The sequence below is a fragment of the Chlorocebus sabaeus genome, chromosome 12 (genome assembly GCF_047675955.1).
Source record: "Chlorocebus sabaeus isolate Y175 chromosome 12, mChlSab1.0.hap1, whole genome shotgun sequence".
In the NCBI taxonomy this organism is placed as follows: domain Eukaryota; kingdom Metazoa; phylum Chordata; class Mammalia; order Primates; family Cercopithecidae; genus Chlorocebus; species Chlorocebus sabaeus.
The window spans coordinates 15725994-15798082 of NC_132915.1; the positions used below are offsets into that span (position 1 = coordinate 15725994).

At 42.4% G+C, this 72089-nt stretch overlaps 3 protein-coding genes across 3 annotated transcripts; all 3 read right to left on the reverse strand.

Moving 5' to 3' along the window:
• Positions 1-24532: 24532 nt before the first annotated feature.
• On the reverse strand, positions 24533-30894 carry LOC103219648 (spermatogenesis-associated protein 31D1-like). Its single transcript, XM_037996086.2, has 4 exons — positions 30709-30894; positions 29914-29958; positions 29260-29330; positions 24533-28991 (listed from the first exon to the last, which is right to left on the reverse strand). The coding sequence occupies exons 1-4, from the start codon at positions 30892-30894 to the stop codon at positions 24533-24535; spliced, it is 4761 nt and encodes a 1586-aa protein (XP_037852014.2).
• Positions 30895-39663: 8769 nt separating this feature from the next.
• LOC103219649 (spermatogenesis-associated protein 31D1-like) lies at positions 39664-45586 on the reverse strand. Its single transcript, XM_073022168.1, is given in 7 exon segments — positions 39664-39797; positions 39800-40149; positions 40151-41973; positions 41975-43589; positions 43890-43958; positions 44546-44592; positions 45343-45586. Coding segments are annotated over 7 exon segments (4224 nt in total). The 5' UTR covers positions 45529-45586.
• An 11335-nt stretch (positions 45587-56921) lies between these two features.
• Positions 56922-61777, reverse strand: LOC103219650 (spermatogenesis-associated protein 31D3-like). Its single transcript, XM_037997583.2, is given in 6 exon segments — positions 56922-59351; positions 59354-59571; positions 59849-59912; positions 60502-60539; positions 61269-61402; positions 61404-61777. Coding segments are annotated over 6 exon segments (2763 nt in total). The 5' UTR covers positions 61473-61777; the 3' UTR covers positions 56922-57111.
• Between the last annotated feature and the right edge of the window lie 10312 nt (positions 61778-72089).

Below are 72089 nucleotides of genomic sequence, written 5' to 3' on the forward strand. Positions count from 1 at the left end.
CTTAGTCCAATAGACCTTGAGGAACTGAATCCTGCCAACAGCTACATAAATGGGCATGGCAGGGTATCCTTCCCCAGTAAAGCCTTCAGAGGAGACCCCAGCCCCAGCTGACACCTTGATTGCAGCCTTGTGAGAGACCCTGAAGCAGAGAACCCAGCTAGGCCTTGCCTGGATTCCTGATCCACAAACTGTAAGATAACATATTTTCCAGGCCACTAAATTTTGAGGTGTCTATTACACAGCAATACATAGCTAACATACTTGTAAATCATCATAACTTTGGTGTAAGGTGTAGCAGCATGACTGGAAGGCAGGGACCAAGATCACCTTCTCCAAATAGGATGATATTGTGTCTGACAACATCCCTGCAAATATTGTCTTTATGCTCAAAGATCATCCCTCGTACTCTTATACTGAAGTGGAATCATTGTGCTGTACAAATCCCTTATTAGACTCTAGGAGGTGAGGCCTAGGTAAAGGAGTGTTGGGTGCAGTGGATGCCAGGATGGAGTTATGAGTAGGGATGATGAGGTTATACTTTTCCCTCTTCTTTTTATTTTCCTTGCCCACTCACTCTCCCATTACGTTTTTCTTGCTCTCTGTCTCCTTTTTTCCCAAGTTCTGAGTAACTGCCTGGTGACCATTCCTACAAGTCATTGCCAGGCAATCTCTTGGTCTTGTAAGAGTGCTATCAAGCCATGCATCTTGAAGAGATTCCCTAGGGAAGGGAGTCTTCTCTTTCCTCAAGATAACCTCATAAGCAGAGAGACCTTATGGTCAACTTCAAAATATTCTTTTTAGACAGAGTAACATGCCACATATAACAGATTTTTCAGCAGGACCCACCCACTGCCTAGACCATACCTCAGCCAAATAAGTGTCCACAATAGCAAAATCCACCCATTCATGCCTCATACAATGACCACTCACCTGTCTGATGTTCTGGAATCAGTAGCTTTTTAAAAATGAAAGTAAACCACTGTTTTCAGAAAATTATTTTTATTCCTGGCCTCTTTTAGAGATGCACTTTCTATCCCCACTACTGCTCCAAAAGGGGTATAGAAAGGGAAAAGATGTACAACTACCCATTTTGCATTATCATTAGGGTAAGGTAGGAGGTGGGGAACAGGGCACATTGCCCCAAACTTCATGAGGGAGAGAAGGGCTGGCTCTTGGGAGGAATATTTATTCCTTACCGAGAGATCCAAGAAAAAGATTTCTCCCTGTCACTGATTTCAGGGTCTAAAAACCACCACACTAAAACTTCCTAATGGCTGGGCGGGGTGGCTCACGCCTAGAATCCCAGCATTTCGGGAGGCCGAGGTGGGCGGATCACCTGAGGTCAGGAGTTCGAGACCAGCCTGACCAATATGGAGAAACCCCGTCTCTACTAAAAATATGAAATTAGCCAGGTGTGGTGGCACATGCCTGTATTCCCAGCTACTCAGGAGGCTGAGGCAGGAGAATCGCTTGAACCCAGGAGGCAGAGGTTGCGGTGAGCCAAGATCATACCACTGCACTCCAGCCTGGGCAACAAGAGCAAAAATCTGTCTCAAAAAAAAAAAACCTGCCTGGAGGCAGCAAGGGAATTTCTGGCTTTATTATGCCAGGGTAACTCACTGTACTCTACAGCTGTATGTACTTTAAGATAGCCAGGTAGCCAGTAAAAGGATGATTTGAGCCAAGTTCTGGACTTTGGATTTTTCAAAGGGTTTTTCTCACTTTGAAAAGCCTTGAAAGGTTTTAGAGTAAACTTTTTGTACTTTCATGAAATAATAGTGTTTTAATTACAGCACATCTGAAAAGTGTCAAAAGACCCTAGGATAAGACTGAGAAGGCCATTATCAGGCTCCCTACAAGGGACTGGTCATCTTTTAGAAGGCAAAAGAGAAAAACAATAAGACCTAAACTAATTCCTTCCTTTCCCTGAGCACAAGCTCTGGGATACCCAAAACCCACACCTCCAGAGCAGTACACGGAGAACACCACTCTATAGTACAAGAAACATTTGTTGGGCAGGGTCAATAGTCTTGATTGTGCTAAAAAGAGATTGCTCTCATCAGAGGATATACTATCATGAAAACTGAGAGGCTCTTTCTACAAGAACTGGATTATTCTTCAGGGAAAATTTTTCCTTCCTGTAAGTGCTGGAGAAGCATTTTCTGTTTGCAAAGAAGGGTCAAATCTTTGAACACAGTGCCTTAAGCTGGTGTGATGTCAGGGGCACATACTTGCCTGCAGGTGGGGCTTGGATGGGACACAGACTCACTAGAGGGCAGGAAAGGGAGATTACTCTGGCATAATAGCTGCTCTTTAAATGTCACAACTTTCTGGGGATGACTGATCCTAGTCCTGATCCATCTAATGCTTGAAAGATAACTTGGGTCAGCAGAGACAGCTTCTTGGTTATAAGGGTTGGTACTTGACCCTTCCCCTTGCCAGTGTTCAGAGGGAAGCCAATAGTTGGAGGGTCATCCGTTGTCAGTCTCTGCCTGAGTCTGCGGCTTTTCTTCTGCTGACTTAATTCCAAGTCCTCAGGTTCCTGCCTACATGCCAGTTTCTCCTCTAGTATCTTCCCAATGGCTGTCATGAGCTCAAGAGCTTCAAGAGGCCTCATAAAGACAGGTCTACCTTCCACTAGGTCTTGGTGCTGTACAAAGGCTGGCATTAACTTGTCTTTTTGCATGGGACTTTCTGCCCTGTGCTTTTTCTCTTAAAATCAATCCACTGAAGAAAATGTCTCATCTTTTTTTCTGAAGTAACTTCCAGGACGAAATGATTCTTTCTGTGACAGAGACTTTGAAGTCGCCTCTAATTTCCTGTCCTTGCCAAGATGGCTCTTCCTTGTGGCTTTGGATGTCCCTAATCCCAAGTCCTCGCTCCCACATTCTCTTGCTTTGGGTCCCCTCTTGGCTGATGGGAAATTCTTATCCTGGCACTCCCATAAGACATACTTAGAGACTTGGGGCTCTTGCAACTGCTTCATGCTGATCCCTCCATTGTCCGGGTGGATATGCAGTACCTGGGAAGCTGCCTTGTCCTCACTGGAGACACTCAGGGAGTAAGCCAGTGAGGAATCAGAAATCAAGCTATCTGAAGTAAAGAACATGTTGCTGAGACAACCTTGAGCCTGACTATGCTCCCCACTCTGCAATTTAAACTTTAACTCACTAACCAGCTGTCCTTTGAAGTCTGATGATTTAGGATCTTCAGCAATCAATATTCTTGGTGGGGAGTATTTGGAGGTCAAAGTAGTTTCTTCTTTACTTTTACTTGCGTTCATCACTGAGGAGCTTCCCAACTCACTGGTTGTCAAGATATCATTAGATTATGATTGAAGAGCACAAAGCTCCTCTATCTCCCTGGACACATTGGACATAGAAAAATGTTCTGAAGTTTCTGCTACCATTTTGTTTGCCCTGAAGCCTTTCTACACTATTGCTGGGACTCACCTTCTCATTCCTTGATTCATCTCTACCCCTGTCTTGCCTTGTGGGCAGCTCTGAGCTGTGTCTATTGGCTAGTACAGTCTCATTATGATTCTCTTTGTCTATGATGCTGTGTATAGGGGGGCAGAAAAGTCTGTCTGCCATCCTCAATTGTCTGGGCAGTCTCTACAAGTTTACAGCGAGTAGGAGAGGGTGATTGTCTCAAGGCTGCCTATCCTGTGTTTACAGATGAAGTGGCAGGGAGAGGACAATCCAAGCTGGGAACTGGATTTGTCATTTCTAACTTGTGTCCCTGAAAAGCATTAGAGCATCCCTCAAGGGACCTGGAAACCACACCTTTAGAAACCATCCTAGAAATATAAGTGGTAGACAAAGGAAAGTTAAGTTGGGGAAGAGGCCATGTTTTGGCTTTTCTCAACATATAGAATTTTATGGATTCAAGAACCTTGAAGGGTAGACCCCCACCTCTCACTTACCCTAACCCTCATCATATGAGCCTCTAATACCTGATGGGTTTTGGAATCAAGAAAGGAAAGTTCCAGAGTGGTAATCTTGCAGTACACCCTTCCCACCAATGGTGCCACATTTCTGTTTTCCTTATTGGTATGGGAACTCCCAGAAGGAGGCAATGTATTGTGAGCCAGACATGAACAACATACTCAGATAGGAATCCTGTCCAAAGTGATCTGCCAAAACTTCCTGCTCAAATGTAATCTAAGAATGGTTTTCACTTGATTCTGGTCTAAGTTCCTCCTTCATACACTTAGTAATTCATTCCTTGAGTGACCTACCCAATTACTTTTTCTGTCAGAGACAGCCCTCAGACCCTTCACCAGGTAGTTTTCTGAGACCATTGGTGGGTTATGTAATGGGCACTTCACCAAGATATACTCAAGATTCTTTGCCGTGTCATTTCATAGCTGAAACTTTGTTGGGACCTCTCATGGAAACTTCCTGGGAGACTCAATTCTGTCTTCCCTAGATTTTTGCTACTGTGACCCTGAAGCTCAAGGGGTTGTGAGTATGTCTGCAATTCTGCTAAGATATTTCTGTTGATTTGCACTGAGGCTTCCTCAGTGATAGAGACCCTAGATTCCTGCAGGTACGAAGGCACCAGCGTAAGATTGGCCTCTTTGGAACATGGAGCTCCAATTTCTCCTGGGGATCATTTCTGATATGAAAATAACCAGGAAAAGTGGAGACTGGAACATAAGCCTGGGAGGACTGGCTGACCAATGGAAGGTTGGGAGCTGGAGGATGAAGGGCTTCTTAAGATTTTTGGAGCAAAGGGACTAAACCCCACAAACGTTCCTGTTGTTTCTGTAACACATGCCATTCCAGATGTTGATTTGAGGTGTGAGAGTCAGCCTCATTCTGGAGTATATGGGAAGATACTCCACAGTCCTTAACGTGGGATGGAGAAGATGATGGTAGGGTAGGGAGTGAGGAGTGAAGGTGAGCCTGGGAATGGATCTGAGTGATAGGTAGGATCTGGGGTTGGTGGTTGGTTTGAGGAAAGGATTGGGGATGTATAGGGGTGAGGGGATGATGGTGGAACTGAGGAAGTGGTAGAGATTCTTGATCATGCATTTGGACTGTATTGAATACAATAAAGCAAGACACTAGTGGGGAGCTGCTCCTAGAGGCCAGGAGAGTAACCACTAAGGACACACTATGCAGAGAGGAAAGACCCTAGAAAAGCTGGCTATATTTCTTTTTGGGTTTGTTTTGTTTTGTTTTGTTTTGTTGAGATGGAGTCTCGCTCTGTTCCCCAGGCTGGAATGCAGTGGCATGATCTCGGCTCACTGCAAGCTCTGCCTCCCGGGTTCACGCCATTCTTCTGCCTCGGCCTCCCATGTAGCTGGGACTACAGGCGCCCACCACTATGCCCGGCTAATCTTTTGTGTTTTTAGTAGAGACGGGGTTTCACCGTGTTAGCCAGGATGGTCTCGATCTTCTGACCTCGTGATCTGCCCTCCTCAGCCTCCCAAAGTGCTGGGATTACAGGCGTGAGCCACCAAGCCGGGCCGTGGCTATATTTCTGTTGCACACTTCCCCCCAAAGTTTTGACATACAGGAGCTGCTGACAAACGCGCAGCGGCTCTGATGTGCCTTTGGTGTTCCAGCTGGTTTGGGGGCCTGTGGTGTCCTGCTCATCAACAAGGGACTGCAATAAATTTCCTGAAGATGTCAGTTGGTATTCTGACCACATTTACTTTGAAAATAATCCCTTCTCCTTTTCTTTCTTCTCCAAAATCTGGAAAGCCATTCTTTTTTTATTTGTTTTTCTAGGAGTGCCTGTATCTTAAGGCCAAAAACGAATGGCTACTGGCCTCCATGTGCTTGGTATCAGAATCTTCCCAGAGACAGGTCTCTGGTGAAGGAAGGGAAACATACTCCGGCTGAAAATCAGGGTATGGTAATCTGGGGAGGAACATGTTCCTGATGTGAGGCTGCCACCATGAGAATTCTGAGTTGGAATGGTCCATGCCTCTGATTGTTGGAACATAAGTGGACAACCAAATGGGACTTTCCATAGAGGGCATCTCTGAAACAGGTTTCAATAAGACGGAACTTGATTTAGATAGAGTCACAGTTCAGTCTTGCAGTGGTGAAGCAGACAGGGTTGGTGGCGTGTGATCACAAGCACATGAATTAGTGGGATTCATTGCCCGGGAAACATCAGATAAGGGGTTGATATCTTGGGAAAGGGTGGGGTCAAGGGCGGGGTTCAGAGACAGAGAGGCCTTGGGTTGGAGATCAGTATCTGCCTTCTGAGTGTGTTGTGGTGGGAGAGGGGGAAAAGCAAGCTGTTGGGATGGGGAATGGTCCACAGAGAATTTGGAATCCAAGGGAGGAACAGGCTGTGGTGGCAGAGCGTCACTCAGCGGTGAGGGTGAAAATAAGTCAGCTAAGAGGATATTCAGGTCAGGGGAGAGAATGGAGCAGGGCAGAGGAGAAGGCTCAGGCAGAAAGGAGCCATTATTAGGTCTTCTAGAAGGGTTGCTGGAAGGGCAGAGGTTAGAGTTAATGATGACTTGGTCACAGAAGCTGTGGAAGCCAAAGGGGACACAGAGGGAGCAGCATCTTACGGGGACTCTTAGAAAAGCAGTCACTTGACCTCAGCCGTTGCTCTATTACACACCTCACAGAGAAGGTCTGGACATAATAGTTGATGAAAACGGATGGTATTGTAATGCTGGCCCAGAGGACTACAGGAGACAAGAGGTACAAAGCTGCAGCCAGGATTGAAACAAACATATGTGACCTTGACAGGTCTTGCAAAGATAAGACCTCACAATGTGTGCTGTCTTTTCATATGCCCCCTTCCACTTTCCATATCTCACAGTATACCTTATACCCCTTTCCCTATGGCTTTTACATTCTGACACTGGATTTTTCCTCCCATTTCAACCCCAGGCTTTTGTAGCACCCTATAATTACATGAACTCTACTAAAAAGAGAGATACTGGAAAGAAGAATAATGTTGAGTCACCTTTGCAGAAAAAAAAACAGCTTCCTCTCTTCCTCTACTTCACTCTGGCAAGTTCTCCAACTGAAAAGCCAGTAGGGTGAGTAACAGGATACTGATGACATTAGAAGCAAAGAGATCTTATAGAAGGCTAAGTAGAATGCCCCTTAGGGGTGCCCTTGGTTGATTGGTCTTGAAGAACCTCAAGGATCTGTAGTAAAGCTCAAATTGTCATTGATAATATTAACACGGTTCACATATGTAAGTGGCTTCATTTATAAAGTCCTTTTTTTTTTTTTGAGACGGAGTCTTGCTCTGTCGCCCGGGCTGGAGTGCAGTGGCCGGATCTCAGCTCACTGCAAGCTCCGCCTCCCGGGTTTACGCCATTCTCCTGCCTCAGCCTCCCGAGTAGTGGGGACTACAGGCGCCCGCCACCTCGCCCGGCTAGTTTTTTGTGTTTTTAGTAGAGACGGGGTTTCACTGTGTTAGCCAGGATGGTCTCGATCTCCTGACCTCGTGATCCGCCCGTCTCGGCCTCCCAAAGTGCTGGGATTACAGGCTTGAGCCACCGCGCCCGGCTATAAAGTCCTTTTACATACAGTATTCCATGTGATGCTCAAACCCATCACATGGGGCCAGGTGCGGTGGCTCATGCCTGTAATCCCAGCACTTTGGGAGGCCAAGGTGGGTGGATCACGAGGTCAGGAGACTGAGACCATCCTGGCTAACATGGTGAAACCCCATCTCTACTAAAAATACAAAAAATTAGCCAGGTGTGGTGGTGAGCACCTGTAGTCCCAGGTACTCAAAGGTTGAGGCAGGACAATGGCGTGAACCCGGGAGGCGGAGCTTGCAGCGAGTGGAGATCACACCACTGCACTCCAGCCTGGGCAACAGAGTGAGACTCTGTCTCAAAATAAAATAAAATAAAAACAGAGATGTCAGCGGTTATCTCACAAAGGAGGAAGTCAAAGTACTTATACAAAGTGGAGAGACAGAAGTTGTGACTCCAAACCAACCAACCAGTAGTCCTTCCACAATAGATCTCACATGGCCACCTACTGGGCAACACCCATTGCCCAGGTTCATCACTCCTTCACGTGCATGGATGAGCAGAGCAGGAACTCCGAGAAGTGTCTCAGGTCTGATTGCTTTCCCGTGAGCCTCTCCTGTGAGGACTGTTTTCTAAGAGAGACTGTATCTAGTAACTGACATCCTCAGAGATTGGGAACCTCATGGAAGAGATAGGAAGGGTCATCTTTGGGGAGCTGAGGTTGAATGGGCAGAACCTTACCTTTAAATGTTCCATTTTCCTTTCTCCTCTTGGCTCTACCTTGATGCTAAGAACAAAAAGAAAATAATGCGAGGCCAGAACTCACTTCTCTCACTCCTCTAGGAAGCTCAGACATTGATTATACGAGAATAATATGACTCTCTATCTTAATTAATAGAAATGTGTTCATTCTGGGTGTGATGGTGAAAACCTATAATCCCAGTTACTCGGGAAGCTGAGTCATGAGAATATTTTGAACCCGGGAGGCAGAGACTGCAGTGGGCCAAGTCATGCCACTGCAATCTAACCTAGGCAATAGAGCAAGACTCAGTCTCAAAAAAAAAAAAAAAAAGCTTCTTTTTTCAAGTTTTAAAGGTGATAAAATATTTCCAATTTTTCCCTTTGAAAAATTCAAAGGACGGTTTTATCTATGAGAGCTACACTTGATGTTCTCAGTTAGCAGCCCTCAGTTCAAAGAAGGCACAGATTCAGAGGCCAACAGTTACATCTTGCTCCCTCACAGAACCTGTGTCCTGGAAACAGCACTCCAGCTTCAGCTTCTGCTCAGAGGCTCTTTCAGCATTGCCCTCTTCATCAGCCCAACATGAAGGAAGGTTTGGCTGAGTGACACGTGACATGGAAATATTACTCATGATCGAGTGTCAGGAGAAGCTGTTCTTTTGAGAGTCCACAATCTCAATAATTTAATCCAGTACCACAGAATCATTGTTTTTGGGATTTTATCCTGGAATTCTCCATTACAGCCAGATAGGTAGTCTGTGAGCTTCAGATGGAAGCCTTAGTCCTCCTGAACCCCCACCTCTGTCTGACATCTTCCCTTAGAATAGTGATGTTCTAGCCTCTCCTCAGACTTCCCATGTCAAGTGTCTCTCTAAGCCAACAAACTCATTTATAAATGTGGGAAGAAGAACAGGAAAATAAGGAATCATTTTCTGAGGGGATACTTCTGGTTCCAGCTCTGACATTCAAAAAACTTACCACTCCCATCTTTGGAAGGAAAAGGCTGAACAAATTGAAAATAACTTCCTGGAGCCACTGGGGAATTGAAGTTGTAGGGCAAACCACCCCCTAAAATCCTCAGAAATATGAATAAAGAGAATCATAATTGAGATCAGCTTACCTGGAGCAGAAGTCACTGAAGCCGTAAACTGGTCGGAACACTTAAATGGACACTTTGACAAATTGCTGGAGGAAGTTTGTGAACTAGTATGAGAGTGAGAAAATTCCTGGGGTCACAGTCTTAGGGAGTCCCCTACATTTTCATGGGTTTTACCTCTGGGAAACCCATCAGGTTCTCACAATGAAGAGCAATGAGAAAACTCATGCTTCTGGCAGGGACAAGGGAAAGGTTACCATTTTCAAAGATACTGAGTGTTCTTAATAATAGAGGCCTATTCATTAGGGAAAAAGGCTACCAGAGCATGATCTTACATGACAAAAGGAAGTTACCCAACTCCAGCCCCCTCTAGCCTTCGCGTCTCACCTAAGAGGTGGGGGAAAAAAAGCTTGGAAACACTGGTGAACATCACAGCCCAGGGACACAGGACTAAAAGACTGAGATTTAATTGCATCACCTCCTACATACCCTAGCACCACATTAACAGAACTCCAGTATAGGAACGGGATGATGGCGCAAAGAGCTACAAGGTGTAGACTCTTATTTAAGAAGGTAATCTTAGGGAAAGCTAACAATACCAGAGGAGACAAAAACAAGGAAACTGGAGAAAATTGAGGAGGCTTTGTTATGTACTACAACAGCAAACACTTAACACAGCTCAAGTCCTAGCCACATTAACATAAATCCTAGCACTAATAGCCTATTTATCTCATTTCCTATTACTCAATACATTGGGTCTGGCATTCAACTGAAAATCACAAGGCATGCCAAAAGGCAAGAAAAAAATTCTAAATAAACAAATCTAGCATCAGATCTGCACTCACATATGGCACCAATTTAGGATTTATCAGACATGGAATAGAAAAAACTATGATTAATAAGGGTTCTAATGGAAGAAGTAGACAACATGCAAGAACAGATGAGGACTGTAAATAAAGAGATGGAAACCCTAAGAATCAAAAGGAAATGTTAGAAATTTTAAAAAATCACAGTGGACATGAAGAATGCCTTTGATGGACCATCAGGAGACTACATTTGGCCAGGGAAAGAATGAGTGAGTTTGAATATATAGCAATAGATACTTCCCAAACTGAATGCAAAGGGAAAAAAAATAAATTTTAAAACCCAAATTACCCAAGAATTGTGAGACAGTTTCAAAATGTTTACCATAACATATCATTGGAATACCAGAAGGAGAAGAGAGGATAAAGCAGAAGAAATATTTAAAGTAATAATGACAGAATTTTCCAAAATTGATGACAGACTGCTATAGATCATGGAAGCTCAGATAACATGAAGCAAAATAAATACTTTAAAAATCTACATCCAGGGCTGGGCGCAGTGGCTCACACCTGTAATCCCAACACTTTGGGAGGCCAAGGCGAATGGATCAACTGAGGTCAGGAGTTCAAGACTCAGCCTGGCTAACATGGCGAAACTCTGTCTCTACTAAAAATACAAAAATTAGCTGGATGTGGTGGCATGTGCCTGTAATCACTTGGGAGGCTGAGGCAGAAGAATTGCTTGAACCCAGGAGATGGAGGTTGCAGTGAGCCGAGATCGCACTGCTGCACTCCAGACTGGGCAACAGAGTGAGACTCTGTCTCAAAAAAAAAAATCTACAGCTGGGCATATCATACTCAAACTGCAGAAAACCCAGTGAAAAAAATATTGAAAGAATCCAGAGGGGTAAAAAAACACCTTACCTATAGAGGAACAAGAATAAAAAATTTGGATTTCTCATGATAAAACAATGCAAGGAAGAAGAATAGAGTAAAATATTTAAAGTGTTGCTAGAAGCCTAGAAGCCCACCCCCTTCAACCCACACCCCACCCCCAGGAAAATCCAGCAAAATTATCTTTCAAAGGTGAAGAAGACATAAAAACTTTCCCTGGTCAAAACAAACAAACAAACAAAAAAAAGCAGGAGGAATTAATTACCAGCAAATCCGCCCTACAAGAAATTTAAAGGTAGCTCTTCAGAGAAAAGGAAAATGATCACTCAGATCTATCTATCTATCTGTCTATCTATCTATCTATCTATCTATCTATCTATTTTTTTAAAAAGGAAGGGCACCAACAAAGGAATAAATAAACGTAAAATAAAACTTTCATTGTTCTTATTCTTGATTGTCATAATAAGAACAACGCCAAATACCACATTTTTGTGATTATAGTATCATGGATGAGTAAAATGAATGACAATAATGTTATAAGTGAGAGGAAGAAAGAATTGGAAATGTTTTAAGGTACCTGTGCTACTACACTGTGAAGCAGTGTAGTGTTATTTGAAAGTGAATTAAGATTGGCTGTAAATGCAATATATTACAAACTAGGGCAACCACTAATTTTTTTTTAAGAAATGTAATTTATGGCTGGGCATAGTGGCTCATACCTGTAATCCCAGCACTTTAGGAGGCCAAAGCAGGAGGATCACTTTAACCTAGGAGTTCAAGACCAACCTAGGCAACATAGTGAGACTCCAACTCTACAAAAAGATTTTTTAAAAATTAGCTGGGCGTGGTGGCACATTCCTGTTATCCCAGCTACTTGGGAGGCTGAGGTGGGAGGATTTTGTGAGCCCAAGAGATAAAGGCTGCAGTGAGTCGTTACCATCCCACCATACTCCAGCCTGGGCAACAGAGCTAGACCCTATATCAAAAATAATCAAATATAATTTATAAGCTAAGAGGAAAGAGAATAATTGAATCATATAAAATGCTTGTTTTGAAAAAATCCTCAAATCATTAAGGAAGTTGGTAAAAGGAACAAAGGAACTACAAAACAGAAATTAATAAAATGGTCATAGTAAGTCCTTACATATCAATAATTCTTTTAAATGTGAATCTCCCATCAAAAGACATAGAGTGCCTGGGTTTTAAAAAGATATAACTGACCAGGCGCAGTGGCTCATACCTGTAATCCCAACACTTTGGGAGGCCGAGGCAGGTGGATCACCTGAGGTTGGGAGTTCGTGACCAGCCTGACCAACATGGAGAAACCCCATCTCTACTAAAAATACAAAACTAGCTGGGCATGGTGGCACATGCCCGTAATCCCAGCTACTCAGGAGGTTGAGGCAGGAGGATAGCTTGAACCCAGGAGGCGGAGGTTGTAGTGCGCCAAGATCACGCCACTGTGCTCCTGCCTAGGCAACAAGAGTGAAACTCCATCTCAAAAATAAATAAATTAATTAATAATAATAATAATAATATATACCTGACTCTTATGCTGCCTATAAGATTCATTTTAGCTTTAAGAACACACATAAACTGAAAGTAAAGAGGTGGAAAAAGATATTTCGTGCAAATGGTAACCGGAAGAGAGCAGGAGTGGCTATACTATATCAGACAAAATAGATATAATATATGCCAAAAGAAAATGAAATCACGACCTTGTAGAGATAGCTACACTCCCATGTTCATTGCAACATTACTCACAATAGCCAAGATATAGGAACAACTGAAGTGTTCATCAGTTAATGAATAACGGAATTGTGAGATATATATATCAGCCTTTAAAAAAGAAGGAGATCCTGTCATTTGCAACAACATGGATGAACCAGGAGGGCTTATGCTAAGTGAAATAAGTCAAGACACAGAATGAAAAATACTACATGGTCTCACTTGTATGTGGAATCTTTTTTATAAAAAGTCGAATATAAAGAAACAGTAGAATAGTGGTTACCGGGGTGGCGGCAGTGGGAGTGAAGGAAGGAAGTGGGGAAGTAGTAGGTACAAAGTTGTAGTTATGTAGGATATAAAAGTCTGGAGACTTGATAATGTACAGCATGATTTTAGTTAATATTGTATTGTATACTGGAAGCTTGCTAAAAGAGTAGATTTTAGATGCTCTTGCCACAAAAAAAGTAACTGATGACTATGTTAATTGGCTTGACTGTAGTAATCATTTCACTATGTTTATCAAAGCATCATGTTTTATACCTTAAATATAAATAATTAAAAAATAAATAGTATAAAATTCTTGTTTAAAACCATAGAAGGCAAAAAAGTGCGGGAGAAAAAAGGAAAGAACTGGTACAATGAATAGTAAGCAGTTGCAGAAATGATATTAATCCAACTGTATTTTAAAAATTACTTTAAATGTTAATGGCCTAAATTAACCAATTAAATAAATAAATAAAATAAAATAAATAAATGGATATCTTGTGGACAACTCATAGTTGGGTCTTATTTTTTAACCAATTAAAACACAAACCGTCAGAGTAGATTAAAAAATAAGACCCAACTATGAGTTGTCCACAAGATACCCATTTATTTTATTTATTTATTTATTTATTTATTTATTCATTTATTTTGAGACAGAGTTTTGCTCTTGTCACCCAGGCTGGAGTGCAATGGCGCGATCTTGACTCACTGCAACCTCCGTCTCCCGGGTTCAAGTGATTCTCCTGCCTCAGCCCCAACAAGTAGCTGGGATTACAGGCACCTGCCACCATGCCCAGCTAATTTTTGTATTTTTAGTAGAGACAGGGTTTCACCATGTTGGCCAGGCTGGTCTCAAACTCCTGACCTCAGGTGATCCACCTGCCTCGGTCTCCCAAAGTGCTGGGATTACACCTCAGGTAAGCCACTACGTCCGGCCCACAAGATAGCCATCTAATATATAAAGGCACAGATAGATTAAAAGCAAAGGGATGGAGATAAACATACCATAATAACAGTAATCAGAAGAAAATAGAGGTAGCTATATTAATTTAAAACAAATCCGATTTCAGCAAAAGGAAAATTGTCAAGGATAAAGACGGGCATTACATGATAACAAAGAGGTCAATTTTCCAAGAAGCCATAATAATTCTTAATGTGTACACATCTAACAACAATAGTGTCAAAATATATGAGGCAAAAAGTGGTAGAACTACAAGGAAAAATAGATAAATCCACTATTATTATGAGAGACTTCAAAATGTCTCTATTAGTAATTGACAGATAAAGCAGAAAATTTGTGAAGATATAGTTGATTGGAACACTGCTATTAATCAGCTTGATCTAATTGACATATATTGAATACTTCATTCAACAGCATTCTGTTCAAGCTCACATGGAACATTAACTAAGGTAGATCACATTCTGGGCCATAAAGCACACCTTAATAACTATAAAAGAAATTATATAATGTCTTCTCTTAGTAATGTAGCAAAACTAGAAATCAATAACTTAAAGATATCTGGAAAATCCCAAAATACATGAAGATTAAAACAACACACATGGGCAAAGAAGAAGTATCAAGAGAAATTTTAAAATATTATAAACTAAATGCAAATGGAAAAATCAAAATTTGCTGCAAAATGAAAATTTCAGCAAAAACAGTGTTTAGAAGGAAATTTCTAGCATTAAATACACATGTTAGAAAAGAATAAAGACCTAAAATCTCTGTGCAGCTCTGGCTCACTTAACTGACAGATGTCTCTGTTTCCAAAATATTGGAAAATACAGATTCCTCTTTCGGTAGCACAGAGATAGAAGGAGGAACCCCATCCCACACAGGAAGGCAAGGATAAGAATACCCAGGAAGTCAAGCTGGAGCTCAGCCATGGTGCAGTAAGGCTTCTGAGACAAAGAAGGTAGTCTTCGTTATCAGAAGCTGAGTACTAAGTCACCATTCCAGATCAGAGTTCCAGGCCCATATCATGGAACTTTAACACAGACACCGGAAGTTCTTGAGGGTGGAGCAGGGACAACAAATGGAAGATGAACCCACAGTTCTTTCCCTTATTATCTAGCCCAACTGATCTGTCCATTCCCCTGGGTCCCTTTAGGTCTTTCATCTTACCCTCCAACTGCACCCTTTCGTGATAATATATGTTTACATTAGTAAAATTTTCTATTTATTCCACCTATTGCCTTTTACTGCTTCGTGATCCCCCTTTGGAACCCACTATCTTTGAAAGTGATGTGGCCATATATTTACACCTTCAAGATCTACTCTGTCCTCAACTATAACCTCCCCACAAACACAATGGTTTTTTGTTTTTTGTTTTTTTTTTTCACGTGTACAAAACCAGGAATATACTCAGCAGCAACCTATCCTCTCCATATTTCTTCAAAAAGATCCATGTTTACCAAAAGCCATTAGAGAACAGAGTAACCTGTACAACAAAGAGGGAGGGAGACAAAGGCACAGCCCATCTATGGCAAAAACTTTGGAACTCTTTTAGTAATTTTTTCTCCTCAAATCTCTTTTAGGCTATTGGCCACTAAGGGCTCTCAAATCTAGCTCCCTCTGGCTATACAGTATTCTACTCTATGCACCTGCTTTCTTCTCTCTACCAAACCACCTCTCTTCTTCCCAGCATTTTAAAATTCTGCCTCAATTTCACAGAGCAACTGTGCTGAACCACAACCCACATAACCAAATCTATCCTGATTTAGGAAGCAGATTTCTCCTTAGTGTAATATAGCCTATAATGAGCACAATTGAAACTTAGCATAGCATTTTGTTTTGAATTACACCTATGATTACTTCTTTTATGAAAGTTTTTATGATTTTTTTCCATCTACTTTCTAACTTTTCACCCCAATTCCTTTTGGCTCCTCTATACTTTTTAAAACAATGTCAATTTTGTTTATGGTATATACACATTTATCTCTTCATGTTAGCCAATCATTTAACAGTTACAACCCTTGAAGCTTCTCTACTTAGATTATGAACTGCTGAAATTAAGCCCTGTGTCATTGCCTTACACTGCTTGCCTAAATTCCCTCACTGAGTCTGATGCCTCCATCTTGGCCCCAGGTACCCAATCCTTTTCATCTGACGAGGGCTTACCGCTGATGACAGCTTTGCCTGTCTTCTCCTGTATCCACAGCTTCTCCATTTTCTCTACCCAAAAGGAGGTAAACTTTAAGCCTGCCTCCTCACATCTACCCTCCGTTGACTACAGGAGGTCTCTCTGTTGAGAAATATATCTCTATATAGCATTGCATCTCTGATGGTTTTTGTTGTTTTGTATGTTTGGTTTCATTCTGTTCATTTATAATGTCTGGTCCTAACAGCCTGTATGGTCCCTAGAACTCAGAAATGTAAAAATGTCCTTTAAAGTCAGAGCAAGATAAGCTCCACCATATACTTTCCAAGAAGATGGGATTATAAAAATTACACATTGAATATATTCTTTGAAAAGGGTGATGCCATAAAAAAACTGTTGAGAAACTGCTCTAGGTTAGAGACAAAAGACACTTGAGAACTAAATGCAATACATAATTCTAGACTGGATCCTGTAATGGAGGTTACTTTTAAGCCACAAAGGATATTACTGACAAAAATGGAATATAGATAAGAGATTAGTTAAAAGTTTTACACCAATGCTCAATTTACTGAAGGGGATAATTGACTATGTACAAGAATATTCTTTTCTTAAGAAATACACAATGAAATAGTCAAGGAGAAAGTGGATGATGTATGAAATGTATTCTCAGATGTCCAGGAATTCGTGTGTGTGTGTGTGTGTGTGTGTGTGTGTGTGTAGAGAGAGAGAGAAAAGAGAGGAGGTATGAGGGAGGGAGATTGGAGAGCGATCACAATGGGTCAAAATGTGAATAGGCATATCTGGATAAAGGTTATACTGTTGTGATAGGGTTTGGATGTTTCATTCCCTCCAAATCTCATGTTAAAATATGACCACCAGTGTTGGAGGTGGGTCTAGCGGGAGGTGTTTGTGTCAAAGGGCTGGATCCTTCATGAATGGCTTGGTGCCCCCACCATGGTAATAAATGAGTTCTCTATGAGTTCATATGAGATCTGGTTGTTTAAAAGAATGTGCCACCTCCCCCATCCTCTCTCTTGATCCCTCTCCCACCATGTGACATGCTGGCTCTAGTCTTCCTTCCTCCATGACTGAAAATCTTCTGAGGCCCTCTCCAGAAGCAGAAGCTGGCGCCACCTTTCTTGTATAGCCTGAAGAACTGTGAGCCAAAATAAAATTATTTTTGTTATAAATTACCCAGCCTCAAGTATTTCTTTACGGGAATGCAAATGTAGCAATATATTGTTGTTTACCATCCATGCAACTCTTCTGCAAGTTTAATTACATTAAACTTCAAATAAATACATTTTTAAATGAACCATTGACTATATTTTTATATAACATTTGAGATTTTTGTCTTTGATTCCCACAGTTGCCACCACCACACCTAGACCTAGTAGTGTGCAAAGTTGACATGGTGTACTAATACACCAAAGTAGTATGCCATGCCAACTTTAAAATACTTGTTTTGGGTTCTGTTCCAGGCAAGAACCTGGGATTCCCTTTCCACATTTGAAGCATGCTAACATTTCAACAGGGTTTTACAATAGACTGAAAAAGAACTCCTCCGAAAAACTATTTTTAATTATGTATAAAAAATTTATACACTGCGATACGGTTTGGCTGTATCCCCACCCAAATCTCATCTTGAATTGTAGTTCCCATAATTCCCATGTGTTGTGGGAGAGCCCTGGTGGGAGATAATTGAATCATGGGGGCAGTTTCCTCAATCCTGTTCTCATGGTAGTGAATATATCTCATGAGAGCTGACTGTTTTATAAGGGGTTTCCCCTTTCACTTGGCTCTCATTATCTCTGCTGCCATGTAAGATGTGTCTTTTACCATCCGCCATGATTGTGAGGCCTCCACAGCCACATGGAACTCTGATTCCATTAAACCTTTCTTTATAAATTACCTAGTCTCAGATATGTCTTTATCAGCATTGTGACAATGGACTTATAAAGTAAAGTGGTACCAGGAGTAGTGGGGTGCTGCTGTAAAGATACCTGAAAACGTGGAAGCTACTTTGGAACTGGGTAACAGGCAGAGGTTGTAACAGTTTGGAGGGCTCAGAAGAAGACAGGAAAATGTAGGAAAGTTTGGAACTTCCTAGAGACTTGTTGAATGGCTTTGACCAAAAGGTTGATGATGATATAGACAATGAAATCCAGGCTGAGGTGGTCTCATATGAGGTGAGGAACTTGTTGGGAACTGAAATAAAGGTGAATCATCCTATGTTTTAGCACAGAGACTGGGAGAATTTTGCCCCTGAACTAGAGATTTGCAGAACTTTGAACTTGAGGGAGATGATTTAGGGTATCTGGCAGAAGAAATTTCTAAGCAACAAAACATTCAAGAGGTGACTTGGGTGCTGTTAAAATCATTCAGTTTTAAAAAGAAAACAGACCATGAAGGTTTGGATAATTTGCAGCCTTACAATGAGATAGAAAAGAAAAACCCATTTTCTGAGAAGAAATTCAAGTCAGGTGCAGAAATTTACATGAGTAATGAGGACCCAATTGTTAATCCTCAAGACAATGGGGAAAATGTCTCCAGGGCATGTCAGAGAGCTTAGTGGCAGCCCCTCCCATCACAGGCCCAGAGGCCAAGGAGGAAAAAATGGTTTCATGGGACAGGCCCAGGATCCCCCTGTTGTGTGAAGACTAGGTGCTTAGTGCCCTGCATCCCAGCTGCTCTACCCATGACTAAAAGGGGCCAAGGCACAACTCAGGCTGTGGCTTCAGAGGGTACAAGCCCACAGTCTTGGCAGCTTTCACGTGGTATTGAGCCTGTGGGTGGACAGAAGAATTGAGATTTGGGAACCTCTGCATAGATTTCAAAGGATCTATAGAAATGCCTGGATGACCAGGCAGAAGTTTGATGCAGGGGTGGGGCCCTCATGGAGAACCTCTGCTAGGGAAATGTGGAAGGAAAATGCCAAGACCATGGGAACTCACCTCTTGCATCAGCATGACCTGGATGTGAGAAATGGATTGAAAGGAGATAATTTTGGAGATTTGACTGACTTGCTGGATTTTGGACTTGCATGGGACCTGGAGCCCCTTTGTTTTGACCAATTTCTCTGATTTGAAATGGCTATATATACCCAATGCCTGTATGCCCATTGTATCTAGGAAGTAACTAACTTGCTTTTGATTTTACAGGCTTATAAGTTGAAGGGACTTGCTTTGTCTCCAAAGAGACTTTGAACTGTATACTTTTGAGTTAATGCTGAAGTGAGTCAAGACTTTGGGGGACTGTTGGGAAGGCATGATTGGTTTTGAAATGTGAGTACATGAGATTTAGGAGGGGCCAGAGGAGGAATAATATAGTTTGGCTGTGTCCCCACCCAAATCTCATCTTTTTTTTTTTTTTTTTTGAAACAGAGTCTCACTCTGTCGCCCAGGCTGGAGTGCAGTCGCATGATCTCGGCTCACTGCAAGTTCTGCCTCCCAGGTTCATGCCATTCTCCTGCCTCAGCCTCCCGAGTAGCTGGGACTTCAGGTGCCCACCGCCATGCCTGGCTAATTTTTTGTATTTTTTAGTAGAGATGGGGTTTCACCATGTTAGTCAGGATGGTCTCAATCTCCTGACCTCATGATCCACCCACCTCAGCCTCCCAAAGTGGTGGGATTACAGGCGTGAGCCACCACGCCCAGCCCCAAATCTCATCTTGAACTGTAGCTCTCATAATTCCCATGTGTTGTGGGAGGGACCTGGTGGGAGATCACTGAATCATGGGGGCAGTTTCCCCCATACTGTTCTCATGGTAGTGAATAAGTCTCACAATAGCTGACTGTTTTGTAAGGGGTTTCCCCTTTCACTTGACTGTCATTCTTTCTTGTCCATTTCCATGTAAAATGTGCCTTTCGCCTTCTGCCATGATTGTGAGGCCTCCAAGCCACATGGAACTGTGAGTCCATTAAACCTCTTTTTCTTTATAAATTACCCAGTCTCAGGTATGTCTTTATCCACACCATGAGAACAGACAATGTAAAACAAAAAAGAATCAAAATTTCAATGAACCTTGTTTATGGCATATAACTCCTAATTTCTTGTTTGATTCCATCATGTCACTTGTATCCTGCAGTTTTGTGGTGTGATGTGGTTTGACTCTGTGTCCCCTCCCAAATCTCATGTTGAATTGTAACCTCCAGTGTTGGGGGAAAGATCCAGTGGGAGGTGATTGGATCATGGGGGCAGATTTTCCCGTTGCTGTTCTCGTGATAGCAAGTTTTCACAAGATCTGATTGTCTGAAAGTGTATAGTACTTCCTCCTTAGCTTTCTCTCTCCTGTGCCATATGAAGACATGCTTGCTTTCCCTTTGCCTTCAGACATGATTGTAAGTTTCCTGAGGCCTCCCCAGCCATGCCTCCTGACAATTTGTGGAACTATGAGTAAATGAAAGCTCTTTTCTTTATAAATTACCCAGTCTCAGGTAGTTCTTTAAAGCAGTGTGAAAATGGACAATACATGATGTGAATTGGTTTGCAGGCACTAAGTCAATTACCTGTCCTCTACCAGATTTCCACCTTCCAAAAATTGGTTGACCCTTTTTGTTGTATCCTCTCCTGTCCCTGTCATGTCAAGCATTTATTTTTTAAATCCTTCAATTTTTAAAGCAGTTTTATTGAAATACAGTTCACATATCATATAAGTCACCCATTTTAAGTGTGTAGTTCAGTGATTTTTATATTCACAGAGTTGTGCATCCATCACTAGTCATTTTAAAAACATTTTTATGACTTCAAAAAGAAACCATATATCCTTTAGCTATTACACTTCTTGCACCTCATTAACCTAGTTCTAAATCTACTTTATCTCTGTGTAAATGTCTCTATTCTGGACATCAGAATGGAATCATTGTGGTTGTTTGTGACTGACCTTTCACTCAACATAAAATTTTCAAGGTTTATCTATGTTGTACCATGTGTCAATACTTTATTCCTTTTTATGGCTGAATAATAATCTGTTGTATGGATATACCACATTTTGTTTATACATTCATGTGGACATTTGAGTTGTTTCCATCTTTTGGCTATTTGAATAATGCTGCGATGAACCTTTGTGTACAAGTTTCTTTGCACGCACATATTTTCATTTCTTTTGGTATATACTTAGGAGTGGATTTGCTGGGCTATATGCCAACATTTTGAGGAACTGCCTGTTTTCCAAAGCAGCTGTACCATTTCACATTCCCACTCTCAGTGTGTGAGACTTCCAATTTCCCCAAATTATCTAAAACATTTGTCTATTTTATTCCAGCCATCCTAGTGGGCGTGAAGTGCTATCTCATAGTGATTTTTATTTGTATTTTTCTGATGATTAATGATGTCGAGCATCTTTTCATATATTCTTTTATGCTTAATCACACTATGGGAAGGAGGGTAGATAAACATGTATATTTGATCTAGTTTATATAAGTGGAAACATGAAAACTCATTTTAAATATGCTATAGAAAAAAATTTCTTTTAAAACTTATATGGCAATCTCAAGTTTCAGCAACATGCACAGTTTTCCACTGTTATTTTCATGTTATAGTTACTGTGTGATTAAGGGACTGCAAAATTGTGCACTGAATTTGCTCTGTAAGGTTGCTTCTTGTATGGACTGTGGGTAGAAATTCAAATGACTACTTGGGATTGACTTAAAGGAGAAGTTTAAGGAGAACTGATTGCCAAGGCCGCTAAAGCTCAATGTGTTTGTCACCAATGCTGTGTACATCTGTTGTATATAAGTGTGTTCCTCGTGTGATACGTATCAAGGGAATGTGACAGCATTGACATATGGCACATGGCATATCTTCTAAGAGATGAATGGCAAGACGTTTAAATGGACCTTTGCACTTTAATCATAGTGTAAAAGATGGGATTCATTATCCATACCGAATGATAATTGTGAAATTTAGGTGGTGGGTACATGGGGAGTTAAATTGTTATACCTGCTCTTGTATGTGTTTAACCATCCCTTCAATGAAAGGATTTAAGAAATAAAACATGTTCAGTGCCTCATGAAGAGAAGGAAGCAGCACTAAGGATAGCTGGTTCTTTGTCTACTTTGCTAAATCAGCTTTCTCTCCTCCACCAGGTTTTCATCTTCCAAGAATGTGTAAACTTCTTTTGGTGTATCCTCTTGTATTATTATTATCCTCAAGCACTTCTTTTAAATCCTTTAAGTTTTATTGCAATATAGTACACATCCTACAAAATTCACCCATTTAAAGCATATACTGTGTACCTATTACAAAACAAGAATGGATCAGTCCATCAAGACTAGAGTTTAGCTACCACTCAATAGAGACATTTCAGGAAGTATAATTCCTCTGAAGATAAAAACCTTAGACGGTGGCCGAGAGCAGTGGTTCACACCTATAATCCCAGCACTTTGAGAGGCCAAGGCAGGCAGATCATTTGAGGTCAGGAGTTCGAGACCAGCCTGGCCAACATGGTGAAACCTTGGCTCTACTAAAAAAAAAAAAAAAAGGCCGGCATCATGGCATGTGCCTTTTATCCCAGCTATTCAGTAGGCTGAGGCAGGAGAATCACTTGAACCCAGTAGATGGAGGTTGCAGTGAGCCAGGAACATGCCACTGCACACCAGTCTGGGCAATTGAGCAAGACCCTGCTTCCAAAAACAGAGGTGTTTCTGATGATAACGTTTAGATGTTTTTGATGATAGCTTCTTGGGTGTGGCAGTAACTAAACAGGATTAGAGGTAGAGTCAATCCATCTCTTAAGATGGAATGACAGAGGAATTAAGAGACCAGGTTATTGGGAAGCCTATCCACGTGGATGATTGGACGCTCCATGGATTCTCCACCTCTTTAAGTTCTTTGCCCTGGGCTTCATCCCAATTTTGTCCTTCTTAAGGCCTTCACGAAATCTGAATTATTTCTGCAATCCTAAGCTTCAGACACAACAGGGTCTGTGGCCTAAGCATGGACAGGAAAGGAGAAGGATGGTGATGGAGCTGTAGTGGACATCTGTTTTGTTTTGTTTTGCTTTAGTTTTCACACCAAGCATTCACAAATTTTTCTGGAAAACCTACCTCAACTGCCCTCTAGAAAACTCACCTCATTTATTAGTCCCAGTCTGTATAAGTGGAGTTGCCTTCTCTTCAGGCCCCTAATATTTTAAGGGTGTATATGTGCACACTCTTAGCCATAAGGAGCATTCTGTAAAGATTCATAGCCAGCCTCCAAATGTCTGTAACCCTCATGCATAGTCAAGGACTCACCTCTGGATCATGAGCTGCAGCTGTTCTACATAGTATCTATTATATTCCACTAAGCCCATGAAGATCATAGGGCATACCTCCACCCTGATAGGTGCACCATATACACTAAGGAGAAATCTTGCATGTTGCCATCAATGTGGCTAGAAAGAAGGCACGAAGATCACCTTCCCTAAAGAGAGGGATGCCATGTTTGACAACATCCCTGCAGATACTGTTTTAGTCCTGAAACAACAGCCACATGGACACTTCTGCCAAAATGGCATCTGTTAGCAGCGCCCTGGTAAACCTCAAGGGGGTAGTGCCTAGATCCAGATTGACAAAGGGTCCTGATATGGGCATGATGGGACATAAACCTTTTTCCACTACCATGGTCATCCTTTCCTAGCTTCATTTTTTTCTTACTTTCTCATTCATTATAAGGCATCTTTTCCTTACTCTCAGCTATATTTTACCCTAGGAGGGAGGTGGTTGCCTGGTCACCATTCCTGTCACAGACGGCTAGGTGATTTTTTGCTCTGTAAAAAAGTCATCAATCCAGGCAGCATGGAGAAATACACAGGGAAGGTAACTACTTCCCCAAGTGACTTTTTAGTAGAAAGACCTCAATGTGAAGGTCAAAATGTGCTTCCCTAAATCATGAGGATGCCCTGCTTTTCAAATTCTTAAGCAGCATCCACAGTGTTCCTGACACCCTACCCCAAACAGCAATACCCCAAACACTACCACCCATTTATACGATCCTGTGGTCAGTGACAACTTTTTTAAAATACTGATTAAACCACTATTTCTGGAAATGTGCCTGTCCTTGACCCTCTCTTCATATATGGAAGGCCTGACTTCCTTATGGGTCTAAAGGACATGAAGCAGTGAATGGAGAGGAAGGTACAGGCTGCCATACGGCATCAGTAAGTCTCAAGCAAAGAAGTAGAAAAGAGCTCATCTCCTCAGACTTCATCAGGGAGAGAAGGTGCTTTTGGAGGCACATGATACTCTTTCCTCCACAAGACCTCCAGGGGATTAGTCACCTTTTAAAAGTCAACTGAGGGACTCAGTAAGAGCTGAGCTAACTCTTACCTTTCCCTAACCACAAGCTTCGGTTACCCAAAACTTATTCCCCCCAACACAGTACACATAAAAGACATCCTTGCTATTAGTACATTTATTGGGGAGAATCAAGATTCCCAACAAGGAGTGAATTATTTTGTAGGGGGAAATTTTCCTCCCTGGAAATGCTTCGGAAGCATTTTCTGTCCAGTTAGTAAAGGCACATCACTGAACACACTGCTATTAGCACTGGTAGGGTGGGCTAGACACACCAAGTTGACCTGATGCTGACAAATGGGGTTTGAATGTGGCACAGGCTTCCTGTGGGGCATGGACTGGGGATGCCTTTGACACAATATCTTCCCCTCAAATGCCTCAACTTTCTCGGGCTGTCTGTCCTTGTCTGTGTTCTGTCTAATCCTTGTAGGATAATTCTGGCCAACAAAGATAGCTTGTTGGCTGTAAGATTTGGTACATGTCACTTTGCAGGAGGGAGCCATGTAGTTGTGGGGATAGCCCTGGACAAGCTCTGCTGTGAACTGCACTTCTGGGTTGTGCTGAGCTTTCCCAAGCTCCACCGGGGAGGCAAGGGGCTCCTGGGGACAGGTGATATCTATCCCATGCCTATGCCCCAGCTTCTCTTCTAGGAACTCCCCAGTGTCTTTCCTAATTTTCTGAGCTTCAATACTTCCAGTAAAGCCAGCTCTGCTTTTAACTCGACCTCTATTCTGCACAGATGACGACAGGGAGCTATCCTTTGCCTGAGAAATTTCTTGATCTTCATATGTTATGCTGGGTTTATTAAACCGCTGCGAAAAGGTCTTCATCCACTTTCTGAAAAGGTTTTCAGGAGGAGGCTGTGTTTTCAAGGTTGGGGAAGATTTGCTCCCAAGCAACTCCCTTGATGTCTTGTTGTGAATAACGTGGCTCTTTCTCCTGAATTGGGATGTCCCCAACCCTGCATCCCCTCCACCAACCTCTCCTCCCTTGGGTCTTAGAGGGCTCACTCTCTTTGTAGCTGGTGAAAAATTCTTAACTTGGCATTTCTGTAAGACATGGGTAGGGACCCTGGGCTCCTGCTGCTGTGCCGCACAGATCCCTCTGTCCTCCAAGTAGACATGCAGCACCTGGGAAGTTTCCATGTCCCGACTTGAAATGCCCTGGGGATGAGTCAGTAAGTCCTTGGAACTCAAGTTCTCTAAGGCAATAGACGTGTCAGTGAAATGGCTCTGAGGTTGGCTATCCTTCCTCTGGACCAACTTTAACTGACTCAGCATCTGATTTTTAAGATATGATTTAGGATCTTGGGGAACTGATACTCTTGGTAGGAAAATTTCAGTTTCATGAGATGTGCTTGTTTTCACATTTGTCACTGAGCAGCTTCCTGGCTTGCTGGATGTCAAGTTGTTCCTATTTTGTGATTGAAGAGCACAGGTCTCCTCTTCCTTGAACATCTCCTTCGACCCATTGGTGACAGGAAAGGTCTTTCTACTGCCCTGAAGCCTGTTAACATTACTGGCACTCTCTCTCTTATCCCTTGACTCATGGCCAACTCCAGCTTGCATTATGGGCAGCTCTGAGCTGCATCTACTGGCCGGTACAGTCTGTCTCTGACTGACTTCGTCTATGATGCTGTGTGCAGGGGGCAGAAAAGTCTGTCTGCCATCCTCAGTTGTTGGGACACTTTCTGTAAGATCATTGTCAGTATCAGCGAATTCTCTTTTCAGGGTCTCATGCTTTTCTTGATCAACAGGTGAGGTGACCAGTTGAGGATGACCCAGGATGGAGAATGAGCTTGTGGTTTCTAACTTTTCTCCTTGAAAATCTGTAGTGCCTCTTCTAATGGGCGTGGAGGCCCTATCTTTGGAATCTGTCTCTATAAGGTCATGATCAGTATCAGAAAATTGCCTTCCCAGAGTGTCTGATTTTTCTTTGCCAACAGGTGAGGTGACAGGATGAGGACGATCAAGGACAGGGACTGAGCTTGTTGTTCCCAACTTTCCTCCTTGGAAAGTGCTTTGTCTATTAGACTTAGAGACCCCATCTTTGGAATCTCCCCGAGAAATAAAGCTGGCTGAGAAGGGAAGGTCGAAATGGGAAAAGGAATTGGAAAAGTCCTCTTTCAATTTGAAGATTTCTATGGATTCAAGGACCTTGTGGGGAAGGCCCCACAGCATTCTCATGTGGAAAGATTTAATATGGGCTTCCAACATCTTTTGTTTGTTGGAACCAAGGAAAGAAATCTCCTGGGAAGTATCAACGCCGTGGTCCTCACTCCCCAATGCTGCCATATTTCGATGTTTTATTTGGCTGTGGGATTCCTCAGCAAGAGACATTGTCTGCTTGACTGAATGCCATGAACTATGCACAGTCCCAGGCATTCGACCCTCATTGATTTCCTCAAATTTCTTGCTCAAATGTACTGTCAGGGCATTTTCAAGTTGTTTCTGACCTAGGCGCTCCCCTGAATGATTCCCTGACAGATGCATCATATGAGTGTCCAGGTCTGTCTCAGAGTCAGACCTCAGATCCTCATCTGAAGTTGTCTCTGGATCTTGCAACAGATGATTTTTTGGACCAGTCTCCTGGCTGCATCCCTGATAATTTCCCACATTCTCCAGTGAAAGTATATTTGAGCTCCTCTCATGCAAGGTTCTAGGGATGATTGATCCGAACTTCTTTAGAACATTGAGGCTCTGACCCTCAACTGAAGAGTGATGTAAGGGTCCATGAATGCTTTCTGACACAGATAGCTCTGAAATTTTGCTCTGAGGACGTAGCAATGACAGAGACTCATGGATTCTACGAGGCAGGCCCCATCTGCGCTGGATGAGCCTCTTTCGAATGTGTTGCTCTAGTTTCTTCCTTACCTCAGAGCTCAGTGGAAAATCTCCAGGAATTATAGAGATGGGAACATGGACCTTGGACTTTCTGACCAATGCAAGATTGGGAGCTGGAGGACAAAAGTCTTCCTGGGATTTTTTAACCACAGAGGGTAAACCCCACACACTTTCCTGCACTTTCTGCAACACGTTACACTCCAAAAGATTAATTTCAGATGGTGTAAGAGACTGTGCCTCATTCTGGGGTCTATGAAAACACACTCCACAGATCCTGATCAGGAATGGAGGGCTGGGTAGTAGGACTGGGAGTGGAGATTGATGTTGAGCCTGGGACTGGACCTGAGTGAGATGTGGGGACTGACCTCGGGGCAGGGTTTGAGGCAAGGGTAGAGCTTGGGTATTAGGCAAGGACAGAGGTTGGGGAGAGGGAAGTACTGGAAATTTATGGAATATAGATGTATTTGTAATGCCATTGAAGAATACAAACATGGAGGAACGGCCATGTTTGACAAGAACAGTAGGATGCAGAGACTCGCTGTGCAGAGATGGGAGACCCCAGAAGAGCTGCACATATTTTTGCTCTAAATGGTCCTCAAAGTACTTAGGATATGGGGGCTGCTGATGGATGTGCTGCCCCTCTAGTTTGCCTTTACTGGCCCTAAAAGGAAATAATTCTACCATGTCATGCTTATCAGCAATTGAGGCTAACATTTTCCGTGAAGAATTTAGTTGGTAGTTTTGTCTAAGTTGTGTTGGGAAAGATCCTGGTTTCTTTCCATTTTCTTTCCACATCAGGAAATCACACCTTTTTTTGACTTGTCTCTCCAGGAGTGCCAGAATGTCATGGCTGACAAAAGAGATGTTAACAGGCTGTATGACGTTGGCCACAGAGTGCCCCCCTAAAGAGGCCTCAGAAGAAAGAAGGGTAAGAAGCTCCTCCATGAAATCAGATGGCACAAAATTGGAGGAAAAAGAGTCCTTGGCATGAGGCTGCCACCAGGAGAATTCTGAAGATGCAGGGCATGAATGGTCAATGCCTTTGATTGTTGGGGCATAGGTGGATATCTCACCAGATCCACCTAGAGATAACATCTCTGCAAAAGGCTTCAAAATGGTGAGTCTTGATTTCGACTGAGTCACAGAGCAGTCTTCCAGTGGTAAAGCAGCTGAGATTGGTGGTTTGTGATGATAAGCACATGAATCAGTGGGATTCATGGCCTGGGAAATATCTTGGCATTGGGTGGAGTCAAGTGAAAAGATGGTGTTCAGAGACAAACTGGCCACAGGGTGGAGATTGGGCTCCACTCTCTGAATGTGATGTGGTGGCAGAAGGGGAAAGGGAAGCTGTAGGGGTGAGGAATGGTCTACGGGGAACTTGGAATCCAGGGGAGAAACAGGCTGTGGTGGCAGAGGGTCCCTCAGTGGTGAGGGTGAAAACAAGTTAGCTAAGGAGGTGATCAAGTCAGATGAGAGAATTAACTGGGGAGGTGGAGAGAGCTTAGGCCGAGGAGACAATATTAGGTCTTCTGTAGGGATTGTTGAGGCGGTGGAAGACAGAGTGAACGATGACTCAGTCACAGAAGCTCCAGAAGGCAAAGGGGACACACAGGGAGCAGCATCTTTCAGGGACTCCCAAGACAGCAGTCGCTGGATATCAGCAGTTGCTCTGTTACACACCTGACAGAGGGGGTCTGGGCATAACAGTCGACAAAAGCTGGTGGTATCATGACGCTGGCCCAGGGGACTGCAGGAAGCAGGAGGTCCAAAGCTGCAGCCAGAATCAGAACAAGGAAAGGAAGGTCTGTTAGCCTGGCAGGGGTGGGGCCCCCTGAATCCTGCTACCTGCTTCGCATTGCCCCCCCACCCATGACCTCACCATAGCCTCTCCCCAAAGCATTCATTCACATACCCATTCCTATGGCTACCCACTCCCAAAACTACAGCAGGCTACAAGGAATCCCTGAAGTGAATAGAACATGCAAAAAGAAAAAAAAAGGAGGAGGTGGGAACAGGACACAGGGGGAACGATTAATCACCTTTTCAGAATAGAAAGTAGCTTTCTTTCCTCTTCTGCTTCCCTCTGGAAACTTTTCCGGTCTGGGAAACCAGAAGAGTATGTTATATGCAATGAACGTAGAGGCACAGGGATCATACAGAAGTCACGCTGTGGAAGACCCTTGGGATATTAAACTCTGATAGCCCCAAGAATCAGTACAAAAGGGTAAATAGTCATTGATAATTTTCACAAGTTCACGTGTGTATGTGGAATCATTAGTAAACTTTCACATACATTACCGCATGTGATGCTCAAAAGCACCACGTGAAACACATCAGTGGTAACCTCTAGGAGGAATCCAAGCATCGAGGAAGTCAAAGCACTTATGCAAAGTTGTGAGACAGAAGCACTGACACCAAGCCAACCAGTAGTCCTTCCTCGATATCTCAGTAGGCCGCCAGTTGGGCAGCACCCATTGGGCAGGTCCATCACTTTGTCATGCACATGAATGGGCAGAGCAGGGACTATGAGTAGTGTCTCATGTCTGATTGCTTTCCATGAGCCTGTCTTCTGAGGGCTCTGTTTTCTGAGACTGCCTAGTAACTGACATTCTAAGAAATCATGGGACTGAGTTCCTCATGAAAGAGACAGGAAGAGTCACCCTGAAGCTCAGATAAAGCAGGCTGACATTACCTTTAAATGTCACACTTTTTCTTCTCCTCCTGGCTCTGCCCTGATGCTGAGAACAAAAGAAAGATAATGACAGGCTACGACTCACTTCTCTCACACACTATGAAGCTCATTCATTCATTCATTCATTATACAAGAATGATATGACTCTCTAATTAATAGAAATATGTTCTTTTTATCAATTTTTGAAGGTGATAAAATATTTCCCATTTTCCCTTCTCTGAAAAGCTGAAAGATGGTTTCTTCTGTGAGAGCCACACTTGATGTGCTGAGTTAGAAGTCCTCGTCCAGGGCACAGACTCAGAGTCCAACAGTCACATCTGTGCTGCCTCACAGGACAAGTGTCCCAGAGACAGAGCTCTGGCTCCAGCCTCTGCTCAGAGACTCTCAGCATTACTTCCCTGGTCAGCCCAACATGAAGGAAGGCTTTGTTGAATGACAGGTGACATGGGAATGTGACTCATGAAAAAATTTCAGCAGAGACTGTTCTCCTTCAGAGAGCCCACACTCTCTAAATAATCCCATCTGGGACCACAGAATTACTGTGTTTAGGATTTTATCCTGGAACTCTCCACCACAGCCAGATAGGTAGTCTGTGAGCTACAGATGGAAACCTTGGTCCACCTGAACCAATAAGTCTGCCCAACCTCTTCCACAGAAGAGTGAAGTTCTGTCCTTTCTTCAGACTTCCCATGTAAGACATGTCTCTGAACCAACCAAACTTATTTAGGAATGCGGGAATAGGTTTGGGAAACAACAACAGGGCATCTCTCTTGGGTGTTCACCCACAGTCCCTTACCTTTTGGATGTCATTATTTTTTTCGGTGGCTGACGAATACAGGGTCAATACCACGTAGAACAAGTACAGAATAAACAATCCCAACCCACTCAAGCAGATGACGTTGGGGTCAATATCCAAGTAATGTGAGTCCGGGCTCAGCCCTGTCTCAGTATAGCTGTTCAGAAAACAGAGGATATTCTCCATGGTCTGAATAGCTCGGCTGCCTGAAGCAACTGAGCACTGAGGGTGCCCAGACTTAACTATAAACCCAGGCCTGCATCACAGAGCATGGAAGAGTCACAGAGGGTTTCTGAGGGTGGAGGGAGCAACAAAAGAAGGGTGTGTCCACAGCCCCAACCCCACCAGCAGAGCCGACTCTCCTGGGCTCTCTGGGTCCCTTTGCCCTATCCTGCCACTCCGTTTCCCAAGTCCATCCTTTTTCATGTCATATATTTATCTTAGTGGAATTTTCAGTTTGTTCCAGCAGTAAACCAGGCATTACCCAAGTCCCACTTTGCTGTTTGGAGTCCTTACCTTGGACCCCACCAAGTACACTCCCTTGAAAGCCTGAAATACTGCCTGGAATATTTGTTGTACCCAGGCATTGCCACTCTCAGGATCACATATGTCCTCAAATCCGTCTTATCTGCAGAATGTTTTTGCCTTACATAAACACAGATATAAAACTTAAATTTCCTTTCTACTTACTTTGTTTTGTGAATGTTGAACATTACATTCTTTGTTTTGAAGTCAACCTTTACTATTTCCAATCAGAGAGACTGACTCAAATGATTAAAACTAATGTTCTCAAGGAAAAGAAGCTCACTGCCCAATTTGAGTTTTTCAGAAAAGAAGATTTTTATTGTAAATAAACCAACAAGGAGACAGGAGTCCAGCTCAGACCTGTCCCGTGCGCATTTCATGCAGTCATTTTATTAGAAAAGGTTTAGAGAATGGCCTCTGGACTTAATAGTTGGTTGGTGAAAGGAAAGGGGAGGTCTGAAAGTCCTCGGCATGCACAGTTTTGTTTAACGCTGCCTGATGTATCACGTGTGCACATTCGTGGGGAGTTGGTTGAAATGTGGCAGAAATTGGGGCTGTGACGTTGGCCAGCTTGTTCTGTGTAAACTCTAGTTGGCCTTAATAGTTTTAATCCATTTTAGCCAGTTTTTAAATCTCAGAAGCAGGGAGAGTTTTGGCATTTTAGCAAGTTACTGTTGTTGTTGTTGTTGTTGTTTGATCTGCTATCCCGTAAACTGATTAATTTCATTAGTCATTGGTTTCTTCAACTCTCTGGGGCACGGTTTCACTAATAATGCATTATTTAACATCTACAAAATGAAAATAAGTGTACAATAAATGTATATCATTGAAACTTCGAGGGACCTTAGGGGTAAATTTATAGAACTTATTTTTCTGAAGTTAGTGAAGTTTAAACTGTTCAAGCACTTTTGGAACATATTCTGTACACAAACACACATACACATCGACCTAAAAGGAAGAAGTTGACGGAAAATTATTATAAGTAGGGAGTTCATTTGGGTCAAGCTTGAGGATTGCAACCTGGGAACACAGATGCAAGTCAGCCTAAATATACACTCCAATTAGCAGTAAATACAAGTGGGTTTTTAAAGTTGAAAAAGGGAACAAGGAGTGGATTGATACAAAGTTGTAATCAGGAATTCTCATTGGTTTACAGAAGCAACATTGATTAGTGATTGCCTACACATTGTTAAGCTATAGGGGGTGGTTTGTAGTGTCAGGTGTGGCATTACTGGGTTACTATATAGCTCCATGTGGCAATAGCAAGCAGTTTCAAGAGATGAATGCATAGCTCAAGGAGGAGATACGGCTGTGATTTCTGTCTCATTTTAATGTCTCTCTAGGCCTGATAATTTAAGAGGACTCACAGTCCTTAGATAAAAGTTATTTTCTTAACAAACACACCCACACACCAATCCTGTGACAAATCAATCAGTATCTTCAAATCCAGAATCAATTAGTTCCTCCTTTTATTTCAATCTCTTACTTGTCGTGTTGACACCATATTTTCTAACTCTACCTCAAACACAACCAGACGCAACTTTCTACATCAATTTGGTAAAAAGTATGCAACTCCCTTAAAGCAGGGATAGGTTACAGTGCCCTAAGCTATTGTGATCTAAGAGACCAAAACAGATGCCCCTTTATCAACTAAGACAGACCCTAAGGTTAAGGAAACAAAGTTGCCTGTGGTGGAGGGTTCAGGGCCTGGATGGCATGGCAAATTTTCTAACTTTCTATAACTAAACTCCCTCTAACCAAACCAGTTAACAGCTCTGATTGGACAGAGGACCGGCCTTACAAACGTTCTTTTCTGATAAGTTACTAATATTACAGATTTCCAGTTTCTGCCAGCTTATAGAGGTGGCACACAAACCGCCTGTGTCCTGTAGTTCACCTTATGATGTAAAGGGCCAAATTCTACCTCATTTTAGTGCTAAACCCCCACTCCAAAGTGAACATGGGATGTATGTTACATATGTTTACTCATTATGGTGTGCTCGGCACCCGCATAAATATGTATAGCTTTTCCCACAAACTTGTTGAATATGTATGAATATGAATATAAAACCTAACCTGTCCTTCCCCTATTCCAACAGAGAGCACCTTCAGTCCACACTGGATGCTTTCCCTTCCTGGCTTGCAAACTGATGAGAGCAATGAGGCTCTCCTTTCTACTATTTAGCCATCTTGGTGGTCTTTTGGATGATACTACTGATGCCATCAGTCTTTGGTAGCAGAGTGGGACCCAGGCGTGTCAAAGCCTTAGAGCAGAATGGAGTCTTAAGCAACCTCACCTGATTACACTGTGGGCCATGTAAATGTGATCTTTTCCTGGGTGCCTTGGCATCCAAAAAAACTTGAGAACATCTGCTCTCTATTCTACATAATCACCCCTGCAAATATCCAAATACCAACTACCTGTCATACTTTATTCAGGCTCCTCTTGTCAGGTTTAAATGATCCCAGTATCCCCCAACCCTGACCCATCTTCCTACACATTCTTTTCTAAACTCTTTATCATGACAGCTGTCCTCTGAACTGGCTCTTAACTTCTCATGTCTTTCTTAAACTATTGTGAAAGAAAACAATTGTGCCATGAAAAGGACTCCATACTTCTATATTTGAGTCCTTGCAGATGAACTGTAACCTAGCCTAATAGTTAGACAAATCAAAAACCTAACTCAATAGTATGGACCTGTAACAATAGCTGAGTGTTGGCCAATTCCAGCGGCCCTACTTCAACCACTCATAGACTGCTGAATATTCAAACTGTGTTCAAATAAGGCAAAGGCAGAGTTGTAATCAATCTCACTCTTTCTGTACTGCACTTCTGATTCATGTATGTCATTTTGCCTTTTTGGTCCATAAATTGGTTCTAACCACGAGGCACCCCTGGAGTCTCTGTGAATCTGCTGTGATTCTGGGGGCTCACCAATTTGCAAATCTTTCATGCTCAGTTAAACTCCTTTAAATTTAATTTCTCTGAAGTTTCTTTTAATACTATAAAGCTCCTTGTTAGACACCCATGGGCCACCAGTGTTACCCATGGACCACCAGTGTTACTGATCTCTTTGGAAAGGTTAAGACAGCCTTCAACTCAGGCCAGGTCTCTTTTCATTTATGCAGGAGCAGGTAACCTGCCTTGAGGATAAAATCTGCCAAGAGATGCCCCTTCCTCCTCTCTTTGATATGCAACCTCAGCCAAGTTTTCATCTAATAAATATTTACTCCTGGAAACTAGGAGACACAAGCTTCTGTAAGCCACGGGCTCTGCCCTTGACCTCAAGTGCCTATTTTATCAATGAATGAAACCGAAGCCCAGAGAGGGTAAGTGACTTCTCTAAATCAGACACTAGTAAATATCAGAGCCCTGATGAATAAATTCTCTACAATCATAATGCTTTTATTTTACACATATTAATATGTAATTTCTTAAAGTAAAATGTATGCCCTAATATTAAAGTAGTTGGATGGTTAAGAATATTCACTTTGTCCGTTAAATGCTGACAAAATTGGGAAGTAAGGGAAAAGCTATTTTTGGTACTCTATCACCCATTAGATAACTTTTCCTTTCCACTCTTAGCATCAATGTCTTCATAGTTTTTTTCTGTAGCCCCCTCTTAAAATCTGTTTTCAAGAATTATATTACATACGACTTCCAGTAATGTATAAAATAAAAGTTTAAAATGCCATCCCTCCCAGGAAAACATTTCACATATTGTACATACATCTACCTCCAAGCCTTCTAATAAGCTCCTACCAAAGCATTTTAGGCAGCCTTTGGGAGGTGGCAGAGGTGGCTTCTGGTAGGATAAGACTGTCTCACCATTGGACCCATGACATCCTCCCAATTTACCTACATTGCCACCCCGAAAGCTGTTCCTGGGATTTCACACTGCTCTTGGTTTTATTATTTCCAAGGAGGAATCTTCCAGAAGCTCTTAGAGTAATATGCTACCACTTGAGGATGCTCAGTATAGATAAACTATTCGTTTAGGACTTTCATATGTTCCCAATTTCCTAGGAAGTTTCCTCAATGCTCACACCCTCACATCCTGACCTCTGTCCCTGGGATAAGTCACTTGGAGGCAGCTGTTTTCAGGATCCCCAAAAGCCTGAAGCAGAACAGGTTCTGAGGCAAAATCCTCTATAATTATATTTTAAAACAGTAGGTCTATCCTGGCTCCTAGGGAGACCAAGGCAGGTGAGTCACCTGAGGTCAGGAGTTCAAGACCAGCTTGGCCAACATGGTGAAACCCAGTCTCTACTAAAGATACAAAAACTTAACCGGGCATGGTGGCAGACACCTGTAATCCCAGTTACTTGGGAGGCTGAGGCAGGAGAATAGATTGAACCCAGAAGGGGAGGTTATAGTGAGATGACATTACACCACTATACTCCAGCCTGGGTGACAGAGTGAGACTTTCTCTAAAAAAAAAAAAAAAAATAGAACAGTAGTTATGAGATGTTCTTCATACCTTCACACAACAAATATTTATTGAACTTTACTACATAGTATTCTTACTACTGTAAAAATATCAGTAAAAGAAGATATTGCCTTTGCCCTTGGACGGCTCATAGTCCAGGAAGTGAGACCTACAAACAAGTATAATAAAATATGCTACAAAAAGCTGTAAAACAAGCAAAGATAATACACAATGGGAAGATAGATAAAGAAGTAAAATTCTTCTCCCAGGAGGAAGGGAAAACAGGGTTCAGGGAATACTTCAGAGAGTTGATGCCAACTCTCTGATGTTGGACCTTGTGAGATATTAACAACTTCCTCCTCCTCCTCCTCCTCCTCCTCCTCCTCCTCCTCCTCCTCCTCCTCCTTCTCCTCCTCTTCTTTTTAATTGACTTTTATTTTTTACAGAGGTTTTATGTCAACAGGAAAAGTAAGTGGGAAACTTCCCACATACCGTCTATCCCCACACAGGCACAGCCTCCCCAACTGTCAACATCCCATACTAGAGTGATACATTTGTTACAATTGATGAACGTGCAATTACACATCACTATTACCCAAAGTCCATAGTTTACATTAACAGTCACTCTTGATGTTGCACATTCTGTGGGTTTTGATAAATGTATAATGACACGTGTCCACTATTGTAATCTCATATAGAATAGTTCACTGCCCTAAAAATCCTCTGTGCTCTTTTTTCATCCCTCCCTCCCCACTAGCCCCTGACAACCATTGCCCTTTTTACTGCCTTCATAGTTTTGTCCATTTTCAAATGTCATACACTTAGAATCATACAGCCTTTTCAGATTGTGTTCTTTCACTTAATAATACACATTTAGGTTTCCTCCTTTTTTGTGTTTTGCCAGTTTATTTCTTTTCAATGGCATATGATGTTCCATTTTTGGATATACAAAAAAAAGTTTACTTACCTACTGAAAGACATTTCTGTTGCTTCTAATTTGGACAATTATGAATAAAGCTGCTATACAAACTTTCTTTTTTAAAAAGTTTTTATTGAAACATAATTTGTTTACTATACAATTCACTCACCGAAAGTATACCACTCAACAGCTTTGAGCATATTCACAGTGTTGTGCATGCATCACCACAATCAATTTTAGAACATTTTCATCACCCCAAAAGGAAACTCTGCTTCACTTAGCTTTCACTCTTCAATATTTGCATTCCTCCCTATGTTACCAGTAATCTACTTTCTATCTCTATCTATTTTTCATTTCTAGACGTTTCAACTAAATGGAATCATACGATATGTGGATTTTTGTGTCTGGCTTCTCACCGTGATGTTTTCAAAGTCCATTCATGTTGTAGCATGTATCAATACTTCATTTCTTTCTATGGACAAATGACACCCCATTGTATGGATATGTCACATTTTGTTTATCCATTGATTTAGTTGGTGAACGTTTGAATTGTTTTCACTTTGGGGCTATAATGTTGCTGATACAGGAGTTAAGAAGAAATTACCTAGGCAGATAATAAGGGTATGGGAGTCCTCAGTAAATCTTTTCTTTTTAAAGAGAAGCAGCCCCAAATCATTTTCTAACAAAGAGCAGCCTGTAAATTCAAGCTGCAGACATAGACAAGCAAGCTGGGAGCTTGCACAGATGAATGCTGGCAGGAACTAGAGGACTAGACATGTTCAAGATGGTGGCTCCATCTTCTTTTCTGTCAGCCACATGTACAGTAAGGAGCAGACAAGATGGCACCGATCAACTGGAAAGCCCATTTGCGTAATAAGATTAGGTTGGGTCAATCAGCCTTGCTCGTACACTATGTAAACATCATACCTGATTGAACCAATCTGTGAGCCCTATGGAAGTCAGACACTGCCTCCTCAAACCTGACTATAAAATTTGGTGCATTCGCTGCCAGCCAGCCTTTTCCACTTGGAGACTCTTCTTGGTCTATAGAGAGAACTCTCTTTCTCTTTGTCTTATTTCTGCCTATTAAACCTATTAAACCTCTGCTCCTAAACTCCCCATGTGTGTCTGTGTTCTAAATTTTCCTGGCACAGGATGATGAATGCCAGGGCATATACCCCAGATAATGTAGCCCCTTCAAACTGGGGGCTCATGTCTGATACCAAGGTACAACCTTCATCCACATGGTGAGTAGAGGAGCAGATTCCAACTCTGTCCTTTCATTTCAAGACTCTCGGCCTTCATTTTAGAACCAAATCAGACCAAATACTGGGCCCCCTTCAGCCATTTTAAAACAGTTAGCATGGCTGCCAGCCTTACAGGATTTAGCGGACAGGCTTACAGAGAAGAACGTGGAGAATCCCCCCAGCATCCACGGGTCACTGATTCTTCACCTCCACAAGTTCTTCGCCCTGAGCTTCATCCCAATTTTGTGCTTCTTAAAGCCTTCAAGAAATCTGAATTATTTCTGCAATCCCAAGCTTCAGAAACTGCAGGATCAGTAGCATAAGCATGGACAGGTAAACAGAAGGATGGTTGACTGAGCGAGCTGTAGTGGACATCTATTTTGATTTGTTTTGTTTTGCTTTTGTTCTGACACCAAGCATTCACAAATTTTTCTGGAAAACCTACCTGAAGTGACCTCTAGAAAGCTCACCTCATTTATTAGTCCCAGTCTGTATAAATAGAGTAGGCTTCTCTTCAGACCTCTAATATTTTAAGGGTGTATATGTGCACACACTTAGCCATAAGGAGCATTCTGTAAAGATTCATAATGAGCCTCCAAATATCTCTAACCCTCATGCATAGTCAAGGACTCGCCTCTGGATCATGAGCTGCAGGTGTTCTAGACAATATCTGTTATATTCCACTAAGCCCATGAAGATCATAAGTGACACGTCCATCCTGATAGGTGCACCATATACACTAAGGGAAGATATTGCATGTTGCCATCAACATGGCTAGAAAGAAGGCACAAAGATCACCTTCTCTAAAGAGAGGGATGCCGTGTTAACAACAGCCCTGCAAATACTGTTTTAGTCCTGAAACAACAGCCCCATGGACACTTCTGCCAAAATGGCATCTGTCAGCTTAGCAGTGCCCTGGTAAACCTCAAGGGGGTGGTGCCTAGATCCAGATTGACAAAGGGTCCTGATATGGGCATGATGGGACATAAACCTTTTTCCACTAGCATGACCATCCTTTCCTAGCTTCACTTTTTTCTTACTTTCTCATTCATTATAAGACATCTTTTCCTTACTCTCAGCTATATTTTACCCTAGGAGGGAGGTGGTTGTCTGGTCAACATTCCTACCACAGATAGCTAGGTGAGCTTTTTGCTCTGTGAAAATTTCATTAACCCAGGCAGCATGGAGAAATACACAGGGAAGGGAACTACTTCCCCAAGTGACTTATTAGTAGAAAGACCTCAACGTTGACGTAAAATGTGCTTCCCTAAATCATGAGGATGCCCTGCTTTTCAAACTCTTAAGCAGCATCCACAGTGTTCCTGACACCCTACCCCAACCAGCAATACCCCAAACACTACCACCAACTTACATAATGCTGTGGTCAGTGACAACGTTTTTTAAACAGTGATTAAACCCCTATTTCTGAAAAACATACCTGTCTTTGACCCTCTCTTCAGATATGCAAGGCCTGCCTTCCTACTGCTCTAAAGGACATGAAGCAGTGAATGGGGAGGAAGGTGCAGGCTGCCATACGGTATCAGTAAATCTCAAGCAAAGAGGTAGAAAACAGCTCATCTCCTCAGACTTCATCAGGGAGAAAATGGACTTTTGGAGGCACGTGATACTCATTCCTCCAAAAGAGCTCCAGAGGATTGGTCATCTTTTAAAAGTAAAATGAGGGAGTCAGTAAGAGCTGAACTAACTCCTACCTTTCCCTAACCACAAGCTTCGGTTGCCCAAAACCTATACCTCCCAACACAATACACAGAAAAGACACCAATCTTATTAGAACATTTATTAGGGAGAGTCAAGGTTCTCAACAAGCAGTGAATTATTTTGTGGGAGAAAATTTTCCTCCCTGGAAATGCTTCGGAAGCATTTTCTGTCCAGTTGGTAAAGGCACATCACTGAACACAGTGCTTTTAGCACTGGTTGGGACAGCTGGACACACCAGGGTGACATGACACCAGAAGTGGGGTTTGAATGTGGCATAGGCTTCCCGCGGGGCATGGATGGGGGATGGCTTTGACACAATATCTTCCCCTTAAATGCCTCAACTTTCTCGGGCTGTCTGTACTTGTCTATGATCTGTTTAATCATTATAGGATAATTCTGGCCAACAAAGATAGCTTGTTGGCTGCAAGATTTGGTACATGTCACTTTGCGGGGGGGAGCTGTGCAGTTGTGGGGATAGCCCTGGACAGGCTCTGCTCTGCCCTCCACATCTGGCCCGTGCTTAGCTTTCCCAAGTTCTACTGGGGAGGCAAGGGGCTCTTGGGGACAGGTGACATCTATCCCATGCCTATGCCGCAGCTTCTAGGAACTCCCCAGTGTCTTTCCTAATTTTCTGAGCTTCAGTAGTCCCAGTAAAAGCAGCTCTACTTGTAACTCAACCTCTGTTCTGCACAGATGATGACAGGGAGCTATCCTTTGCCTGGGAACTTTCTTGTTCTTCATATGTTATAGTGGGTTTATTAAACTGCTGCAAGAAGGTCTTCATCCACTTTCTGAAAAGGTTTTCAGGAGGAGGCTGTGTTTTCAAGGTTAGGGAAGATTGGATCCCAAGCAACTCCTTTGACGTCTTGTTATGAATAGCGTGGCTCTTTCTCCTGAGTTGGGATAGTTGGGATGTCCCGAACCCTGCATCCCCTCCACCAAGCTCTCCTCCCTTGGGTCTTAGAGGGCTCACTCTCTTTGTAGCTGGTAAAAAATTCTTAACTTGGCATTTCTGTAAGACATGGGTAGGGACCCTGGGCTCCTGCTGCTGTGCCGCACAGATCCCTCTGTCCTCCAAGTGGACATGCAGCACCTGGGAAGTTTCTATGTCCCAACTTGAAATGCCCTGGGGATGAGTCAGTAAGTCCTTGGAACTCAAGTTCTCTAAGGCAAGAGACATGTCAGTGAAATGGCTCTGAAGTTGGCTATCCTTTCTCTGGACCAACTTTAACTGACTCAGCATCTGATTTTTAAGATATGATGATTTAGGATCTTGGGGAACTGATACTCTTGGTGGGAAAATTTCAGTTTCATGAGATGTGCTTGTTTTCACATTTGTCACTGAGCAGCTTCCTGACTTGCTGGATGTCAAGTTGTTCCTATTTTGTGATTGAAGAGCACAGGTCTCCTCTTCCTTGAACATCTCCTTCGACCCATTGGTGACAGGAAAGGTCTTTCTACTGCCCTGAAGCCTGTTAACATTACTGGCACTCTCTCTCTTATCCCTTGACTCACGGCCAACTCCAGCTTGCATTATGGGCAACTCTGTGCTGCATCTACTGGCCAGTATAGTCTGTTTCTGACTGACTTCGTCTATGATGCTGTGTGCAGGGGGCAGAAAAGTCTGTCTGCCATCCTCAGTTGTTGGGACACTTTCTGTAAGATCATTGTCAGTATCAGCGAATTCTCTTTTCAGGGTCTCATGCTTTTCTTGATCAATAGGTGAGGAGACCAGTTGAGGATGACCCAGGGTGGAGAATGAGCTTGTGGTTTCTAACTTTTCTCCTTGAAAATCTGTAGTGCCTTTTCTAAAGGGCGTGGAGGCCCCATCTTTGGAATCTGTCTCTATAAGGTCATGGTCAGCATCAGTAAATTGTCTTCCTAGAGTCTCCGGTTTTTCTTTGCCAACAGGTGAGGTGACATGTTGAGGATTGTCGAGGACAGGGACTGAGCTTGTTGTTCCCAGCTTTCCTCCTTGGAAAGTGCTTTGTCTATTAGAGTTAGAGACCCCATCTTTGGTATCTCCCCAAGAAATGAAGGTGGCTGAGGAGGGAAAATTGAAATGGGAAAAGGAATTGGAAAAGTCCTCTTTCAATTTGAAGATTTCTATGTATTCCAGGACCTTGTGGGGAACGCCCCACAGCATCTTCATATGGGAAGATTTAATATGAGTTTCAAACATCTTTTGTTTGTTGGAGCTAAGGAAAGAAATCTCCTAGGAAGTATCAACGCAGTGGTCCTCACTCACCAATGCTGCCATATTTCGATGTTTTATTTGGCTGTGGGATTCCTCAGCAAGAGACATTGTCTGCTTGACTGAATGCCATGAACTATGCATAGTCCCAGGCATTCGACCCTCATTGATTTCCTCAAATTTCTTGCTCAAATGTACTGTCAGGGCATTTTCAAGTTGTTTCTGACCTAGGCTCTCCCCACACACTTTCCTGCACTTTCTGTAACATGTTACACTCCAGAAGATTAATTTCAGATGGCGTAAGAGACCGTGCCTCATTCTGGGGTCTATGAAAACACACTCCACAGATCCTAATCAGGAATAGAGGACTAGGTAGTAGGGCTGGGAGTGGAGATTGATGTTGAGCCTGGGACTGGACCTGAGTGAGATGTGGGGACTGACCTTGGGGCAGGGTTTGAGGCAAGGGTAGAGCTTGGGTATTAGGCAAGGACAGAGGTTGGGGAGGGGGAAGTACTTGGGATTCCTGGGATATAGATGTATTTGTAATGCCATTGAAGAATACAAACATGGAGGAATGGCCACATTGGCCAAGAACAGTAGGGTGAAGAGACTCGCTGTGCAGAGATGGGAGACCCCAGAAGAGCTGCACATATTTTTGTTCTAAATGGTCCTCAAAGCACTTAGAGTATGGGGGCTGCTGATGGATGTGCTGCCCCTCTAGTTTGTCTTCACTGGCCCAAAAAGTAAGGGAGGCTGCCATGTCATGCTTATCAGCAATTGAGGCTAACATTTTCCGTGAAGAATTTAGCTGGTAGTTTGGCCTAAGTTGTGTTGGGAAAGATCCTGCTTTGTTTTCATTTTCTTTCCACATCAGGAGATCACACCTTTTTTTGACTTGTCTCTCCAAGAGTGCCAGAATGTCATGACTGACAAAGGAGATATTAACAGGCTGTGTGAGGTTGGCCACAGAGTGCCCCCCTAAAGAGGCCTCAGAAGAATGAAGGGTAAGAAGCTCCTCCATGAAATCAGATGGCACAAAATTGGAGGAAAAAGAGTCCTTGGCATGAGGCTGCCACCAGGAGAATTCTGAAGATGCAGGGCATGAATGGTCAATGCCTTTGATTGTTGGGGCATAGGTGGATGTCCCACCAGAGCCACCTAGAGATAACATCTCCGGAAAAGGCTTCAAGACGGTGAGTCTTGATTTCAACGGAGTCACAGTGCAGTCTTCCGATGGTAAAGCAGATGGGATTGGTGCTTTGTGATGATGAGCACGCGAATCAGTGGGATTCATGGCCTGGGAAATATCTTGGCATATGGTGGAGTCAAGTGAAAAGGTGGTGTTCAGAGACAAACTGGCCACAGGATAGAGATTGGGCTCCACTCTCTGAATGTGACGTTGTGGGAGAAGGGGAAAGGGAAGCTCTTCGGGTGGGGAATGGTCTACGGGGAACTAGGAATCCAGGGGAGAAACAGGCTATGGTGGCAGAGGGTCCCTCAGTGGTGAGGGTGAAAACAAGTTAGCTAAGGAGGTGATCAAGTCAGGTGAGAGAATTAACTGGGGCAGTGGAGAAGGCTTAGGCCGAGTGGACAGTATTACATCTTCTGGAGGGGTTGCTGAGGGGGCAGAAGACAGAGTGAACGATGACTCAGTTGCAGAAGCTGCAGAAGTCAAAGGAGACACAGAAGGAGGAGCATCTTTCAGGGACTCCCAAGACAGCAGTCGCTGGATATCAGCAGTTGCTCTGTTACACACCTGACAGACGGGGTCTGGGCATAACAGTCGACGAAAGCGGGTGGTATCATGATGCTGGCCCAGGAGACCGCAGGAAACAGGAGGTCCAAAGCTGCAGCCAGAACCAGAACAAGGAAAGGAGGGTCTGTTAGCCTAGCAGGGGTGGGGCCCCCTGAAGCCTGCTACCCACTTCACATTGCCCCCTTCCCATGACCTCACCATATATGAGGTCATATGACCTCACTATAGCCTCTCCACAAGCATTCATTCACATACCCGTTCCTATGGCTACCCACCCCCAAAACTACAGCAGGCTACAAGGAATCCCTGAAATGAATAAAACATGCTAAAAAAAAAAAAAAAAAAAGGGGGGGGGAGGTGGGAACAGGACAGAAGGGGAGTGATTAATCACCTTTTCAGAATAGAAAGTAGCTTCCTTTCCTCTTCTACTTCCCTCTGGAAACTTTTGCCGTCTGGGAAAACAGAACAATATATTATATGCAATGAACGTAGAGGCACAGGAATCATACAGAAGTCACTTTGTGGAAGACCCTTGGGATTTTAAACTCTGATAGCCCCAAGAATCCGTAGGAAAAGGCAAATAGTTATTGATAATATACACAAGTTCTCATCTGTATTTGGCATCATTAGTAAAGTCCTTTCATATACATTACCCCATGTGATGCTCAAAACCACCACATGAAACACAGACATCAGTGGTTACCTCCAGGAGGAATCTGAGCATCAAGTAAGTTAAAGTACTTTTGCAAAGCTGTGAGACAGAAACTGTGTCTCCAAGCCAACCAGTAGTCCTTCCTCAATATCGCAGTTGGCCACCAATTGGGCAACACCCATTACTCAGGTCCATCACTCCATCATGCTCATGAATGGGCAGAGCAGGGACTATGAGTAGTGTCTCATGTCTGATTGCTTTCCCATGAGCCTGTCTTCTGAGGGCATTTTCTGAGACTATCTAGTAACTGACATTCTAAGAAATCATGGGACTGACTCCTCATGAAAGAGACAGGAAGGGTCACCCTGAAGCTCAGATAGAGCAGACTGGCATTACCTTTTAATGTCTCACCTTTCCTTCTCCTCCTGGGTCTGCCCTGATGCTGAGAACAAAAGAAAGATAATGACAGATTGGGACACACTTCTCTCACACTCTATGAAGCTCATTCATTTATTTATTCATTATACAAGAATTATATGACACTATAATTAATAGAAATATAATCCTGTTGTCAATTTTTGAAGGTGATAAAATATTTCCTGTTTTTCCTTCTCTGAAAAGCTGAAAGAGGATTTATTCTGTGAGAGCCACACTTGATGTGCTGAGTTAGAAGTCCTCATCCAGGGCACAGACTCAGAGTCCAACAGTCACAACTGTGCTGCCTCACAGGACAAGTGTCCCAGAGACAGAGCTCTGGCTCCAGCCTCTGCTCAGAGACTCTCAACATTACTTCCCTGGTCAGCCCAACATGAAGGAAGGCTTTGTTGAATGACAGGTGACATGGGAATGTGACTCATGATCAAATTTCAGCAGAGACTGTTCTCCTTCAGAGAACCCACACTCTCTAAATAATCCCATCTGGGACCACAGAATTACTGTGTTTGGGATTTTATCCTGGAACTCTCCACCACAGCCAGATAGGTAGTCTGTGAGCTACAGATGGAAACCTTAGTCCTCCTGAACCCCTACGTCTGCCCAACCTCTTCCATAGAAGAGTGAAGCTCTATCCTCTCTTTAGACTTCCCATGTAAGACATGTCTCTGAACCTACCAGACTTATTTAGAAGTGTGGGAATAGGATTGGGAAACAACAACAGGGCATCTCTCTTGGGTGTTCACCCACAGTTCCTTACCTTTTGGATGTCATTATTTTTTTCACTGGGTGACGAATGCAGGATCAATACTACATAGAACAAGTATAGTATAAACAACCCCAACCCACTCAAGCAGATGACGTTGGGGTCAATATCCAAGTAATGTGAGTCCGGGCTCAGCCCTGTCTCAGTATAGCTGTTCAGAAAACAGAGGATATTCTCCATGGTCTGAATAGCTCGGCTGCCTGAAGCAACTGAGCACTGAGGGTGCCCAGACTTAACTATAAACCCAGGCCTGCATCACAGAGCATGGAAGAGTCACAGAGGGTTTCTGAGGGTGGAGGGAGCAACAAAAGAAGGGTGTGTCCACAGCCCCAACCCAACCAGCACAGCACATTCCAGCCCTCCTAGGCCCTCTAGGACCCTCTGCCCTACCCTGCCACTCCATTTCCCAAGTCCATCCTTTTTCATGTCATGTATTTATCTTAGTGGAATTTTCAGTTTGTTCCAACAGTAAACCAGGCATTGCCCAAGTCCTGCTTTACTGTTTGGAGCCCTTAACTTGAACCCCAGCAACTACACTGCCTTGAAAGCCTGAAATACTGCCTGGAATATTTGTTGTACCCAGGCTTTGCTACTCTTCACGTATGTCCTCAAATCCATCTTATCTACACAATATTTTTGCCTTACATAAATGCAGATATAAAACTTAAGTTTGCTTTATATTTATTTTGTTTTGTGAATGTTGAACATTACTTTTTTTTTTTGAAGTCAGTTTTTACAATTTCCAATCAGAGGGACTGTCTCAAATGATTAAGACTAATGTTAGCAAGCGAAAGAAACTCAAAGCCCAATTTGGGTTTTTGAGAAAAGAAGGTTTTTATTGTAAATTAACCAACAAGGAGACAGGAGTCCAGCTTGAATCTGTCCCCTGTGCTGGTTTTCATGTGGTCATTTTATTAGAAGAGGTTTAGGGGGTGGCCTCTGGAATTAATAGTTGATTGGTGGAAGGAAAGGGGATGTCTGAAAGTCCTCGGCATGCACAGTTTTGTTTAACGCTCCTTCATGTGTAACATGTGCACTTTTGTGGGGAGTTGGTTGAAACATGGCAGAAATTTGGGCTGTGACATCAGCCAGCTTGTTCTGTGTAAACTCCAGTTGGCCTTAATAGTTTTAATCCGTTTTAGCCAGTTTTTAAATCTCAGAAGCAGGGAGAGTTTTGGCATTTTAGCAAGTTATTGTTGTTTTTGTTGTTTAATCTGCTATCCTGTAAACTGATTAATTTTATTAGTCATTGGTTTCTTCAACTCTCAGGGGCATGGTTTCACTAATAATTCATTACTTAACATCTAAAAAATAAAAATAAGTGTACAATAAATGTATATAATTAAAACTTCAAGGGATCTTAGGTGTAAATTTATAGAACTTTTTTTTCTGAAGTTAGTGAAGTTTAAACTGTTCAAGCACTTTTGGAACATACTCTGTACACAGACACACATACTCCTTGACATAAAGGAAAAGCTAATGGAAAACTATTATAAGTAGGGAGTTCATTTGGATCAAGCTTGAGGATTGCAACCTGGGAACACAGACGCAAGTCGGCCTAAATGTACACTCCAATTAGCAGCAGTTACAAGTGGGTTTTTAAGTCAAAAAAGGGGACAAGGAGTGAGCTGATACAAAGTTGTAATGAGGAATTCTCATTGGCTTACAGAAGTGACATAGATTAATGATTGGGTACACACTGTTAAGCTATAGGATGTGGGTTATAGTGTCAGATGTGGCATTATTGGGTTACTATATAGCTCCATGTGGCAATAGCAAGCAGTTTCAAGAGATGAATCCATAGCTCAAGGAGGAGATACGGCTGTGATTTCTGTCTCATTTTAATGTCTCTCTAGGCCTAATAACTTAAAAGGACTCACAGTCCTCAGATAAAATTCTTTTCTTTACAAACATATCCATACACTCATCCTGTGACAAATCAATCAATATTTCCAAAACCAGAATCAATTAGTTCCTCCATTTATTTCAGTGTCTTGTCATTTTGAGCCCACATTTTCTAACTACCTCAAATGCAGCCAGTCCCAACCCTCTACATCAATTTGGTAACAAGTATGCAACTCCCTTAAAGCAGGGATAGGTTACAGTGCCCTAAGCTATTGTGATCTAAAAGACCAAAACAGATGCCCCTTTATCTACAAAGACAGACCCTAAGGTTAAGGAAACAAAGTTACCTATGGGTCAAGGGTTCAGGGCCCAGATGGCATGGCAAATTTCCTAACTTACTATAACTGAACTCCCTCTAACCAAACCAGCTATCAGCTCTGATTGGACAGAGGACCGGCCTTACGTTTTTTTCTGATAAGCTACTAATATTACAGATTTCCAGTTTCTGCCAGCTTATAGAGGTGGCACACAAACCGCCTGTGTCCTGTAGTTCACCTTATGATGTAAAGGGCCAAATTCTACCTTATTTTAGTGCTAAACCCCATTCCAAAGTGAACTTGGGATGTATGTTATGTATGTTCACTCATTATAGTGTGCCCGGCTCCCACATTAATATGTATAGCTTTTCCCACAAACTTGTTGAATATGTATGAATATGAATATAAAACCCAACCTGTCCTTCCCCTATTCCAACAGAGAGCACCTTCAGTCCACACTGGATGCTTTCCCTTCCTGGCTTGCAAACTGATGAGAGCAATGAGGCTCTCCTTTCTACTATTTAGCCATCTTGGTGGTCTTTTGGATGATACTACTGATGCCATCAGTCTTTGGTAGCAGAGTGGGACCCAGGCGTGTCAAAAGCCTTAGAACAGAATGGAGTCTTAAGCAACCTCACCTGATTACACTGTGGGCCATGTAAATGTGATCTTTTCCTGGGTGCCTTGGCATCCAAAAAAACTTGAGAACATCTGCTCTCTATTCTACATAATCACCCCTGCAAATATCCAAATACCAACTACCTGTCATACTTTATTCAGGCTCCTCTTGTCAGGTTTAAATGATCCCAGTATCTCCCATCCCTGACCCATCTTCCTACGTATTCTTTTCTAAACTCTTTATCATGACAGCTGTCCTCTAAACTGCTCTTAACTTCTCATGTCTTTCTTAAACTATTGTGAAAGCAAACAAACATAGCCTGAGAAGGACTCCATACTTCTATATTGGAGTCCTTGCAGATGAACTGTAACCTAGCCTAATAGTTAGACAAATTGAAAACCTAACTCAATAGTATGGACCTGTAACAATAGCTGAGTGTTGACCAATCCCAGCGGCCCTACTTCAACCACTCATAGACTGCTGAATGTTCAAACTGTGTTCAAATAAGGCAAAGGCAGAGTTGTAATCAATCTCACTCTTTCTGTACCGCACTTCTGATTCACGTACGTCATTTTGCCTTTTTGGTCCATAAATTGGTTCTAACCACGAGGCACCCCTGGAGTCTCTGTGAATCTGCTGTGATTCTGGGGGCTAACCAATTCGCAAATCTTTCATGCTCAGTTAAACTCCTTTAAATTTAATTTCTCTGAAGTTCCTTTTAATACTATAAAGCTCCTTATTAGACAACCATGGGCCACCAGTGTTACTAATCTCTTTGGAAAGGTTAAGACAGCCTTCAACTCAGGCCAGGTCTCCTTTCAATTATACAGGAGCAGGTAACCTGCCTTGAGGATAAAATCTGCCAAGAGATGCCCCTTCCTCCTCTCTTTGATATGCAGCCTCAGCCAAGTCTTCATCTAATAAATATTTACTGCTGGAAACTAGGAGACACAAGCTTCTGTAAGCCACGGGCTCTGCCCTTCACCTCAAGTGCCTATTTTATCAATGAATGAAACCGAAGCCCAGAGAGGGTAAGTGACTTCTCTAAATCAGACAGTAGTAAATATCAGAGCCCTAGTGAATAAATTCTCTACATTCATAATGCTTCTACTTTACTTAATATTAATATGTAATTTCTTAAAGTAAAAAGTATGCCCTAATATTAAAATTAAAGTAGCTGTATGGTTAAGAATATTCACTTTGAGCCGGGCGCAGTGGCTCACGCCTGTAATCCCAACACTTTGGGAGGCCAAGGCAGGTGGATCGCGAAGTCAAGAGATCAAGACCATGGTGAAACCTGTCTCTACTAAAAAGACAAAAAAATTAGCCGGGCATGGTGGCGGGCACCTGTAGTCCCAGCTACTCAGGAGGCTGAGGCAGGACAATGGTGTGAACACTGGAGGTGGAGCTTGCAGTGAGCCGAGATCTCTCCACTGCACTCCAGCCTGGGTGATAGAGCAAGACTCCGTCTCAAAAAAAAAGAATATTGACTTTGTCCATTCAATACTGACAAATTTAGGAAGTAACGAAAAGCTATTTTTGGTACTCTATCACACCTTAGATAACTTTTCCTTTCCACTCTTAGCATCAACGTCTTCATAGTTTTTTTTCCTAACCCCCTCTTAAAATCTCTTTTCAAGAACTATATTACATATGACTCCCAGTAATGTATAAAATAATAGTTTAAAATGTCATCCCTCCCAGGAAAACATTTCACCCATTCTACATATATTTACCTCCATGCCCTATAATAAACTCTTACCAAAGCATTTTAGGCAGCCTTTGGGAGGTGGCAGAGGTGGCTTCTGATAGGATGAGACTCTCACCATTGACCCCATGAAATCTTCCCAATTTACCTACATCACCACCCTAAAGTCTGCTCTTGGATTTCACACTGCACTTGGTTTTATTATCTCCAAGGAGGCATCTTTTCCAAAAGCTCTTAGAGTAATGTGATACCACCTGAGGATGCTCAGTATAGATAAACTATTTGTTTAGGACTTTCATATGTTCCCAGTTTCCTAGGAAGTTTCCTCAATGCTCACACCCTCATATCCTGACCACTGTCCCTGGGATAAGTCACTTGGAGGCAGCTGTTTTCGGGATCCCCAAAAGCCTGAAGCAGAACAGGTTCTGAGGCAAAATCCTCTATAATTATATTTTAAAACAGTAGGTCTATCCCAGTTCCTTGGGAGACCAAGGCAAGTGGATCACCTGAAGTCAGGAGTTCAAGACCAGCTTGGCCAACATGGTGAAACCCAGTCTCTATTAAAGATACAAAAACTTAACGGGACATGGTGGCAGATACCTGTAATGCCAGTTACTTGGGAGGCTGGGGCAGGAGAATAGATTGAATCCAGAAGGGGAGGTTATAGTGAGATGAGATAACACCACTGCACTCCAGCCTGGGTGACAGAGCGAAACTCCGTCTCAAAAAAATAAAATGATAATATAATAATAATAATAATAATAATACAGTAGTTATAAGATGTTCTTCATACATTCACACAACAAATATTTATTGAACTTTACTACATAGTATTCCTACTACTGTAAAAATATCAGTAAAAGAAGACATTGCCTCTGCCCTCGGACAGCTCATAGTCCAGGAAGTGAGACCTGCAAACAAGTATAATAAAATATGCTACAAAAAGCTGTAAAACAAGCAAAGATAATACACAATGGGAAGATAGATAAAGAAGTAAAATTCTTCTACCAGGAGGAAGGGAAAGCAGAGTTCAGGGAATACTTCAGAGAGTTGATGCCAACTCTCTGATGTTGGGCCTTGTGAGATATTAACAACTTTCTCCTCCTCCTCCTCCTCCTCCTCCTCCTCCTCCTCCACCTCCTCTTCCTCCTCCTCCTCTTCTTCTTTTTAATTGACTTTTATTTTTTACAGAGGTTTTATGTCAACAGGAAAAGTAAGTGGGAAACTTCACACATACCGTCTATCCCCACACAGGCACAGCCTCCCCAACTGTCAACATCCCATACTAGAGTGGTACAGTTGTTACAATTGATGAACGTGCAATTACACATCACTATTACCCAAAGTCCATAGTTTACATTAACGGTCACTCTTGACGTTGCACATTCTGTGGGTTTTGACAAATGTATAATGACACATATCCACCATTGTATTATATAGAATAGTTCACTGCCCTAAAAATCCTCTGTGCTCTTTTTTCATCCCTCCCTCCTCACTAGCCCCTGACAACCATTGCCCTTTTTACTGCCTTCATAGTTTTGCCCATTTTGAAATGTCATACACTTAGAATCATACAGCCTTTTCAGATTGTGTTCTTTCACTTAATAATACACATTTAGGTTTCCTCCTTTTTTGTATTTTGCCAGTTTATTTCTTTTCAATGGCATATGATGTTCCATTTTTGGATATACAAAAAAAGTTTACTTACCTACTGAAAGACATTTCTGTTGCTTCTAATTTGGACAATTATGAATAAAGCTGCTATACAAACTTTCTTTTTTAAAAAGTTTTTATTGAAACATAATTTGTTTACTATACAATTCACTCACCGAAAGTATACCACTCAACAGCTTTGAGCATATTCACAGTGTTGTGCATGCATCACCACAATCAATTTTAGAACATTTTCATCACCCCAAAAGGAAACTCTGCTTCACTTAGCCTTCACCCTTCAATATTTGCATTCCTCCCTATGTTACCAGTAATCTACTCTCTGTCTCTATTTTTCATTTCTAGACATTTCATCTAAATGGAATCATACGATATGTGGATTTTTGTGTCTGGCTTCTCACCGTGATGTTTTCAAAGTCCATTCATGTTGTAGCATGTATCAATACTTCATTTCTTTCTATGGACAAATGACACCCCATTGTATGGATATATCACATTTTGTTTATCCATTGATTTAGTTGGTGAACGTTTGAATTGTTTTCACTTTGGGGCTATAATGTTGCTGATACAGGAGTTAAGAAGAAATTACCTAGGCAGATAATAAGGGTATGGGAGTCCTCAGTAAATCTTTTCTTTTTAAAGAGAAGCAACCCCAAATCATTTTCTAACAAAGAGCAGCCTGTAAATTCAAGCTGCAGACATAGACAAGCAAGCTGGGAGCTTGCACAGATGAATGCTGGCAGGAACTAGAGGACTAGACATGTTCAAGATGGTGGCTCCATCTTCTTTTCTGTCAGCCACATGTACAGTAAGGAGCAGACAAGATGGCACCGATCAATTGGAAAGCCCATTTGCGTAATAAGATTAGGTTGGGTCAATCAGCCTTGCTCGTACACTATGTAAACATCATACCTGATTGAACCAATCTGTGAGCCCTATGGAAGTCAGACACTGCCTCCTCAAACCTGACTATAAAATTTGGTGCATTCGCTGCCAGCCAGCCTTTTCCACTTGGAGACTCTTCTTGGTCTATAGAGAGAACTGTTTCTCTTTCTCTTATCTTCTGCCTATTAAACCTCTGCTCCTAAACTCCCCATGTGTGTCTGTGTTCTAAATTTTCCTGGCACAGGATGATGAATGCCAGGGCATATACCCCAGATAATGTAGCCCCTTCAAACTGGGGGCTCATGTCTGATACCAGGGTACAACCTTCATCGACATGGTGAGTAGAGGAGCAGATTCCAACTCTGTCGTTTCATTTCAAGGCTCTTGGCCTTCATTTTAGAACCAAATCAAACCAAATACTGGGCCCCCTTCAGCCATTTTAAAACAATTAGCATAGCTTCCAGCCTTGCAAGACTTAGAGGATAGGCTTACAAAGAAGAACATGGAGAATCCCCCAGCATCCACGGGTGACTGATTCTCCACCTCCACAAGTTCTTTGCCCTCGGTTTCATCCCAATTTTGTCCTTCTTAAAGTCTTTATGAAATCTGAATTATTGCTGCAATCCCAAGCTTCAGACACTTCAGGGTCAGCGGCATAAGCATGGACAGGTACAGAGAAGGATGGTTGAGTGAGGGAACTGTAGTGGACATCTGTTTTTATTTGTTTTGTTTTGCTTATGTTTTGACACTAAGCATTCATAAATTTTTCTGGAAAACCTACTCAAGTGCCCTCTAGAAAACAAATCTCATTTTTGGCCAGGCACAGTGGCTCACGCCTGTACCCCAGGACTTTGGGAGGTCGAGGCAGGCAGATCACGAGGTCAGGAGATCCAGACCATTCTGGCTAACACGGTGAAACCCCGTCTCTACTAAAAATACAAAAAAAATTAGCCGAGTGTGGTGGCGGGCGCCTGTAGTTCCATCTACTCGGGAGGCTGAGGCAGGAGAATAGTGTGAACCCAGAGGCGGAGCTTGCAGTGAGCCGAGATTGCACCACTGCACTCCAGCCTGGGTAATAGAATGAGACTCTGTCTCAAAAAAAAAAAAAAGAAAAAAAGATAATGTTTTAGTCCATAATGAACAGCCCCATGTACACTTCTGCCAAAATGGCATCTGTGAGCTCTGCAGCACTGTGGTAATCCTCAAGGGGGTGGTGCCTAGGTCCAGATTGAGAAAGGGTCGTGATATGGGCATGAAGGGCATAAACCTTTTTCCATCAGCAGCCTCATCCTTTCCTAGTTTCACTTTTTTCTTACTTTCTCATTCATTCTAAAGCATCTTTTCCTTACTCTCAGCTATACTTTACCTAGGTGGTTGCCCGATCAACATTCCTGCCACAGACAGCTAGGTGATCTTTTTGCCATTAAAAATGTCATCAATCCAGGCAGCCTGGAGATATACACAGTGAGGGGAACTACTTCCCAAAAGTGACTTTTTAGTAAAAAGATCTCAATATCGAAGTCAAATTATGCTTCCCCAAATCATGAGGATGCCCTGCTTGTCAAATTCTTAAGCAGCATTCACAGTGTTCCTGATACCCTACCCCAACCAGCAATACCCCAAACACTCCTACCAACTTGTATGACAGCTTTTTTGAAATCATGATTAAACCACTATTTCTGAAAATTTTACCTGTCCTTGACCCTCTCTTCAGATATGGAAGCCTGTCTTCCTTATTGATCTAAAGGAGATGAAGCAGTGAATGGGGAGGAAGGTGCAGGCTGCCATACGGTATCAATAAGTCTCAAGCAAAAAGGTAGAAAAGAGCTCATCTCCTCAGACTTCATCAGGGAGAGAAGGAACTTTTGGAGGCACATGATACTTATTCCTCCACAAGAGCTCCAAGGGATTGGTCACCTTTTAGAGGTCAAAGGAGGCCGGGTGCAGTGACTCACACCTGTAATCCCAGCACTTTGGGAGGCCGAGGCGGGCGGATCACGAGGTCAGGGTATCGAGACCATCCTGGCTAATATGGTGAAACACTGTCTCTAGTAAAAGTACAAAAAAATTCGCCAGGCGTGGTGGCAGGTGCCTGTAGTCCCAGCTACTCAGGAGACTGAGGCAGAAGAATGACATGAAGGAGGTGGAGCTTGCAATGAGCAGAGATTGTGCCACTGCACGCCTGGTAGACAAGCGAGACTCCGTCTCAGAAAAAAAAAAAATAAAAAGAAGTCAAAGGAGGCGGTCAGTAAGAGCTGAGCTAACTCCTACCTTTCCCTAACCACAAGCTTGTGTTACCCAAAACCTATGCCCCCCAACACAATACACAGAGAAAATATTATTCTTATTAGAATATTTATTGGGGAGAATCAAGATTCTCAACAAGAAGTGAATTATTGTGGGGGGAAATTTTCCTCCCTGGAAATGCTTTGGAGGCATTTCCTGTCCAGTTAGTAAAGGCACATCACTGAACACAGTGCTTTTAGCACTGGTCGGGACGGTTGACCTGATGCCGGCAAGTTGGGTTTGGATGTGGCACAGCCTTCCTGTGGGGCATGGACTGGGGATGCCTTTGACACAATATCTTCCCCTTAAATGCCTCAACTTTCTGGGGCTGTCTGTCCTTGTCTATGATCTGTCTAATCATTGTAGGATAATTCTGGCCAACAAAGATAGCTTGTTGGCTGTAAGACTTGGTACATGTCAGTTTGCAGGAGGGAGCCATGTAGTTACAGGGATAGCCCTGTACAGGCTCTGCTCTGACCTGCACTTCTAGGTTGTGCTGAGCTTTCCCAATCTACAATGGGAAGACAAGGGGCTCTTGGGGACAGGTGATATCTATCCCATGCCTATGCCCCAGCTTCTCCTCTAGGAACTTCCCAGTGTCTTTCCTAATTTTCTGAGCTTCAGTAGTCCCAGTAAAGGCAGCTCTACTTTTAACTTGACCTCTGTTCTGCACAGATGATGACAGGGAGGTACCCTTTTCCCAGGAACTTTCTTGTTCTTCATATGTTATGCTGGGTTTATTAAACTGCTGCAAAAAGGTCTTCATCCATTTTCTGAAAAGGTTTTCAGGAGGAGGCTGTGTTTTCAAGGTTGGGGAAGATTTGCTCCCAAGCACCTCCTCTGATGTCTTGCTTTGAACAGGATGGCCCTTTCTCCTCGGTCAGGATGTCCTCAATCCAGCATCCCATCCACCAAGCTCTCCTCCTTTCGGTCTTGGCAGGCTCACTGTCTTTGTAGTGTTTGTGGGAAATTCTTTTTTTTTTTTTTTTTTTTTTTTTTGAGGCAGAGTCGCACTCTGTCACCCAGGCTGGAGTGCAGTGGCGTGATCTCAGCTCACCGAAACCTCCGCCTGCTGGGTTCAAGCAATTCTCCTGCCTCAGCTTCTGGAGTAGCTGGGACTACAGGCATGCGCCACCATGCCTGGCTAATTTTTTTCGTATTTTTAGTACAGAGGGGGTTTCACCATGCTGGCCAGGCCGGTCTCAAACTCCTGACCTCATGATTCACACGCTTCAGCCTCTCAAAATGCTGGAATTACAGGCATGAGTCACTGCGCCCAGCCACTCATGGGAAATTCTTATCTGGACATTCTGTAAGACATGCTTAGGGACCGTGGGCTCCTGCTACTGTTCCTCACGTGTCCCTGTGTCCTCCAAGTGGACATGCACCACCTGGGAAGTTGACATGTTCTCACTGTAGATGCCCTGAGCATGAATCAGTAAGTCCTTGGAAACCAAGTTATTAACGCAAGGGACATGTCAGTGAAACGGCTTTGAACTTGGCTATGCTCCCTCTGGGCCAATTTAAACTTTAACTTGCTCAACATCTGATTTTAAGGTATGATGACATAGGATCTCGGGAAACTGATATTCTTGGTGGGAAACTTTCAGTTGTAGAAGTGCTTATTTATGTATTTATCACTGAGCAGCTTCCTGACTTACTGGTTATCAAGTAGTTTTAGATGGTGTTTGAAGAGCACAGAGCTTCTCTGCCTTGAACATCTCTTTAGACCCATTGGTGACAGAAAATGTCTTTCTACTGCCCTGAAGCCTTTCTACATTATTACTGGAACTCTCTCTCTTAAGCCTTCACTTACAGCGAGACCTAGCTTGCCTTATCGTCAGCTTTTGGCTGTATGTACTGGCTAGTACAGTCTGTTTCCGACTGACTTTGCCTATGATGCTGTGTGGTGGGGGCAGAAAAGTCTGTCTGCCATCCTCAACTGTCTGGACTTTCTGTAAGCTCATGGTCAGTATCAGAGAATTCTCTTCTCAGGGCTCCCTGCCTTTTGTCGACAGGTGAGATGATGCAATGAGGATGACCCAGGATGGGGAATGAGCTTCTTATTTCTAACTTTTCTCCCTGAAAATCTGTAGTGCTTCTTCTAAGGGGTGTGGAGGCCCCATCTTTGGAATATGTCTCCGTAAGGTCATGGTCAGTATCAGAAAATTGTCTTCTCAGGGTCTTCTGCTTTCTTTGCCGACAGGTGAGGTGACAGGGTGAGGACAATCCAGGACCGGAACTGAGCTTGTTGTTCCCAACTTTTCTCCTTGAAAACCTTCTTCTAAGGGGGGTTGGAGACCCCATTTTTGGAATCTACACCAGAAATGGAGGAGGCTGAGGAGGGAAGGTCAAAATGGGAAAAGGAATTGGAAAGGTCCTCTTTCAAAGTTAAAGATTTCTGTGGATTCATGGACTTTGCGGGGAAGGCCTCAAAGAATCCTCATACGGAAAGATTTAATATGGGCTTCAAACATCTTTTGATTGTTGGAACTAAGGAATAAAATCTCCTGGGAAGTATCAACACGGTGGTCCTCACCTAGCAATGCTGCCATATTTCGATGTTTTATTTGGCTGTGGGATTTCTCAGCAAGAGACATTGTCTGCTTGACTGAATGCCATGAACTATGCACAGTCCCAGGCATTCGACCCTTATTGATTTCCTCAAATTTCTTGCTCAAATGTACTGTCAGGGCATTTTCAAATTGTTTCTGACCTAGGCGCTCCCCTGAATGATTCCCTGACAGATGCATCATATGAGTGTCCAGGTCTCTCTCAGAGTTAGACCTCAGATCCTCATCTGAAGATGTCTCTGGATCATGCAACAGATGATCTTTTGGGCCATTCTCCTGGCTGTATCCCCGATAATTCCCCACATTCTCCAGGGAAAGCATATTTGAGCTCCTCTCATGGAAGGTTCTAGGGATGCTTGATCCGAATTTCTTTAGAACATTGCAGCCCTGACTCTCAACCAAAGAGCTATGTAAGGGTCCATGATTGTGCTCTAACTCAGATATCTCCAAAATTTTTTTCTGAGGATGCAGCATTGACAGAGACTCATGGACTATGCAAGGCAGGCCCCAGTTGCTCTGGATGAGTCTTTTACGAAGTTGGTGCTCTGGTTTCTTCCTTAGCTCACAGCTGAATGGAAAATATCCAGGAATAATGGATATGGGAACATGGGCCTTAAAGGGCTAGCTGAACAATGCAAGACTGGGAGCTGGAGGACAAAAGTCTTCCTGGGATTTTTTAACCAAAGAGGGTAAACCCCACACACCTTCCTGGACTTTCTGCAACACATTCCACTCCAGATGGCTAATTTCAGATGGCATAAGAGACTGTGCCTCATTCTGGGGTCTATGAAAACACACTCTACAGATCCTAATCAGGAATAGAGGACTAGGTAGTAGGGCTGGGAGTGGGAATTGATGTTGAGCCCTGGACTGAACCTGAGTGAGATGTGGCGACTGACCCCAGAGCAGGGTTTGAGGCAAGGGTAGAAGTTGGGTACTAGGCAAGGATAGAGGTTGGGGAGGGGGAAGCACTGGAGATTCCTGGGATATAGATGTATTTGTAATGCCATTGAAGAATACAAACATGGAGTAATGACCATGTTGGACAAGAACAGTAGGGTGCAGAGACTCACTGTGCAGAAGTGGGAGACCCCAGAAGAGCTGCACATATTTTTGCTCTAAATGGTCCTCAACGCACTTAGAATATGGGGGCTGCTGGTGGATGTGCAGCTGTTCTAGTTTGTCTTTACTGGCCCAAAAAGGAAGTGAGGCTGCCAAGTCTTGCTTATCTGCAATTGAGGCTAACATTTTCCGTGAAGAATTTAGTTGACAGTTTGTTCTACAGGGTTTTGGAAAAGATCCTGCTTTGTTTTCATTTTCTTTCCACATCAGGAAATCACCCGTTTTTTTGACTTGTCTCTCCAGGAGTTCCAGAATGTCATGGCTGAGAAATGATAGGTTAATAGGCTGTATGAGGTTGGCCACAGAGTGCCCCCCTATAGTGGCATCAGAATAGTGAAGGGTAAGAAGCTCTTGCACGAAATCAGATGGTGCAATAGTGGAGGGAAACAAGTCCTTGCCATGAGGCTGCCACCAGTAGAATTCTGAAGATGCAGGGCATGAATGGTCAATGCCTCTGATTGTTGGGGCATATTCTGTCCCACCAGAGCTACCTAGAGATAACGTCTCTGGAAAAGGCTTCAATATTGTGGGACTTGCTTTAGACTGAGTTGCAGTGCAGTCCTGCAGTGGTAAAGCAGTTGGGGTTGGTGGTTCATGATGACAAGCACCTGAATCAGTTGGATTCATGGCCTGGGAAACATTTGGTAAGGGGTTCATATCTTGGGATAGGGTGGAGCCAAATGAAAAGATGGTGTTCAGAGACAAACTGGCCTCAGGATGAAGATTGGGCTCCACTCTCTGAATGTGATGTGGTGGGAGAAGGGGAGTGGGAAGCTGTTGGGGTGGGGAATGGTCCAAGAGGAACTTGGAATCCAGGGGAGAAACAGGCTGTGGTGGCTGAGGGTGCCTCAGAGGTGAGGGTGAAAATAAGTCAGCTAAGGGGGTGATCGGGTCACGTGAGAGAATTAAGGAGGATGGTAGAGAGGGCTTAGGCTGAGGAGACAATATTAGGTCTTCTGGAGGAATTGCTGAGGGGCAGAAGACAGAGTGAACGATGACTCAGTCACAGAAGCTGCAGAAGCCAAAGGGGACACAGAGGGAGCAGCATCTTTCAGGGACTCCCAAGACAGCGGTCTCTGGATATCAGCAGTTGCTCTGTTACACACCTGACAGACAGGATCTGGGCATAACAGTCGACGAAAGCGGGTGGTATCATGACGCTGGCCCAGGGGACTGCAGGAAGCAGGAGGTCCAAAGCTACAGCCAGAACCAGAACAAGGAAAGGAGGGTCTGTTAGCCTGGCAGGGGTGGGGCCCCCTGAATCCTGCTACCAGCTTCACATTGTCCCCCGCCCATGACCTCGCTATGTATTCTGTAGCCTCTCCCCAGTGCATTCAATTCACATACCCATTCCTGTGGGGACCCACTTGCACAGCTACAGCAGGTTACAAGGAATCCCTGAAGTGAATAGAACATGCAAAAAGAAAAAAAAAGGAGGGTGGGGGAACAGGACAGAAGGGGAACGATTAATCACCTTTTCAGAATAGAAAGCAGCAGCTTCCTTTCCTCTTCTGCTTCCCTCTGGAAAGTTTTCCAGTCTGGGAAAACAGTATGTTATATGCAATGAAGGTAGAGGCACAGGGCTCATACAGAAGTCACTCTGTGGAAGACCCTTGGGATTTTAAACTCTGATAGCCCCAAGAATCAGTACAAAAGGGCAAATAGTCATTGATAATATTCACAGGTTCAGTGGGCATCATTAGTAAAGTCCTTTCATATACATTACCCCATGTGATGCTCAAAACCACCACGTGAAACACAGACATCAGTGGTTACCTCCAGGAGGAATCTGAGCATTAAGGAAGTGAAAGTACTTATGCAAAGTTGTGAGACAGAAACTCTGACTCCAAGCCAACCAGTAGTCCTTCCTTGATATCTAACTTGGCCACCTATTGGGCAACACCCATTACTCAGGTCCATCACTCCATCATGCCCATGAAGGGGCAGAGCAGAGCCTGTGAGCATTGTCTCAGGTCTGATTGCTTTCCCATCAGCCTGTCTTCTGAGGGCTCTGTTTGCTAAGACTGTATCTAGTAACTGACATTCTAAGCAATCACGGGACTGACTCATCATGAAGGAGACAGGAAGGGTCACCCTTGAAGCTCAGATAGAGCAGGCTGGCGTTACCTTTAAATGTCCCACCTTTCCTTCTCCTCCTGGCTCTCCTTGATGCTGAGAAAAAAGAAAGATAATGACAGGCTGGGACTCACTTCTCTCACTCCTCTAGGAAGCACGTTCATTCATTATACAAGAATAACATGACTCTGTAATTAATAGAAAAGTGTTCCTGTTATCAATTTTTGAAGGTGATAAAATATTTCTAATTTTTCCTTCTGTGAAAAACTCAAGAGGATTTTGTCTATGAGAGCCACATTTGATGTGCTCAGTTAGCAGTCCTCAAGGAGGGCACAGACTCAGAGGCCAACAGTCACATCTGTGCTCCCTCACAGGACAAGTGTCCCGCAGAGAGAACTCTGGCTGCAGCCTCTGCTCAGAGACTCTCAGCATTACTCCCCTGATCAGCCCAACATGAAGGAAAATTTGGTCAAGTGACAGGTGACATGGGAATGTGACTCATGATCAAACTTTAGGAGAAACTGTTCTCTTTCAGAGAGCCCACATTTTCTAAATAATCCCATCTGGGACCACAGAATTACAGTGTTTGGGATTTTATCCTGGAACTCTCCACCACAGCCAGACAGGTCTATGAGCTATAGATGGAAACCTTAGTCCTCCTGAACCCCTAAGTCTGCCCAACCTCTTCCATAGAAGAGTGAAGTTCTATCCTCTCTTCAGACTTCCCATCTAAGACCTCTCTGAACCAACCAAACTTATTTTAAAATGTGGGAATAGGATTGGGAAAAAATAACAGGGCATCTCTCTTGGGTGTTCACCCACAGTTCCTTACCTTTTGGATGTCATGATTTTTCCCATGGGTTGACAAACATAGCATCGATACCACATAGAAAAAGTACAGCATAAACAACCCCAACCCACTCAAGTAGATGCAGTTGTGGTCAATATCCATCAAAGCAAGGTGAGTCAGGGCTCAGCCCTGTGTCAGTATAGCTGTTTAGAAAACAGAGGATATTCTCCATGCTTTGAATAGCATGACTTCCGAAGGTAACTGAGTGTTGTGGGTGCCCAGTCTTAACGATAGGCCCAGGCCTGCATCACAGAGCATGGAAGAGTCACAGAGGGTTTCTGAGGGTGGGGGTAGCAACAAGAGAAAGGTGTGTCCACAGCCCTGCCTTTTACCAGCCCAGCTGACTCCACCCCTCCTGGGCCCTCTAGGTCCCTCTGTCCTACCCTGCCACTCCATTTCCCAACTCCATCCTTTCTTCATGTCATATACTTACCTTAGTGGAATTTTCCATTGGTTCTAACAGTAAACCAGGTATTATCTGAGTCCCCCTTTACTGTTTGGAGCCCTTAACTTGGATCCCACCAACTACACTGCCTTGAAAGCCTGAAATACTGCCTGGAATATTTGTTGTACCCAGGCTTTGCCACTCTCAGGATCACATATGTCCTCAAATCCGTCTTATCTACAGAATGTTTTTGCCTTACATTAACCCAGATATGAAACTTACATATCCTTTATACTTACTTCATTTTGTGAATGTTGAACATTACATATTTTGTTTCGAAGTCAACCTTTACTATTTCCAATCAGAGGGACTGTCTCAAATGATTAAAACTAATGTCATCAAGGAAAAGAAGCTCACTGCCCCATTTGGGTTTTTGAGAAAAGATTTTTATTGTAAATTAACCAACAAGGAGCTAGGAGTCCAGCTCAAATCTGTCCCGTGTGCTGGCTTTCATGCAGTCATTTTATTAGAAAAGGTCTAGCGGGTGGCCTCTGGGATTAGTAGGTGATTGGTGGCAGGAAAGAGGTCTGGGACATCCTCAGGCATGCACAGTTTTGTTTAACGCTACCTCATGGATCACATGTGCACATTTTGGGGGAGTTAGTTTGAAACATGGTAGAAATTTGATCTGTGACTTCAGCAAGCTTGTTCTGTGCCAACTCCAGTTGGCCTTATTAGTTTTAATCCATTTTAGCCAGTTTTTTAATCTCACAAGCAGAGACAATTTTGGCATTTTAGCAAGCTGTTGTTGTTTAATCTGCTATCCTGTAAACTGATGATTTTTGTCAGTCATTGGTTTTTTAACTCTCTGGAACATTGTTTAACTAATAATTCATTATTTAACATCTACAAAACTAAAACAAGTATAAAATAAATGTATATAATTAAAACTTCAAGGTTCTTGGGAGTGAATTTATAACACTCGTTTTTCTGAAGTTAGTGATGCTTAAATTGTTCAAAGCCTTTTGGAACATGTTCTATACACAAACACACATACACATCGACCTAAAATGAAGAAGTTGAGGCAAAATTAATATAAATAGAAAATTCATTTGGGTCAAGCTTGAGGATCGCAACCTGGGAACACAGAGGCAAGTCACCCTAAACATAAACTGTAATTAGCAGCAGTTACAAATGGGTTTTTTAAGTCAAAAAAGGGGACAAGGAGTGGGCTGATACAAAGTTGTTATCAGGAATTCTCACTGGTTTACAGAAATGATTAGTGATTTGCTATACATTGTTAAGCTATAGGGGGTGGGTTATAGTGTCAAATGTGGCATTATTTGGTTAATGTCTAGCTACATGTGGCAATAGCAAGCAGCTTCAAGAGATGAATATGTAGCTCAAGGAGGAAGTAGGGCCATGTTTGCTGTCTCATTTTAATGTCTCCCTAGGCCTGATAACTTAAAAGGACTCACATTCCTCAGATAAAAGTTCCTTTCTTTACAAACATACACACATACCCATCATGTGACAAATCAATCAGTATTTTCAAATCCAGAATCGATTATTTCCTCCTTTTATTTCAATCTCTTATTTGTCATTTGGACCCACATTTTCTAACTCTACCTCAAATACAGACAGTCCCAGCCCTCTACATCAATTTCATAACAAGCCTGTGACTCCCTTCAACCAGATGTACGTTACAGTGTGCTAAGCTATTGTGATGTGCCCTGTGCTGTAGCTCGGTAGCTAAGGTAGTGCCCTTTCACACTGGCAGTCAGATTCGATTCCCTACTTAGAAAGTAAGTCTTTCTGGTTAAATATCTACATGACCTTGTATAGTCTCTGCTCCTCCACGGGCTATCTTAAATTTTCCTTTCTCTGAGCACCTGGGAGGTTACTTTTGGTAAAGTTCAAAAGCCAGAAATATCAGCCATTTGGCCTGGCTAAAATAAGGTAATAAGAAATTTTTAAAGACTTTATTAAAGAATACTGTGGTTAAAAGTCGGCTCACTTAAAAGTGGATATTTAAGCTCTAAAAGCCTGGGCTCCTTGGGAAAAACAGGAGGCACCAGAGACCCCTTTCATGGCCCTGTTCTTCCAAGGACTCCACCATAAAGTCAGTAAGCAATTCAGAAACTTAAAAACTGGCAAATGAAAAATCTTACAACTACTGTAGTAATCTTCTTCTCTCTGTCTGTCTGTGTAATTATACATGTGTTATGTGTAATGTTTATATAAAAGAGCTCTAATTAATTGGCTTAAGCAAAAACAAGCACTTAAATCAAATATTTTGAAAGCAAAATAAAAACTGTAATGCCTTTTAGTTCATGTGACTTTAGTAATCTTTGGGAAATAAAAACAGCTTTAAAAATTATTGATAAAATAAAGACATTTTGGCCTGGCGCAGTGGCTCACGCCTGTACTCCCAACACTTTGAGAGGCCAAGGCGGGCAGATCACAAGGTCAGGAGATGGAGACCATCCTGGCTAACACGGTGAAACCCCATCTCTACTAAAAATACAAAAAATTAGCCAGGCACGGTGGCAGGGGCCTGTAGTCCCAGCTACTTGGGAGGCTGAGGAGGGAGAATGGTGTGAACCTGGGAGACGGAGTTTGCAATGAGCCGAGATCATGCCCCTGCACTCCAGCCTGGGCGACAGAGAGAGACTCCATCTCAAAAATAAATAAATAAATAAAATAAAGACATTTTGTCTAAACTATGCAGGTTGGATATTAGGTTTGCTAAATGCTTTAAGGTCATAAGCTACTTTGACTTTTGAAAATTGTTCAATTTATTTTGGAGATGTTATATTCTAAATAAGGCCTAGGGATTTATGGAATTAACCATGCTCCTTAGCTATGCAAAAAAGGTTATAAAGAAAAGAGATTTTATATAAGAAAGGATGTCGTATGGTAAATTCTTGTCCTGAAGTAAAATGACTGGTTGTTTAAAAAGAGGGATATTTAGGGCAAGTCAGAAAGTCTAAATATGTTGTACATGGTCTGTGTAAGTCATGAAAGAATTTATGAAAAAGCATTTATGCCAGAAATGTTTAGGGCACGTCAGAAAGTCTAAATACGTTGTACATGGTCTGTGTAAGTCGTGAAAGAATTTATGCCAGAAACGTACAATTTAAAGGTGATTAGGCCTCCTAAATGCTTCATAAAATGCCACTATGACTCTTAACTGGACAGCTTGCCTTGCATGTTTTACAGCTTGGCAAGGCCTGAGACACATGGAGTTAGATGATGGAAAGAGTCAGGCCTTATCTGCATTTCTGTCTGGGTCCTAGGCTCCACACCTAGTACGTAATTGAAATCCCTTACTCACCAAGGTTTTCACCAAAAGTAAAAGTTGCTAAGAGTTTTAACATTGTAATATGTAATTGAGACTGCTGAAAAAATAGGTTTAGATTCAAGGTGTGTAAGGAGAATGAAATGTGTTTTTTGTAAGAGATTATATGAAGGTATGAAAATGTAAATTTTTGCCTAGGTTAGAGGGTTAAAGGATTGTTTTAAATTAAATAAAGATAAAGGTTTGAACAGTTGTGGAAAGTTTATGAAAATTGATTGTAAGAGATTCTGTGTGTGAACAAATTGGCTAAAGTTAAAATGGCATTTTTCATTTTTTTCCATAAATTAGACATTGGAATAAAAGCACAACAGAATTTTCTTAGAACATTGTTCTGCTCTGAGAAAAAAAAAAAAATTGTAAAGGGTTATAAAAGGCTTATAAAAATCTTACTTTATGGTTAAATTAGTTAAAACTGAATAGATTCATAAAATGTTATTAAAAACTAGCTTTAACATTAAAAATACACTAATGAAAACATAAAATTTGGATTTTCTCTTTTAAAAAGGATTTTTATGTAATATTAAAAGATGAAAGTTTTTTGTTTACCTTTTAAGTAAACTACAAAGGACAAAGCGGGGAAGGGAAGGAAAGAAGAGAGAATCAGTTAGCCTCATGCAATCTTCATTGGGTCTTCTTTGGGAAGCTGAGTCTCTTCTCTATCAGAATGACGTTTTTCCTTTGAAAAAAGTTTTCAGTTATCTTTTTGGCTAAATGAATGACTTATGGTAACCTAAGATTCTATTTTATAATAGCCAACATTTTAAACCTGTGGTATTTAACAAACCTTTCAAAATCAAGCTCTAGACTATCATGCTAAGTCAGTCAATACTAAAATTGTTTAAATATACAATTTGAATGAACTCCATGGTCTAAGTCAAATTACCTATGATAACCCATTAGTTGTCAGTGCTATGTACCCAAATTGGAGAAACAACTGGTATTCAAGAGGACATAAGTCCATTGTTAAGCATGGACTCATGAAGAAACAGGACAGCTGCCTTGTCCTTCCTGAGTCCTTAAAGCTTTTGTTATTAAAGGCTCTGCATTCCATGACTCATCATGGAAGAGATAAAATAACCCAAATTGAATATATTGATGTGATGACTTGTAAACTGCAGAAATAGCTTAAAACCAATGTTTGATTCCATATTCCTGGGAAGACAATCAAAGCTTCAGGTACATTTGGCTACTTGATGGGCCATATAAACATTTGTAAAGGGATTTCATTCAATTGTCATTTTCAGTGCATGTTTTCTCGTTGTATAAAAGCCTTCCCATGCAAGAGGGCTGATGTTACAACAGTAGATTATTATGCTACAGTGTATCTTCACCAGGTAAAGAAAGCTTTTTATGGTTCACTGAGGACAGTCCCTTCACAATCTAGAAACTGAAGATTGGATATTCTGAGACTATCAGAGAAAGACTGTCCTTGCCATCCACACTACAGCAAAACTGGAGCCTTGAACCTTGGGTTCATAATCTCACAACTGAGAAGGGTTCCGCCACACTCCTGGAACTGTATATCCATTGGAACCCTTAAGGTAAAACCAACCCGGAAACTTTCTCCCCAGAAGAAGATGGCATCCCTGATGTGAACAGCTTTTCCCAAGGTCACGGATCAAGACTTCTACAATCATGAGACTCTTGTCTTTGAATACTTTTTCTGTGTTTATGCCTCTATGAACAATAGAAATGAAAAAGAGGTTTATTATGTAAACTTTTATTTGTGAATGATTTTGCAGCCAGCCTTTTATGTGAATAAACTTGTACTTTAATAGATAGAAGATGAAGGCCCAATGTAGGTGAGAAAGTTTAGTGGTTCATACATTGCTTCATAATCAGTCAAAACTCCTTTTAACACACATCACGGATTAAAGAGAACATTGCCAGGAGGCCTTCACTCTTCTAGAAGGACATCATTTGTTAGTTTCTTTTTCTGTGACTTAGAATAAAAGAAACAGTAATTAGAAATGTCTCCCTCATAATGGGCTCTACAGCAAATTCTACTTTAAAGGCTATCATTACACAACAGACTTTAAATTCTCTCCTGAAAGTTATGCTAAATAATAGAACTGGCTAAACAGAAAAGTGTCTGTGCAGCTGCTGACACTCGTGGCCTATGGAGAAACACATCAAATTTAGATTATAAAAATTCAGTTTCAGGGGATTAATGAAAAATCCACTTGGTCACATGAGTAGACTCTTCAGCTAGGTCATTCTTTAATCTATTTAATTTTATGTCGTTTGGTTTATGGGGGCCCTGGGTAAGGGCCCATACTCCAAACTCTTGGTATTATCCTCCCAGTAGTCATAACAGTCTCCCTGGTGTGGTGTATTCTCTCAAAAGTTTTAAATGTTTGCATGCAGCCATCTCTAGAACACCAAATGTTCTCTCTTCAACTGGAATGGAAAAGGTGAAAGAAATGTGTGACTACGAGGACACCATAACCTATGAATAACATCCTGAGACCAGAAACCAAAGTGATGGTAACTGAGAGTGGCACTAAGGCCCTAAGTTTTGGTCACATTCTCACTTACGTGAGAACCTGGCCAAAGAGGGGGAAATTTTTTTAAAATAAAATTATGGGAGGCCATTATTTTGGACTGAGCTCATGCACTTGGCCCCAACAAACCAAACCAAATGAAAATGAAGTCACTCATGCTAAATGTGACATAATCAAACTAAGGCTTTAAAAAAAAAAAAAAAAAACTGATCCTATGACAGACAGGGTTTTGTTTTTCTCCTATAAACAGGATGCTTCAGTGTAAGGCGGTACCCTCTACTCAGTCTTTATTCTCTCCTTGTAAAATCCACTGTTTTTCTCTTTCCCAGTGGTTTCAAAACCGTATAAGTACATTTACAATCGTGATAGTAACATCAATCTCTCAAAATTGAGAAAGTGACCCAAAGGGGGGAATTTTTAAAGCAAACTAAATATGGTAAATATGGCCTGAGAAGGACTCCACATTTCTATATTTGAGTCCTCGTAGATGAACTGTAACCTAGCTTAATAGTCAGAAAAATTGAAAACCTAGCTCAATAGTATGCACCTGTAACAACAGCTGAGTGTTGGCCAATCCCAGCGGACATACTTCGACCACTCATAGCCTGCTGAACATTCAAACTGCATTCAAATAAGGCAAATGCCAAGCTATAACCAATCTCATTGTTTCTGTACCTTACTTCCAATTCCTGTGTGTCATTTTACCTTTTTTGTCTATAAATTTGTTCTAACCACAAGGCACCCCTGGAGTCTCTGTAAATCTGCTGTGATTCTGGAGGCTGCCGGATTCATGAATCATTCATGGCTCAATTAAATTCCTTTAAATTTAATTTGGCTGAAGTGTTTCTTTTATCAAAGTAGAGAGTTCATTTGGGTCAAGCTTGAGGATTGCAACCTGGGAACACAGATGCAAGTCACCCTAAATATACACTCCAATTAGCAGCAGTTACAAGTGGGTTTTTAAAAGTCAAAAAAGGGGACAAGGAGTGGGCTGATACAAAGTTGTTATCAGGAATTCTCATTGGTTTACAGAAATGACATTGGTTAGTGATTGGCTATACATTGTTAAGCTATAGAGTGTGGGTTATAGTGTCAGGTGTGGCATTATTTGGTTAATGTATAGCTCCATGTGGCAATAGCAAGCAGTTTCAAGAGATGAATAAATACCTCAAGGAGGAAGTAGGACCATGATTCCTGCCTCATTATAATGTCTCTCTAAGCCTGATCATTTAAGAGGACTCACGGTCCTCAGATAAAAGTTATTTTCTTTACAAACACACCCACACACCCATCCTGTGACAAATCAATCAGTATTTTCAAATCCAGAATCAATTAGTTCCTTCTTTTATTTCAATCCCTTGTCATTTTGACCCCACATTTTCTAACTCTACCTCAAACACAGACAGATCCAACCCTCTACATCAATTTGGTAACAAGTATGCAACTCCCTTAAACCAGGGATCGGTTACAGTGCCTTAAGTTATTGTGATCTAAGAAACCAAAACAGATGCCCTTTTATCAACTAAGACTAACCCTAAGGTTAAGGAAACAAAGTTACCTACGGGTGGAGGGTTCAGGGCCTGGATGGCATGGCAAATTTCTAACTTACTATAATTAAACTCCCTCTAACCAAACCAGCTATCAGCTCTGATTGGACAGAGGACCGGCCTTACAAACATTCTTTTCTGATAAGCTATTAATATTAGACTGCCTGTTTCTACCAGCTTATAGATGCTGCACACAAACCACATTTGTGTCCTGTAGTTCACCTTATGATGTAAAGGGCCAAATTCTACCTCATTTCAGTGCTAAACCCCATTCCAAAGTGAACATGGGATGTATGTTATGTATGTTCACTCATTATAGTGTGCCCGGCTCCCACATTAATATGTATAGCTTTTCCCACAAACTTGTTGAATATGTATCAATATGAATATAAAACCCAACCTGTCCTTCCCCTATTCCAACAGAGAGCACCTTCAGTCCACACTGGATGCTTTCCCTTCCTGGCTTGCAAACTGATGAGAGCAATGAGGCTCTCCTTTCTACTATTTAGCCATCTTGGTGGTCTTTTGGATGATACTACTGATGCCATCAGTCTTTGGTAGCAGAGTGGGACCCAGGCGTGTCAAAAGCCTTAGAACAGAATGGAGTCTTAAGCAACCTCACCTGATTACACTGTGGGCCATGTAAATATGATCTTTTCCTGGGTGCCTTGGCATCCAAAAAAACTTGAGAGCATCTGCTCTATATTCTATATAATCACTTCTGCAAATGTCCAAATACCAACTACCTGTCATACTTTATTCAGGCTCCTCTTGTCAGGTTTAAATGATCCCAATATCCCCCATCCCTGACCCATCTTCTTACACATTCTTTTCTAAACTCTTTATCATGACAGCTGTCCTCTGAACTGGCTCTTAACTTCTCATGTCTTTCTTAAACTATGAAGCCCTTTATTTGACACCCATGGGCCACCACTGCTACTTGATCTCTTCTGAAGGGAGAAGACAGCCTTCAACTCAGGCCAGGTCTCCTTTCAATTATACAGGAGCAGGTAACCTGCCTTGAGGATAAAATCTGCCAAGAGATGCCCCTTCCTCCTCTCTTTGATATGCAGCCTCAGCCAAGTTTTCATCTAACAAATATTTGCTGCTGGAAACTAGGAGACACAAGCATCTGTAAGCCATGGGCTCTGCCCTTCACCTCCTGGTGCAGTTAGAGCAATTAGTTCTACACAGCTCAAGAGCTATACAAACATACAGGAGAGTTTCTCCCACCCCCAGCATTTACAATCGCCAAGCGATCTCTGGAACAGATCAGATACTGTGGGTCATAACTCCTCAGACACATCATGCTCTTTAGCAAAAAATCCCTGCACGTGCACCCTCTCCAATTTTCTCATACAAATTAATAATTCTTTGAGAAGATGGTCAAAGAACAGCTTCTCTCGTTTAAAATGTCATTCATTGGCTGGATGTCTTTACAAACGTATGTGTGCCCACCGTTGAAAGCTTCAAGAAGTTTCAGTAAAAAGGCTTTTCCCCAAATGCTAGTAAGATTCCCTTTCTGAACCTGGTAGAAGCTCCTTCAAAATTTAAAGGAACAAGAGACTAGAGATATATTTATTTTCTTTTTTTGTACCACCAACAGTAAATTCCATTGACATTGAGTGGCAGTGCTTCACACCACTTATCCTTTCTGCACTAGCACCAACTATAAACAATAAATTTTTCTACTTTATAAAGAATTCTACTTCCAGCCATCTCAGTGCATTTTCACAACCTATGAGGTTAGCAGGTCAGGTATTGTGCCTGTTTTTGGTTTTTTCTCTTTTAATTTGTTTTTATTGTAACAGGCACTTAGATTTTCTCTGAATATTATGCCTGTTTTGTCAATGAATGCAACCAAAGCTCAGAGAGGGTAAGTGACTTCTCTAGATCAGACAGCAAGTAAATATTAGAGCCCTAATGAATAAATTCTCTACATTCTCAATGCTTCTACCTTAAACAATATTAACATGTAATTTTGTAAAATTAAAAGTATCCCCTAATCCTAAAATTAAAGCAGTTGTATAGCTAAGAATATTCACTTTGCCCATTAAATGCTAACAAATTTGAGAAGTAACGAAAAGCTATTTTTGGTACTCTATCACCTCTTGGGTAACTTTTTCTTTCCACACTTAGCATCATTGTCTTTATAGCGTTTTTTGTTTGTTTTTTTTTTTTCCTATCCTTGCTTTCAAGAACTATATTACATATGACTCCCAGTAATGTATAAAATTAAAGTTTAAAATGTCATCCCTCCCAGGAAAACATTTCACACATTCTACATATATCTACCTCCAAGGCTTGTAATAAGCTCTTACCAGAGGATTTTAAGCAGCCTTTGGGAGGTGGCAGATGTGGCTTCTAGTAGAGTGGGACTGTCTCACCACTACCCCATGACATCTTCCCAATTTACCTACATCGCCACCCAGAGTCTGTTCTTGGATTTCGCACTGCACTTGGTTATATTGTCTCCAAGGAGGAATCTTTTCCAAAAACGCTACTACAGTAATATGCTGCCATTTGAGGATACTCAGTATACATGGCAATGAAGTTACATTTTGTCGAAGCTTGTTGATCTCTGAGATTTTTGTAGTACAACCAACCATATTAGAATCTCTATGAAATGAGAGCTTTGGGGTCTAAATGCACTTTTCATCAAGTCTCTGGGTGCCTCACTTTGCCCTCTTGCCAACACTCTCAAACTTAGCCCTTGAAATCACCCAGAATGATGACGTGTAATAATTAACATTTAAGAGTAATGAACACCTAGCCGGGCGCGGTAACTCACGCCTGTAATCCCAGCACTTTGGGAGGCTGAGGAGGGCAGATCACGAGGTCAGGAGATGGAGACCATCCTGGTTAACACAGTGAAACCGTGTCTCTACTAAAAATATAAAAAATTAGCCAGGCATGGTGGTGGGCTCCTGTAGTCCCAGCTACTCGGGAGGCTAAGGCAGGAGAATGGCTTGAACCCAGGAGGCAGAGGTTG

What these genes read in the sequence shown, in the direction of transcription:
- LOC103219648 (XM_037996086.2), bottom strand. Translation starts at nt 30,894, where the DNA reads ATGGAGAATATCCTCTGTTTTCTGAACAGCTATACTGAGACAGGGCTG. An exon ending in GAAAAAGTGTGACATTTAAA is followed by an intron (nt 29,331 to 29,913) that starts GGTAATGTCAGC and finishes ACATACTCTTCT; the next exon opens with GGTTTCCCAGACCGGAAAAG. An exon ending in CTACTTTCTATTCTGAAAAG is followed by an intron (nt 28,992 to 29,259) that starts GTGATTAATCGT and finishes TTCTGGCTGCAG; the next exon opens with CTTTGGACCTCCTGCTTCCT.